Source organism: Tetrao urogallus, assembly GCF_951394365.1.
Source record: "Tetrao urogallus genome assembly, chromosome: 4".
Lineage (NCBI taxonomy): Eukaryota > Metazoa > Chordata > Aves > Galliformes > Phasianidae > Tetrao > Tetrao urogallus.
The window spans coordinates 4,881,814-4,953,902 of record NC_136817.1 but is presented as its reverse complement, the minus strand read 5'-3'; positions in this window follow the sequence as shown (position 1 = coordinate 4,953,902).

Genomic DNA, 72,089 nt, shown 5'->3' with positions numbered 1-72,089 from the left:
GACATTATTACAAATCTCCTGACGTACTTACAGCAGATTAAAAATCTCTTGACGGTGGTTCCATCCACTGGGATGAGAAATGAAAATTCAGTGAAGGAGAAGGAAGGATCTGAAAAGTTTGATTACAGTGATCTGCACCTGCTTCAGTCATTACAATGCCACTACAAGGTTATATTTCCATTTTTAGCAGTCGTAACGGGTTAGGGGCCTGATGTCCTTACTAAATTACAGACCAATTGATTTTTCAATCATAGATCTAGCCTGTACTTCTTAGACAGAAATGCATGGTAAGGCTATCTTGGGATTTAAACTGGATACAGCTGTAATTTCAGTACTAACAATGTGAAATAGTTCAACACTGAAGCATGGCTCTCATGTGGAGTTTTTCAATGTAACGCTGTCCCTGGCGGAAAGTTCCTGAAGCAGAAAAAAGGCTTAGCTGCCTTTTCCCTTAGATTTCAACCATTAATAACTACCCATTTAAAACATACCTACAAAAATTAAAAAAAAAAAAAAAAAAAAAAAAAAAAAAAAAAAAGAGTAAAGATTCATTTTAATTTAAGGACAATTTGCAAATGATTAATTTTAGTTTTCCAAGTCATACAAACTCTATAGTTATAAGAATTCATGAGATATTATCGTCCTGATTTTACCAGTTTAATCCATAAGTGAAAGACAGCTAGCCAACTTGTATGTAATTTATATAGTAACTTCTACTGTAAGTCTATAGTTTTCTAAATTTCTTGAATAGAAAGTGGCAGACTTACAAGGTGTAATGTTTTGCATAGAAAAAAATAACAAGCTGCAATGGGGAATTTAGAAAAAAATAACGAGGAGAGTGAGTTATTCCATTTTTTGCATCATTCACTTCTCATTTCATATTACAGTTGTGTAATTGTGGATTTAATTGTTAAAGAAAAAACAGATCTTACTCTGAGACTATGCCATAGAAAAACTGTTTTCAAATGCACAGGCTTCGTTGAGTATTTTCACAGAGCTGTGAATATCCTTTTCTATTATTTATATTCTTTCCTCTTCTTTATGGAGACCAGCAGAGCTGACCTCTAGTGTGCCTTAAAAATAAATTAACTAAGATGATAATAGGAAAAGCAGTTTCATATTACAGCCACTCTTCTAATGTCTAGTTAAAGTACTATTAGTGAATCAGACTATTAGTGAAGCTAGAGTGCATCTTCAGCACCCCATAAAAGCAAATCTCTTTACCTCAGAACTCCACTTAGTAAGGTACATTTTAGAAAAAAAAAATCCTTACTCTCATTTAGCAAAAGATTGTCATCTGAAGAGTACAGAATTGAACGATAAATTACGATGGTTTTTAGGCTTCTTTATTCCTCCCTTGAAATCTACCTACATACCTAGAGAATTATTTTTCAGATAGAAAATATAGCTAAGATAATCGTATAGGCAGTTATTTTAAGATTATTGAAGACCAAATTACTGCCTGTATCTTTTCATAAGGATTTTCATGGAGTCGTGAATAAATGAGGAAGCCAGCAAAAGTGAGAGGCGATGTCGGAGTCACTAGCAGAACGTAGTTACGGCTGTGTCACATTTCCAAAATGCCCACAGTAATGCACAAACATGATTTAAAAAAAAAAAAAAAGGGAGAGAGAGCAGTTTTTACTTAATTAATTAATTAAAGACTAAAAGATTTGAAGTTTCCTGACAGTTTGGCAATTACTCACTCATCTCACTGGTATCTGACTGTCAGCATAAATTACACTGCCAGCGTAAAATTGGCTGAAGTAACTAACTAATGTAACTAGCAGTTGGTAATGTGAGAACCAGAAGCTTCCTATGCTACGTCCTAAATTTGAGGAGATAGTTATCCTCAAATATTTTTACTATGCTAAGGACATTATCCTTAGCATAGTAAAAACTTCAGAACTCAAGCTTACAAACATTTCCATCGTATTCCCTCATGCCTCAGAAAACTATTCCTTTCAAAATAAAGATATTTATAGTGATCTATAACACTGGTGTTTTGTTCACTATTATAGACTTGTATCAGAGGCTTTCAAGCTTTTTAATTTAACGATAATAAAGCAAAGTGAGACCCGTCCCATTTTCATGCACTGATTCAGCTAGCATTGATGGTGAAAAGCAAGTTGCACACTGTTCTGCAAGTACGACTATTTTTGTTTCAAAATGCAGGTAAATGTGACCTTGTACAATGATATGTTTTACTCGTTGGTGTAGCCTCACCTGAGTGACAGATATCTCTTGCAGTAACACTGAGACACCAGCAGAAATTGGATCTTAGAAATCTGAGACGTACAGCATTTTCTTTTAGAATCATAGAGTCACGGAGTGGGTTGGATTGGATGGGTCTCAAAGATCCTTTAGTTCCAACCCCTGTCAGTGGCTGGGTTTCCAATTGCTAGATCAGACACAAGACCAAGTTCCACAGAGCCCCATCCAACCTGACCTTGAACACTTGCTGGGAATTCCTGGGTATTCCTGAGCATAGGAGACAAGAACTGCGCCTATTTCCAGGAGATGTGCATTTATTTAATGCTTAAAGCACATTTAAACCTATTCTTTTACATTGCCATATACATTCAATTCAATTAGATAATTTGTCTCCTGATGACCTTCCTGCTACAGACAGTTTTCAATTCAGCAGCTTTTGTAATTCCCATGCTTTCTTTTTGCTATGATCTTTGGCACGGCTCACATCCCAAGACATTACAAATGACCAGAAGCATGTAGATAACAGGGGCTAAAAGTCAAATAGAATTATCATACCGAGGCCTTCATTTATCTCCTTAACCTTAAAAAGAAAAAAGAATTAAATCTTGAGAAAAAAATTGAAGTTGAAAAATTATACCCCCATTCTTTCAGACGTGTAATTTTTCTGAGTAACAGCACCTCCACTGCAGTTGTGGTTTCAAGCTTTTAACCATTCGAAATTATGGGAATATCTTTATTTCAAGTAAAATAGAATAAACTAGTAGTGTGAAATAAAATCGATGGGTTTTTAAAAAGAACATTTCAAATGGCTTCTGCAAGGAGGGCTAAGCATTTATTTTCATTTACAAGTAGCTAGCACTTTGGGTTCTAATTATTCACAATTATTATAAAGGCTTTCTAAAATAAGACATAATAGTTTAGACTAGCAGTTTAAAGACCTGCTTGATACGTCGAAATGAAAAGTGAGAGTATGAAAAATACATTTCATTACTTCCTGCTGCCTCACTATCTTGGGGCACTATGTATCCAGGGAGAAATACTGCAAATGAAGTAACCCACAGAGCAATTTTATGGTGGACGTTTTCCCTTGGTGAATATAGCATTTTGACAACGACTTCCACGTATATGCATGCTGTATATTTGAATGTCACTTAGGGAGGGAAGTGAAGAATTGCAAGAAAGGGTTGAGTCTCAGCGGATGTTAGAGAATCAGAGTGCAGAAGAGGAAGCAATTATTTACTTGAAATACGAGGAGAGTGCAATCTGCAATAGATAGATTGTACGCCTGTGCTCACGGGCGACCAAGAAGGAATTTCTGATATGACAGTGCCACAATTACAGGTCTGTCTCATTTGAAACATAATAAAGTTGGGGCCTGACGGACATAAAATGTATAAAAAACCTTCTGGTTTGCAAGTCTCCAGCTCACTCCTGAAATTCATGAGGAATAGATGAAAATAAAAATTGATGTTTCTGCATTGTTTGGGGACTGCAGTTGTTTCCTCAGTTGTATAGAGCTGCTTCTTTAGTGTAGGACTTAATTTTCACACCAAGTGGCTGTTTTGTGTTTTGCTTTTTGTTGTTGTTGTTTTTCCCCTAAGAATCAGCATTTGCCTACTCTGGGTGTAATACAAATGTTAAAGAATTTATGAGTCAGAAAATCAAAATCGAAATCTGGGTGTAATCATAGCACCTCTGGTGAGATATTATCTTTCCTTGCCATACTGTCTTGAATTACAGCGACATCAATGAATTAAAATCTATTTCCCTCTGTGGTGATACCAGCAATTAGCAAGCTGCCCACTTAGGACAAAACTCAACAGTGATATTTTTAAATGCTGCCCCTTATCATAGTAATGTTGTTTCCCCTCAACCTTCACCGCTCTAGCTTCTAATCCAGCTCCTGGAGATTCTGGCTTTTTGTGAGATGTGGAAAGCAACCACAAGGAAATCAGATCAGCTTACTGTTGAACCTCATAAATTCAATGAGGAGCTATTTTTGTACACTATATCTAACCTATAACCTGGCAACTTGAGACTATAGCTTGTTCTCTAGGTATACGTGGTACTTCTGTTGTTTGAAGACATGAAACAAATACTGTTGCATTAAGCATCTGTATACAATGCTGCTGTTACCTTCAGCTAGTCGAAAGTTGTCAGTCTGCTGAATAAAAGGCGTGCTTACATATAAGACCCACTTCTGAGATCTCTTAATTCTGTCTCTCAGATGTACTGTTATATCAGTGACCAAAACTAATGAAAACGTTGAAAAGAGTTCACGAAAAACACGTTTCTGGCATTTGGGTGAATGCAAAATGAAAAATGATTTCTTCTATTTGAAAAGATAACTTCAGGCTCATAGCTGGTGAAAGAAAACTTGGGACAGATCCTGGGAGTATGGCCAAGGTGATAGATACACTGAAACCATGCAAAACAAAGACATTAAGCAGAATAGAATTAAGAACAATACTCCTAATTTGAAAAGCAACTTTTGGAACCCAAATACATGGCAATGGGAGCAATATGAACAATACTAAGCCCAGTTGATTTTTAAAAGCTAAATTTGGCCCTGTATTTTAAGCACAGGAGGCAGAAAGCAATAATTCCAAGAGCATTTTACTGTTTGATTTTCTGACTCATAAAGTCTTTGAAATCTTGTATCTGAACAATAGAAATGAGCAGAAGGTGGCTAACTGGGAGGCATTTTAGCATATCTGTAATCAGAACTTCACAATGTAGTGAAGTTCTCCATCCAGAAAAAACACGGTATCAAAGAGCCAGAAGGTGCTGGAGAGGCTGGGACCCACAGGACATCTAACCAAGAATCACAAAATATAGCCACTCTCCCCAGCTAGCATGGATGCAGGCCAGCTGGCTCAAGGGCTGTTGTTCTCCTCAAACACATCATGGATAATCGCAACGTATTGCAGTTCACAATGAAAATAAGGTAGAGCAACCCAAAGTAGTGTTTCTCAGCTTGGGACCACTTCACCAAACGTGGATCACAGACATCTCGTTGCTTAAAGCATATTACTAGTCTTCTATGCTTACAGATAATAAATCAGATTTCGATTTGGAAGGAAATATGTCAATTGTTTTGCTGAAGTTATCTGATGAGGCAAATATTTTGCATGTACCTAACTGAAATTCAAATGCGATTCTTCTGCAGTTTGGCGTTTAATTGGGTAATGAAGCATCTCAGGTGTTATTATTTTTTTTTCTTTTTATATAGCTGATGTTTAAATGATGACTCCCCTTTCAACTACCAACACAGTCAAGTTCAAGGCTGCTAAATACCAAGCTGAATGTGCCCAGCTAACATGTTTGTTCATTGTGGAAGGATGCGACACAGCTTGGTGTATCACTCAATAGACATACCCTTAGACTGCTCCCAGGAGACAGATGCACATTCAGACAAAGACTGTCAACCCTCTACCTTCACTGCCCCAAAACTGGGAAATCAGAATAGAATGCTTTTTTTTTAAAAATAGAAAATACATTGAAGATGACTGGCAACAGCTTAAAGAAGTGCAATGGAGTGAAGCACTGACAGAGCTGTTTGGTTTTGAGATGAAAAGATGTAGTACCAAAATGAACATGCAATTCTCAGTCAGTACCAAACAGAGAGACTTCAGGTGCAGGGAAATGTTTCTGCAGGAAATGCCTCCTATTTTATTATCTTTGCCTATGATGTCAGGGGCAAATGTTGGTGGTATGGCAGTAGAGAATGAACCTCCCCACCAACATTCCTCTACACATGGCTGCTCTGAGACAGATGGCAGCGGAGGGGCAGGCTCACAGAATGACATCTGACGTGGAAATACGTATGAAGCAAAGGTGTGTCACTGAATTCCTCCACGCAAGAAAAAATGACACCCACTGATATTCATCAGCACTTGCTGAATGTTGATGGCGACCAAACAGTGGATGTGAGCACAGCGAGGTGGTGGGTGGGGACAGCAACAGCAGGCCATCTCTGCTGGTGTAGATATTTACAAGCACTGCATGCAGGCTTTTGTCCCTTACTGGTGAAAATGCACAGCTAATGGTGGTGAGTATGCTGAAAAATTCTGTTTTCTATCTGAGAAGTTACTTTATCAAAAATAGTGTTATTATGCTCACTGTATCTGTTGCAGTTTCCACGGAAATAAGCAGGCACCCATACTTTCAGAGCAACCCATGCATATTATTTCTCTATACATTCTGCAGAAGAGTTTAATAACTAGAACATTTTTCAGAACACAGGTGTCATTGATGTGTTTTCATATTGAGGTATAAACAGTATTTAGATCCATAACTTTAGATAACTGAATGCCGAACAGTGCTGTGAAAAGGAGTTTGTGTAAATAATGATGTAATAATTTTGCCCATTAAAACTTTTTAAATCTGTTTTCATATGTGCATTCCTCACTAGAGTTATAAAGGATACAAGAAACAGTAACACTACTAAGAATTTTTTTTTCTAAAGAAGGAAACAGTCTCCATAAAACACTTTTCTAATGCTTTGCGCAGAGCATTTCTCACAGCTACAGATGTGAATGTGTGTTGTGCAATTTAACATGTGAATAAGTATTTTTTGTATTGGGCAACATGAGTGTTTGTCCTTGCAGTTGCAGGAACTCGGACAGGCTCTTTTGCAGAGTTCTTCTACATAAAAGCAGAGCAAATTAGGAAAATGCAAATAATTTCTAAAAAGTCTAGGGAAATGCTTGTTAAACAGAGAAACAACCTACCAGTCCTCCAGCTATTACACTGTTGCAGCTCTTTCAACAAATCTATGGAGATCTACCAGTTCAATAGAGGCAAAAATGCCATTCATTATAAACAAATTCTGCTTAGATCTTAGCAGGTTTAAAAGGAGAAAACTCCATGTGGATTTGCATTATTCTCAGTAATGAGTCGTCAGATACTACCCAGTGTTGTTCATAAAGAATAAACGTAACTAACAGTAATTTTTTGAAGACTCTTATGGATGCTGGCAGAATGAATGGTCTCACAGAAAATAAGAAGTAAAATAGTATTGCAGCTGCTGCCTGTACAAGGCTTTCTACAGGACAGTTTGTGCAATAAACCTGCAATAAATAATTAAATACTCATTTAGCGAATTATGAAATTCGGCCTTTATTTATTTATTTATTTGTATTAAAACACAAATTAAGAGCAAATAAGGTTATTCCAAAACCAAGAAAACTACATCCAAAACATGCATTTACATGTATAGATAGATTGACATCTGTTACATATTTATTTTAATTTTGAGGTGTACAAGAGGAAAACACACAGTCTATTGACTGAACAACATTAAAAACAGTGGTTCAATAATTCCTGGTTCTGGAACGAAGAAAGAATGGGATGCAAAAACATTTTTGCCCTACCTTTCTAGGGACTGAACTAAGTGAAAACCTATACCATTTTGAGAACTAAGAGTGCTCACTCGTCCTTAGCAGGATGCCAACAACTGTCACGGAAGAGAAAGTTGATGCAATTGAAGAATCAGGTAACAGGTGGCAAGGAACAACTTCAGGCAGAAAAATATCCAGTAAATATCCAGCAAACAAACTAACAAAGAAAAAAAAAAAAAAAAAAGCAACTTCAGGGTTCCACATGATTCTCAAGGACGCCCATCTTCTCAGATACAAAATGGATGGACCAGTCATGAAAGCTACTGCAGTATGAACTGACCTTGGTCCAACTAAAAGAACTGCTTTCCTGATTAAGAAAATGAAATCATTTCGAAAATGGTGTGGCAGGTAAATCATAGCATTTATTATGCAATACTGTAATATTTTGCAGAATTATCAGTCCACAGCGTAACAAAAATGCACGTACAAGCTCAAGAACTGGATGCATAGGGTTTTTACAAGACAGGGGAGTATTCTGACTGTTTTGATTTCATTTAATGTGATTGATTATTTTAATCAGAAAAAGGAAATCAAAATCCTGAAATGTAATCTTGAAAGTGTTCACCTGAGGCTTTTTTCTCCTTTTAAGTGAAACATATATAGTCTGAAATGTGCAGCGTAGATTTTCTTTTTTTCTTTCCCAAGGAAAGCTTAATACACTGCAGAGGATCAGAATAAACTCTTAATTTCATTTAAACAGTAGAGAGACCTTTGGCTGACTGCTTAGAGGTAAGTTTCATCTTGGGTGCAGACACCAGTTACTTCATCAAATAGGGTACTGGCCATTCTCAGAAGCCCCAGAGGCATGTTCAAACACAAGTGAAATCAGACAAGAACCCTTAGTATGAAAATAATAGTGCTGCATTGTTCCTTTCAGGCAAAAAGGCAAGCTGAGTTATTTCATTAAAACCACTACAGATTTTTCCTGGGAAATCTGTACAGTAAGAACAACACAGTTTTTGTAGTTGTTTTGTGCTTGCTGTTTTTAGTGTTTCATTTTCAGACTTCAAGGCCATGGAGTTCTTTCTGAAAAAAAAAAAAAAAAAAAAAGAGAGAGAGAGAAATTATTTCATTTCCCATGATTATTATAATTAGTAAGGTTTCCATTATATGGTTGCGAGATGCTGAGATGTTAACGTACATTTAAAACAAGACAAATCGGAATTCTCTAAGGGAGAAGTTGTAAGCTGCTCCAAATGATACAAGCAAGCCAAAAGATGTGGAGAGGTAGGGCTTTTTTGGTTTGCAAAGTACAGGTTTGCTGAAGGAATTGTTGTCGTGGGGTTTCTATTACCTTTGTTGACTTTGAAGGAGGGAAGATTTAGGTTGGATGTTAGGGGGAAGTTCTTTACAAGGAGAGTGGTTAGGCCCTGGAACGGGCTGCCCAGGGAGGTTGTGGATGCCCCGTCCTTGGACGTGTTCAAGGCCAGGTTGGACGGGGTCCTGGGCAACCTGATCTAAATGTGTATGTTTGGTGGCCCTGCTAGGCAGGGGGGTTGGAACTACATGATCCTTGAGGTCCCTTCCAACCCGGGTGATTCTGTGATTCTGTGATTCTGTGACTTTATGTGGGTCTATGGGCTCTTTTAATTTCAGTGAAATGAGCCTGAATTCTGCAATTTGAAGTATCCATAGAACATTCAGCTAAGAAAATTTAACCTTTCTACAATAAGAGGGTAGAAACGTGTCTAATACCAACTGACATAAAAGTGACCGAGACATAGAATTGACCTGACTGCACATTATATCTTTTGGAGGAGAAAAAACAATTTGGATATAATAGAATATAATTAAATTCCTTTATATTATTATGATCAACTTGCAGCCACACTAATAGCATGCAGAAATTTTGTTAATAAATTGAAAGTCACTTTATTAAAATTTAATGTGTTATGTTTTTATTATCAGGCAAAAATTAAACCATAAAACATGGAATTATTTTAAGTAGAGGAAAATTTCATATTCAACCCAACTTCAAAATAATAAATTTTCTTTTTTATTTTGTTTTATTTTACATGCTGTTAAAATATAAAACAAGTATGTACTAATTTAATTAAGCTTTCATGGAAGAAAATGAGAAGTGGCATATAAAGTTACTTGAATTATTTGTTGCTCTTATATTGCTCTTTCTTATATTACGCTTTTATAACATCTCGACATAATTTTGAAAACTTAAACTTCACTTTTTATGTAGAAACAGAGGCATTCCAGAAAGAGTTGAAGGAGAAAGGAAAGGGGAAAGAGTCTTCTATGTATCTCTTATCCTCAAACCTAAACCAATAATTTTCCAAGTGTTTTTTTAATGTTTGGACCTGATGGATTATTGAACTAATTAACACAATTTACAACAACTCTGAAGGTAACTTTATCTTGAAATTATATGCTTGCATGGGCTATCTATATTCCCTTAACTTTGTGCTGTCATTTCTCTCAAGTCTATTTTTAATACATAACATGCACTGAGGTTCATAAAAATATCAGACCCTTCAGAGTGCTTTTATGTGACATATTCACAGTTATTTTTAACTGCTTTCAAGACTGTTTTGGGAACTGCAGACTCCACTCTTCCCAAATGTTCCCAATGCCAATAGACGATGCACTGAAACTGCACGCGAGCTGCAGGTAGAAAAGTGTGCCTAAATACAACCCCCATACAGCACGCCAAGAGGTGGTGACAGCTAGCATTATGTGCACAGCAGCTTCATAATGTTTACCATGACTTGCTGCTCGTGCAGCCCACAGGTTGTGTGATGAGCTTTTCAAGCTCTGTTAGGAGGAGCGTGCGTACTGAAAATCTACTTCCTTTGGAGATACAGTTGGATCAGACTGATCCCTGGTTATGTCTTCAGTTGGTCTCCCCCCCCCCCCCCCCCGAGTAACAGACATGAAATTCAACAAACCTCTGGGTCTGCCAACTGTATTTCATTCTAGTAATCAGCTAGCAAAGTCAGTCAGCAAAAACACAAAATTGAAGTCTGATTTATTTGGCCAAAGCATACTTAGTTCTCTGATAAATTGACTTAAAGGAACAGATATGGATATGCATACATTCTTACCTGTGCTTGGTTTCTTATACTTCACTCAGTTCTCATCCGATTCATTTTTTTTCCCCATCAGTGGCCAGCCCTGACATCCTAGGCAGTTCTTTCCTTGATTATCCCCTGGTTGCCTTTTGTACTGCAGAACTGCAAGCACAGTCACGCTTCCATGTGCAAACTCTCTTGAAACAATCAGGAAAAAAAACAAATAAACCCATCATTAAAAACATGGCCTCTGCATAATCAACAAGTATACAGATAAGTTAGGGTGTTCTGTAGAGAACGTATGGCTGAAAAGATTATCACATTGGAAAGGGATAATTGGAAATGAATGGAAAAGCTTACCCGTGTCCTGGGCTTGCAAGAAAAACTCCAGGAGGAGGGATCTCCAGAGAGAGACCCTTCCCCTGTGGCAGTCAGTCCTTAAATGGGGGGTCTAAGAGAGGTGCAGCCAGGCTCCATCCTTTCTGGTCACACAGCTGGATCGCCTTCACCCATGCTCCCAGGGCTGTCTCAGTGCTTGCTTCAGGTGATCGTGACTCAGTAGTTCTACATAGCCTCTACGTTTGGCTACTAGTTGAAATTATCTTTATTCAGCGATGAGAATATTACTGAAGGACATTTAAAGTGAACACGTTAAGTCTAGTTTTCATTTGAACAAAAGTGAGGGCTCTTCCACCTTCATTTTTTACTTCTGTTATCCTCCTCAGACGCTGCGTAGCCTGCATAATCTGCATTACAAGTAGCTAGTTGTCAATTGTGAGCAACCTAAGATAAAATAGTGAGAGAGCTGAATGAGGTGAGGGCCAATAGATCTGTCCTTCTTTGAGAAAGAAGCTACTATTACAGTACCACATGGTGAGCGCGATGAGAAGATTTGTTTATTTATTTCCAGATTGTCAGGCATTACCTAGAGAAATTGGAAAGCAAAGATGATACAGCAACAGTGGATAAACAGTAGTCCTTTAGCTCTATGCCATTTCTAAAAATCACTAGTGCTTGATCTCCTTTCTAAAAACATAAGAAAATAAACTGTTGTGACTCTCCTTGGTCAGCTGGCAGGCTACAGACGGTGGCACAGGAGAAATCTTTTCAACAAGGATCTTACCTATATACTCTGCATTTTAAAGAAAATTGACTCCCTTACCGAGTGTTTTTCATCTTGACTATGCCATACACAATAAAAGGGAAGAAAATCTGAAATGATCAACAAATATTTGCCAAGGATTAAGCACAGAGTTTGAAGATCTTCCTGTATAAATTTTTTTTTTATCATTTAATTGGCAAGAGTTTATGCAATCAAATGAGGATTGTTTCACATCTAAGAGTTAACACCCTAATATTTCGTGATGACAGTTCCATTTTGACTCATTCCAATTGGTATGAGCAAAAAGGAAAGTTTATGAAATACTCTACTGTTCACTAATAACATAACTAAATCCATTTGAGATTTTACTTTCAAAAAAAAAAAACCAAAAACACACACCTTTTGGTCTCAAAATACAGCATTTATCAGTATCCAAATCCTTCTTTGAGATGCTAGCTGCTTTCAACCTTCTTAATTTCAAAAGGATGGGGAAAGTGGATTTTATTTCAAGTACCATATAAATTAAGTGTATTTGAACTACATAATTATTTCATATTCTAAGAATAACTTTTAATTAATTAAATGTCAGTATAATTTGAAGTAATTTCATTTGAAGTATGTGGCATTAATATCATTTTCTGTATTTCCATTTTCAAAGGCATAACATCAGACTCACTGGAACAGGCTCCCCAGGGTGGCGGTTGAGTCACCATCCCTGGATGTGTTGAAGAACCCGTGCTCAGGGACATGATTTAGCAGAAGGCTGTTAGAGTTAGGGTAGGATGGTTAGGTTATGGTTAGACTTGATGATCTTTAAGGTCTGTTCCAACCTGAGTGATTCTATGACCGTATGATTCTATGATTAAAGCATACTTAGCAATATTATGAACTTGTAATCACCAAGATTGACCATTTGCTAAAAAGGAGAATATTTTAAAAACACCCACTTTCTCTTTTGGTTGAATTCAGAATTCCAACTTCTTTGTAGAAATATGGGAAGGAGAGAGAAAGATTATAAAACTGTGGAGACTAACTCTCAGTGTTAACTTGCATTCCTTCTTTAAATTTTTTTTAATACTGTGTATTTATTACAATTAAACTATTAGTAGAATTTACATATTTACCTTTCTCAAAACAAAATATTTTAATTTCATTTTGTATCAGAACTGAATACAGTGTAGTAATACATGAAAAATACTCCCCACAGATAACTAGTCTTAATGGCTGTCACTGCACTCGTGATTTGGTTTTGAAATCTAAATATCTATTTCTTCTAATGACATCTTCTATTGTGCAGCTTTCACTTTTTTTTTTTCTAGCTGCTCTTAAATTTCCCATTTGGATACACCCAACAAATTGGTATATTGCAAAGGGATACTAAAATAAGGAATGTAATGGAGACTAGCTGAAAGGCTCAACTTAAATAGAAAATAAAACAAGAGGAAAAATTCTTTGGTTGTAGTACTACAAGTTATTGCTACGAATTCCTGGGACATTCTTTTATTGTAATCACAAAAGGCATATAGTGATTAAATTATTATTATATTAATCTCAGTGACTAATGTTGTTAAAACCTGCGTGAAAAATTCAGCTCTTTCTAGAGAGCTCCTTTGTGGTTGATATGAGATTTTTTTAAAGCTACTGTTAGTTTTCAAGACCACTTTCATCCCATTTTAAGATATAAGTAAAAAAATACTGCAATACTTCATCTGATTGGCCTTGAATTACAGATCCACAGTGATTAGAGACACTGTATTACTGCACAGGCTGTGCATAAAGACCAGGTGATGGGAATGTCATTTCTAGCACTTGATGCAGCTCTCTCAGTGTAAAATATGAAGGAAAGCAAGATTGCAATTGCCAAATACAAGCTACCCAGCTCCAACAGAATAAGCCATGAAACTGCAGTTCCAGGGTTTTAGATGTAAATAAATAAATAAGGTTGAGTCGAAGCAATTCTTCTTACAGTTGCATTCAAGTATCCAGCACAGACTAAGACCAGATTGGGTACCCCTACTTGAACTGTGTGCATATCTTCACAATAAAGTATAGATGATTATCTAAACCAACGTGACAGACTATAATTTAGGATACTATGTGCCATAAGGTTACAAGAGATAAGACATTACACTTTTGAAAAGTTTTAGGAGGTGTTGGTGAAATTGGCGTGTTCAGTTCTGAGGATTCCCATTTCAAAAAGAATTTGGTAAATTTAAAACATATTCACAGGAGTAAACTGATAAATGCCCAGTATTATGTCTGATAGATGCTAATCAAGTTTCATTTATTTCGTTTACAAGAAGACAACTAGGTGACAACTTGGTCATGGGGAACCAGTGCAAACGGGGAAGACAGCTGGTAAAAGTTCAATGCACTCAAATAAAAACATTATAGAAATAAAGGTATGAAGTGATCGAATAGAAGGAAGCTGAAACTGGCAAATAGAGGCTAGAAATAGAGCATAAGTAGTTAGGCAGCAACAAAGGCAAATGATCAATGGAACAACACACACAGTAGAGTATATATCACAGATGTTAAAGCACCACCACTTCTCACTCTGGAAGACATACTTACTTACATCCTTCATGCTGATGCCATGGGCTTGATGCACATTCCTTTGGGCAATGCAGAACAGAGCTTAGTATGGTCTGGGAAAAAGATGCGCAGGAATCTGACAGGAATGTCCACTATTACAGGCACAGCTGATGGGGAGACCCCAGCCTCCCTTTTCCCTGTGTCACATTACTCACAATTGCATCAGTGAAGATCCACAAGAGACAAGGAAGTTCCCCAGCCCTCCCCCCCCCCTTTTTATTTTGATCAGCACAGACATACGGTATTTTTTAGTAGGTTCAAAGTGTAAATTTAAAAATTATCTAATTGTTAATATAATTGTGTGAGGAAAACACGAAATGTAATGTATTAGATAGGACAGATGAACCGGTAGTATATAGGTAGGTTTCTGATTAGTTATCACATTTAGTACTGTTTCCTTCTCTAGCTTCCTTGAAATATTCAGTGTATTGTAAACAGAGTAAGTTCTATATTGCTGTACTCCTGTGCTGACCTGACCTTTCAATCAGTCTCCCTTTGATAACCAAGTATTCACTGTCATCACATCACGTCTACATCGTGATGTACAGAGGGAAGCAGTACAAAAAAGAGAGGGAGGGAAAGAGAAGGAGGAAAGGATGAAGCAGACGGAGAGAGAGTTTTTCTCCTTTCCTCTTTCAATCTCCATTTCATGCACGTCGGCAAGCAGCTAAACATGATTTATTAAAGCACATGGTCTCTTTCAAAAGGCATCAGAATAACGCTGGAAAACTTACTCCTACCAACAACTGTTTGTTTTTAAATAGTCTTAATTTTCTCTTTGAGGTGCAAATGAATGAACAAGCATTTTACACTTACTCCAAACTAGATTTACTTTTGATTCTTTCATTCCATCAAACTTACAGACATCTATTGGGAATGAGAAATACGTGCAAATGGGTGGACTTGGTTTTAGAGATGGTGGATGTTTCATTCAAAGTTACACAGTACACATCCAACAAGATTTGTTTAAATTGAATAATAAATACACTGCATTGTATTTTTGTATTCTATCTTCTAGTTCTTGCCGTTCCTGAATGGAATGTTATATGTAGTCTTTACAACTGTGAAGGCATCAGTTTTATTTCTGCAAGATTGCTAATCACCTGATGATGTGAAACTTTGAAAAGAATATCCAGTGCCATGACTGTTTTGACAGAACACTGGAAAGGAACCGCACAACAATTTGATACCTGAATGACGGGCTACTGCTGTGGAAATATCTTCAGCTGCACAGTCTGTTATATATACATGACTTGTGGATCTGTTTGGCATTAGCATGGGCAATGTTGTGAAAAATGAGCTGTGGGAATGTAGTTCATAATCCTTAGAGAAATTACATCCTATGACAGCCAAGGTACTTAAATATTAGCAAAAAATAAAATTTCTGTCCTGGACTCAGCGTACTTAAGATTCCTATGTACTGATGGGCACCTGTAATGAGGAAATGTGTTTTCAATTAGATGCTTAGCTTCAATTAAGTATGTAGCTCCCTCCAAAGAAATTGTGGTATTAAGAGTAATAAGAACCCAGGCACAATCTCTGTAGAAATCATGATGGTAATACTTCTAAGGTGCTAACCACTCTTAAAGTTAATTTCAAATGAACTGAAATAACCACTCCAGAAGAAAAGCAGAATTGTTTCTGTATGTAGGAAGTAGCATAGATTCTAAAATGGTAACGGTCATTTTGTGGACACAGCTATAAGGTTATCAGGCTGGAATCCTTACCTGTTTTTTTGACACATACCTGAAGAAGGACAAGCATTCCTGACCCTTTTCTCCATTAGTTACCATTTACTACAATCGCACACAAAATGGAGGAGGTCTGTTGGTATCCTGGGACTCCTAATAATTCACCTAGAAAAAGACACAGCATTTCAGAACCTTGGTTCTACCTAGGTTCTATCCAACCTCTTGCTGAGGATGTCACCTTCTTTCCAACAGAACACAAAATGATCAAATTAATGAGACCTTTATCCAGTATTCCTGATGAAGATCTAGAGAATATATATATTTTATTTCACTGCTTGCTGTTCAGCTGGTGATGGTAGCCAGTTTCAGGCTCAGTCTGCCCCTGCCATTTATTTAAGCAGTATTTTCATTCTTCCAGCACAATACTCAGACGCATTTGTTTATATGGTAGCATGTAATCTGTGCCATGAATGCTGGACTGTCTACTGACAGACAACTGTCCTGATGCAAAAAGTAGTTTTAAAAAGATTACACCATTGTTACTTGTGAGAGGAAAGCTTTAAGACTGTGTTCTGACCAGCAGGTAAGATTTCTCTCTAGGACTGAGAAACAATTCTCATCCAGGTGCTCAGCTTCACTTGGAAATCCTGGTAGGTGGTATACTATCACAATTCTCTGGACAGTTTGTTGAAGCATGCACGACAATTTCAGTGTCAGTGGCTAAAAGGAGAGAAGTGATTCCCTAAAGGCCCTTTTTACTGATTATCAAGAATCCCCAGAGAGATTTGCTAAAAGCTGGGTCAGTTCTCCAGAGGGGGTCATTCCACTGTGCTCTCTAATGTTTTTCTTTCTATTATGCTGAAAGAGCCCTGTTCATTATGCAAAACACTCATTCAATTAACATTCTGTGTCATCAAAAAGTATTTAAAGCTAACTTTAGGCTTTATGTGCCGTGGCCTATTTTTCACACTGCACCGAAAGTACAACCTTTTTGTTTTACTCTAATTAGGTTGTTTCCTGCTTGAAATGAAATATGTATTAACTACTACGTTTGAGTTTTAAATTCGATTTTTAAGGCAACTTGAGATGAAATTCATGGATAAAGAGAAAAATAAGTGTCAAAGACTCAAATTCTTCTTCTTGATATTAATTTTTTCTGTGACTTCTGACTCATTAGCAGTCAGCTTCCAGCTGTCCCATTTATAAACAATCTCTCTATTGACAATACAGTCTGTCACTAGCTATTTAATGCATTATGATGATGATCTATATGGTATTAAGAACACCACTGCTGTGCATCCCTCTGGGAAAGCGACTGCTGTGAATTACACTAGAGTCCTTGTTCCACAGAGCAGTTTCTCTCGTGAAAATAACGCTGTTGCTTGAATAACAAATATCATCCAACTCTTCCAAATATGATGAATCTTCTGTGAATGCATCCTACTGAATAAGGTACTTACCCCATTAGGAAAATTTCAGATGATTTAGAACATATATCTTCCCATAAGCTTTCAGTAATATTGTGTTGTCCTTTCCAAACAGGAAAAACACTGGTTTGGCGGAAGCCTCCCTTCTCTGAGGGCAAAAAAGCCAGAATGGTTAGAAACAGGTGAAAATTACCTTACTTCGACAATCAGAGATGTCCTCCATATGTTAGCTCAAATACTGCATCTTAGAATGAAAGATGCTTTCTGTGCAATAGCATTATATAATTCACTCTGAAAATAATACCTCCTATTTATTTGCTTGGAAACTACAACAGATATAATGAGCACAACAATTCCAATTCATAAAGCAAATTCTCAGCTACAGAACACTGTTTTTCAGGGTAGTCACCATTATTAGCTATGCATTTTCCCCTGTGTTGAACAAGAGCCTGCATGCTGTGCTAGTGAAAAAACTGTATGGCCACCTGAAACATGGCTTTTCTTTCAAGTTGCTGTTGCCACTGCTGAAACACACCACCCACTGCCTTACTGAGCTCACATCCACTGTTTGGTTTCCATAAATGTTCGGCAAGCATTGATGAACATCAATGGGAGCCATTTTTTTGTGCACAGAAGAATTAATTTTCACAAGTTTGCTTCATATGCTCTTCTATGTCAGATGTCATTTTATCAGACTGCCCCTCTGCTGCCATCCGCTGCACAGCAACAACACATGATGGAATATTGGCAGGAAGGTTCAACTTCAACTGCCTTACCACCAACATTCACCTCTAACATTGTGAGTCAGCACAATAAAATGGGAGACACTGCTTTCAGAGTAGCATATATCATACATTGCTGGAGGATACCATTTTACCTACACATATCATGATAGTTTGGTCTTGTGGTATTACTGCCTCACTAGACTGTCTCTGAAAATACTGAGTTTGAGTTATCTAAGGATTTCATTTAATAAGTCTTCATTAATTTTATCTTGTTCTACTGCTCAGGATTTTCATATCAATTTTCCTATTTGCTTAGATTAGCGTATACTCTAAGTAGTGTTGTTTGTTGTTATTCTGAATACACATGGGGGACCTCCTTGAGATATTATTCTGCTTGGTTGAGGTAGTACTGATATCTCAACTCTCAGTTTTGTTCAAGAGTCTAATGATTTTGTGCACGTGGTTTTCTACTGTCGTGGCAGAAATTATTACAACCCTGGGGGAAATCAGGGTAATCCACACTGCTCTGCCTCTGTGTTCTAATCCCTGCACTCTGCACTGATTATTCTGTCAATGGAAAAAATAGTTTTTTCAGTTTCTTGGTATGGTCAAATTACTATCCTTTGTTATTCTTTCTCTACTCTGAGCTGTTTTGGTAAGAATCATTTCCAACAACATCTCTCTTTAAAAATAGTCCAAAATTAAATCAGTGCCAATCTCAGAAAGCCCTTTATGCGGTGCTTGTATTTTTCTTTTGACATACCAGAGGTGTACCCTTACCTACTGAAATTTGCTGTTTTATTGGAAGGAGTCAATATGCACAGAGCTGATGAACCCTGTCCAAGGCCATGCAACTTACACAACTCTAACTAATCCTCCTATTATAGGAGGAGTGCTGTGAAGCTCCTCCTATAATACTGGAGATATGTATTTCCATGCTCGGAATACTGAGTATAAATTAGAGTATCCTGAGACACTTATGAGTCTATGCTTATGCATGACTTTTTTAATACCTCAGATTGAACACCGACACAAGCCTTTATCCTCTGTCAGAGAAAAGATAAATTAGGCTTGTGCAACTACAAATATATTCATGATTCCAGTGTTACACAATGATCAGAGGTTAATTAATCTGTTTTTCTCTGCTAAATTGCTTTTCTAGAACATGTCCTTTGATATCAAATAGTCTGGTAATGAAGAAAAATTGTAAGACTGTAAGCTGAGATCTTAAAACAGAACTTGATGAAAAGGGAAGGAGGTAGTAACTTACCTTAACACTCCTCTTTTTTCTGAAACCCGAAATCCAGTAAACATGGTAGAGCACTTATGAGCAAGGAAAAAAAAATTAAACCTTGAAAAAAAGATACTACTTCCTCTAAAAATTCAGTTCTTCAACAGTAGTGACACCGGATGGTGTATGGGAAGAAAAAAAGAAAAAAAAGAAAAAAAAAGAAAAATTTACAGTTACTTGGTTAAAAAGCAGTAAAACTAGACTCTAAAATGCATCTAACCGGCTTCTGCTTCTTGCTTTTTATTACTCTGTCAAAAGACCTTTAGGAGAAATTTTCCAGTACTTTTTATGCATATTTTAATATACAGTTTCTTTTATCAGTGTAAATCCCTTGCTTATTGCTGCCAGTATAAATAAAGTGTGCCTCTTACGCGGCACTATTTAAGTAAATACAGAATTTTAGTATTCATTCATTTCAGTACCATACCTTCGTTTTACTGACAGAATAGGATCACTTTTTTTCCCAGTTCCATTGGTTGTACTCACTGTCTTTCATTGCTTTCTCTATGATCAAGGCATTTATACCAGACTGTTCAATTGCTAGCAAGATTCCTACCTGTAGAACTAGGGTCAAATGTGAACCTCCTGATCACACGGGTTGACACAAACCTAACTAAGAAAACTTGAGTTCAGCATTCAGAATTACAGCACACACAGAACAAAATGCTATTGTAAATCAACATCTAGCTCACGCTCATATACGCTGTACAATTTAGGATATGAAAGGCGTTGCTGTGAGCCCTCTAAGAATTACACATTTTGAAGCTTCAGCATCCCCGTTCTCCCACACTAGAAATGGGCTGATGGAAAACACAATGGGAAACTCTCTCATTTTTGAATTTAATCAGACCCTGGGAGACCTGAAAGCACATTTCTGTTCCTACGATACATGCTTTTTAGCAAATGCTTGGAGTGAGCTCAGCAGGGTGCATGCCTTGCTGTATTGTGCTGTATTCACTCTGGTAAGTCTCAGCAACACTCCGTGTTCCCCAGAGAATTGAATGAGCAACTTCAGTCCTGGAATAATAATTCTCTCTGGTAGCTTGCAAAACCCATTCCAACCAACTGAAATAGAAATGCACATATGCACACACTCAGACTCACGCACTCCAAGGAGAGGCTTAGCAGCCTGTTTGGTGTTCAGAGTCTCAAGTATTCTTCCCCATTTGCTCATACTTTCCTTCAAAGCGATCTGGCATCTTCAAGGATAGAACCTGGAACAAGAAATTTTACACGTGTGATCAGGAGGAAAAGCTTGTGTCAGGGAAGCAGTCCCAGCCTCTGAAATAACACCAAATGTCATGAAGTGAGCTTTTGTGGAAAACTAACCACAGCTTGCAGGTAAAGTAGATGTTTTCGTTCAGCAGCGAGAGTACACGAAGATTCTGTCCTATCATACACAAGTAAACACAATCATGCATAGAAGTGAGCTGAACTGAGACCTCACGTGTATTATAAAACTTTTACGTTTTTGACTCAGCTTTTAGTGCAGCTGGAGGAATGAGCAGTACTCGCCTCTATTCAGCAAGGCTTCAGCGGTTCAGCTGGCCTAGTTACATTGTCTTCAGGGGAATTTGACTTACAGTGCCGCTTTTGTCCGCGCTGTTCGTTAAAACAACACATAAAAAAAATCTCAGGGCAAAACAGGCTGTGATGTAAATACTAAACATCAGCTCTGTGTGGCCCAAATGCTCCAGGGAGGTCTCTGAGACTCTTTCTGAAACTCCCATTTCAGAAGCTAAAATTCTGAACAGATGCCCTTCTTGCACATTTGCTTAAGCTTCCTCCTCATAGTCACACTGTATTCAATAGCAACAAAGGGAACATACGACATTTCCCAAAGAGCTGCAGATGTACAATAAATCTGGCATTACTGTCTGATTTTCAATATATCACACCCTTTTATCACTCTTCGTTTTTGGCCTATGTCCATCTCAACTCCTTACTTTCTCCCTAAATCGATCAGCTGCTCCTTTCTTTTGCTCTTCCACTGAATCATCACACCACTTTGTGAGGCAACTTCGTTTAAACACTGTTTTTCCCAGCTACAAAACCATCAACAACCTCAGAGACCATTTTACATACTGTTTCCTATTTGATATTTCTAACCACAGTAAATATTTTCTCCAGGACTATGATTTCAGCTATTTTTACACAAGGTCCACTTAGCACAGTTAGTTGTTATCACACATTAACATGGTACTGTTAAGATTTGCCTAAACTGGGCCAGATACGTCAGAGCATATCCCAGGTTCCTAGTTCCCAGACTTGGGGCTGGAGGGTAAACTGTCCCGGTTATGTCCATTTACAGGACTAGATGCTTTTTGAGCTGCTGTGTCCTCAATATTCAGATGCAATTTCTGTCATAAATTTCATGTTTAGATTATCACATAGTAAATTTTGACCTCTAATTGTGAATACCAGTTTGATTTTTTTTTGCAAGGGGGGTTGGGGCATACAATTGAAATTGTTTTCACCTACCGTTTTTATACTCTAGTTCTAATGAAGCAATGAAAACTAATTTTTAGTATCAAGTAGATAAAGGCTTGTGAAGGGTGAGTATTAGACCATCTTTATTACATTTGCGCAGTAATTCACTTTCATTTTCCTAATAAAACTTTCCTGAATTGACTGTTACAGCCTTATCTGCCAAGCCAGACTGCTCGCTCTTTTTGTACTAGGTTCCTGCATGAATACCAGTTTCCTTCCACAATTGCAACATAATGTGTTGAAATGCACTGTGTCTTTAAATTGGAAACTGGAACTGCAGATTTCTGACCATGGCTCTGTCATCCTTCTTCTCTTTTTTTAGATTTGCAGTGTCTAAACTGGCAATGGAGAGCTATTGAGTGATCCTCTCTGCTGTCTTTTCCACCAGACTGCTGAGTGTTTGCTCATTTTCATCCATAAAAGGTCAGGAGGTCCAAACGTGTCAAAATTGCTTTTTCTTACTTGACAAATTCAAAGTTGAAACTTTTTGCTGAAGGCTTCAGTTTTGTCATGTACATTGAAAGCCTTCAGTTCTAATTTGAAGTCAGTAAATCATGAGAAAATATCAGAAACATAAATGACTAGCAAGGTCATGACTCATTTTTAATGTGAAGCAAACTACTGGCCAATGAAGAAAGCAAACAGCCTGTATAAAGACAAACTTGATTGCCTGTTGAATATACACATAGAATTCAGTGTCTTCACAGCTGAATTATTTCTAGAGACACCTACTGTGCTCTTTATGCTGAAAGATGCTTTCTTATCAAGTAGTACTTTCTGCTGGAGACTGAAATGCTACTCGTGGATTTTCCTAAATGTGAAGCATCAGCAAGGTTTTCTATCCCTGAACACGAAAAATCCAGACAACTCCAGATCTCTGGAGACAGTGGCAGCTGGGAATTTTTCAACAATATCAAGGTTTACAAAGAAAATGCTCCTATTTTAGAGATTTTAGAAATTCTCTGTAAGAGGATGAAAGAAAAGTAAAGACCAATAAAACCCCTGCACAACAGATTTTGATATTACAAGGTTGAATATGCTTTTCTTTAATACTATTTCTTTACTTAGAAAAACACTCTTTTAGTCCATATCGGAAACATTTTCTGTGAAAACTCATTTCCTCTCTCACAGGATGTTAATTTATGAGTTAAGAATAAAATTTGCACCAGTGTCAAGGTAAATGACTATACAAAAAAAACCCTCAGTGAAGGACCCTCATTCAGTGGAAAGCTGTGTAAGACCAACAGTAACACAAGACTATTAATAATGATGTTATGTGATTCTTATATCAATTACAGGAAAACAAACAAACAAACACAACACACACAGAGAAAGAGATTTTCAAGTGGGCAGAGTGACTGCATCTAATTAACATTTCTTATGGATCTCTGTTGTTTTAACAAGTTATTTTGAGGAGACAGTGCTATGTTCCACTTAGGAAAGAAGCTTGCTATGTGTTAAGAACCTGTATAGTAAAGAACTAGTTTGCTGCAGATAAACATTTTCTCTTTTTAAGTCTCAATTTACAGCATGGTATATTCTGGATTCATCGTTAAGCATCATGATCTATAGTCATGCTTTAATAACTGCACTGAGTTCAGAAAAAGTAGGTAGTAAGGAGGCATATAAACTTTATAATTGGCAAAATATTGCTAATTCAATACCTTGGAAAGTTAAATAAATAAATCTGCGACTCTCTCCAAAGGGAAAATGCTAAGTGGATAAGAACGTAGGGGGGGATATCAGGTAAGGAAGAGGAATGAAAAGCAAACCAACAACCAAACCAATCAAAAAACCTCAACCACTTGGAAACGCTTTGGGAACTACTTCTCTTGGAACTGAAACTAGAGAATAGCAAAGAGTAATTCAGAGCTAATGCTTTCCTAGTTTAAAAGTCAACGGGGTAGAGGGGACACATAAAAAAATCAGTATCCATTTCAACCACAAATCTGAAGGAATTTTTCTTCAAGAACACCTGCAAAGACATCTGATACCATGGAAATAAGAGTTTGAAGTAAGTACGTTTTCAAAGAGTAGGAAAAAATGTGTTCATGTGTCAGTCATCTGGGATCCACAATTGGGACGTAACTTCAAAACTTACTGCAACAGTAATACCACACAGTTAATGAAAAAAATACATTTCAACTCATTTCCTAATGGGAAACTGTTTGCATATCATGCTATCCAAAGCCAAACCGCTTAAGGCAAGTCAGTATTACAAACTAGACTCACTACTTGACATTTTTGTATTTGAGCTGGTTAGTACTTGGAACAGATTATAGAATATAGAGATAAAAAGCTTAGCATTTGTTGTCAAAATTAATTGCTTCTCTGTATCTGCTTCTGCTTGACTAATGAGTGGACTAAAAAGGCTTTGAGTATCCTGCCTACTTAATTGAAAACATGTAAAATCACCTGTCTAGTAACTTGTGGATTCTGAACATGGTCTGAAACCCAAGTGATCCTACTCTTTTAAATGGCAAGAGAAATGTTTCATATATGTAGCTAAGTGGAAATTCCACATATTAGTTTCAAAACAGTGCTACTAATTTACCTGACATTTTTTGAAAAGGATACATTTGACACTTTGAGTCCCTTGGCAATAGTGCTACAGGAATTTTTAGTTCATCAAGAAAGGGAATTCTATAATACTATAATATTACTCAAAAGGTTAATGGTATTTAATACATTTAAATACAGGCAAACAACACTTGATTATAGAATATATTCTCTTCTTCTCAGTCAATACGTTATTCTGAAAATTTCTAAAGTAGTTTTATGTTCAAAACAAAGTTCTTTCAGGACTTTCATTGTGCAAAAAGTCATTCAACATGGAGTTATTTTCATAGAGAGTCTGGGGTTGGAAGAGATGTTACAGCCCAGTCCAGTTCCAAACCCCTGTAAGTGGATAGAGTTGCCACCCACCAGCTTAGGCTGCCCAGGGCCTCATCCAACCTGACCTAAGCCCTCCAGGGATGGAGTACACACAGCTTCCCTGGGAAACCTGCTCCAGTGTCTCACCACCCTCCAAGTGAAGAATTTCTTTCTGACATCTAATCTAAATCTCCTTTCTTTTAGTTAAAAATGATTTCCCCCTTCTCCTAGCACTATCTGCTCATGTAAATAGTCAGCCCTCTTCCTTCCATAAGTTCCCTTTGAGTGCTGGATGGCCATTAGGAGACCTCCCTGGAACTTTCTCTTCTCTGGGTTAAGTAAGCCCAGTTCTCTCAACCTGTCTTCATAGAAGAGGTGCTCCAGCCCTTTGATCATCCTCATGGTCTCCTCTGTACCCAATGGTGCAGGTAGATCTTCACCTTGTAATGGGGGCCCCAGGCCTGAGTACAGTACTGCAGACTCACAAGGGCAGAATAGAGGAAGAAAATCACCTCCCTCGCCCTCCTAGCCAACTCTTGATGCAGCCCAGGACACTGTTGGTCTTTGGCAAGTAAGTGCATAGTGTCTGCTCAAGAAAATCTCCTCATTTACCAGAACCTACAGGAGCCAAGAACCCTGCAGCTGTTTTGAGGAGGCAATGCACAGACAGTAGTGTCAAACGATATTAAGTTCCTACTTATGATCTTGATGAAATATTCACATGCATGAGGTTAAGGTGCATAAAACATTCAAAGGATTCAAGTGTAGAATTTATAAGTTGTTACTTCCAGCTTACTGTGCAGACTTTTTGAAACAGAAGAGCAACATTATACCTCACAACATATTTTTTCTTGGTTTTGTGTCAAAACATTAATGATTTGTTTTCAAGTACAAAGTTTCAAGAAATATCTTTTTATATTTTTTCTTGAAATACTTGCTTCAGACATTGCTCAAATAAACATAAGAAGATTATAGCAGTTTACAGCTGTCTGAACTTATGCTGTCTAGACAGCAAGCTGAAATTCAAAGACAGAAATGGGAAATAATCAAACTCTAAATCTGTAAAATTTTTTGCACCTGATTATTACTACAATAGACCAGTCCAATTGGCTTTATTGGACTATTTATGTACAGAGAGTTAAATATTTCAAAGAGTCGTCCATAGGTTTTCAATATTAGATAAATATTTAGATTCATAGCTTGCAGTTTTTCTTCCTTTGTTTCTTTGTCCACAGCTGCTGTAATGAGGCTTGTTCTCATTTTCTACGGCCTAGGATTGTGCCACCTGTTACTGTCACTGTACTTTCCATCACATGATAGTCATACAGACAGGCGCATCGAGATTTTAATACGCACTTTTGGGAAGGGAATTGAAAAGTATTGAACATCCTGAAAGGTATGATTTCTTCCTGTGATCTCATTAGTACATGTTTCAGTTGAACTTTAATACTACTTTCTAAAACACTAATCATGTCAAGATGCCCATCACGGATGCGGAGATGCTCCCAGTTTCACTACTGTGTGCAGCAATATAATTAATTCAACCTGAAAAAATTCATATGGCTGTCATATGAAATGACAAACACCAGTAAATGCTCTTCCAACTGTATTCATTTAGATAGCTCCATCGACAACAAATCACTTAAACCATTAATTCAAAAACTGTTACAGTGCAAAATAGAAATATAGCCCATTCATGTCTTTGATTTTCACTTTATCACTTTATATCTTTGTGTATTTACATCTTCTCTGACAGTTTCTATCTCCTTATCTTCCATTCTGCTCTATCATCCATTATCTTTATCTGCTCCTTTTCTAGTGTTCCTTTTTCTTACGTTCTTTACAACTTATATTACTGTTACAGCTACTTTTAGAAACTAGAATCATAGAATAGTGTGTGTTGGAAGGGTTGTTAAAAATCATCTAGTTCCAGTCTCCCCGGCATGGGCAGGGACAACAGCCACTAGACTAATTGCTAAAAACTCCATCCAGCCTGACCTTGAGCACTTATAGGAAGGGGGCATCCAGAGCTTCTCTTGTCAACCTCTTTCAGTACCTCACCATCATCAGAGTGAAGAATTTCTTCCTAGTGTCTAATTTTAATTGACCCCCTTTTAGTTTAAAGTTCTTACTCCTTGTCCTATCTTAGTAGCAAAGACTGTGCCTATTACTGCTGAGAAGCCCTCTTTCTTTCTCCAAAGCCAAGAAAATACCAGCTCAGTCTCACTATAACAAAATCAGCATAGAAAAATATGTAGTCTTTTCCAACTGCTCTAACTTCCACAGCTAACCTATCATCATCCTCCTTGGGAACAATTTGTTTACATCTGCCTTTTTGATTTAACTGTAAGACAATAAAGCCCTGAGGCATGTCTGTACTTACACCAATTTTGTGTCACTTTATCCCCGCAGAAAACTCCAAAGTTAAAAAACTGAAGATTTTCCCTAAAGGGCTTCTCATTCATCCTCGAAGATACATGTCATCATGCTCTTTGTTTCTGGATGAGGGGCAAGCGATACACATTTGTTTGGATGCTTAGTTCAGTCAGATCAACTCTACATCAAGTCAAGATACCGCATACACTATCCACTGATAGAGAATCAGGAGCTATTTCTGCTTCTTCCTGTAGCTGTACCTCAGTGTGGACTTGAAGCCCAAGTTGTTACTACACATGCTTGTGATATAATTGGAAAAGACTCACAGCTTCAAGAATTTGCTTGTTGCATCCTTATGCATTCCTGAACAGAAGGGTATTTTTTCCCTGATTATTGCAGTCTCAGTACAGCTCATGCAGGCCCTGTTAACCTGTGTATAATCTACTGTTCCTTCCTGATGTACCATGCCCCTGTGACTTAGTTTGTACAGTTCATTTAAAGATCTACACTGCAGCCCTTCAAGGACCACTTAGATGCTGCTGACAGATGCACTGCTTCTTGAGTCAGGAAATGTCTTCATCTCAGAGAAAAGTGAACCCCCTTTACCCATCTATAATCAAGAAGCAAGGAGTCAAACAAAGTTACAGTTCCCTTAAACAGCATTGTCTATTCTGCTCACTGAGAAACACATAACATTCCAGTAACCCCACACCGTCAAAGGGGAATCCAAAACCATCAGTGCCTTAAATATAACAGGACATAATTACCCGAACCAGTCAATAGCCTCCTCCTTCTGTAATCCTCCTCTTCAATCTTTTCCTCTGTTTCCAGTGGAAGATGCCCCTGCTCATGGTCTGCTTTGATATGGTACAGCTGTGTAAGCTTAGATCTGAGTGCCATGAAATTAGTAAACCTGTAGAGAACAACTGTGGAAATCTCTTCTGGGTCTTCCACCCATGCATGCTCTAGCTTGAGAGCTGCAATAACTCTGAGGCATGTACCCTTGGCCCTTGCCTGACCTATGATATAGGTGTGCTGTGCTTGTCCTATTTCTTTGCCTTTTTTAATTGCTGTCTTGGCCTTGGACCTGCCTCATCACTGTTAACCAGTGACCACTAGGCTGTTAACTAAACCTGGCTGCTCCATCCTTCTTATGCTCTATTTTTTGGGGGGGGGGATGCTGTGCGATTACTCTCTGAGGGTTAAGGAACTGCTCTACCAGCTCAGTTGTCACCCTTGGCTCCCGACTTGCAGTCTCTTGCAAGCAACCCACTCTGTCTCCTAACAAAATCCCTTGGGGTATTAGACCCATCTGTGATGCCAGGCAATATTTTGTCCGTATGTGCACCCTGTATCCTTCACTCTATTCTTGTGCCCACACAAGTGCCATTTCTTCACTCTTAAAAGCTTGAGCACTGCAGCATGAGGTAGATGTACAAAGCCATCTGTCATCCTGTGTGCTGCAACTGGAAGAACTAAAGGTGGTATTCCAGATCCCAAAACTATTCAGATGTCAGATTTTCATAGCTGCCCAGCATATGGCCTCCTGGTTGTTGTTTGTTTTTTGTTGTTTTTTTTTTTTTCCTTCAGATTGCAGTCTCAGACCACAGGCTCATGGTCCTATTCCAAATTCTTTTTGATGTTATTGCACATCTTGGTCCCCTCAGTCAGACTATGCACTCATTTTATGTACTTACTGCTGTACGTGGCTGGAGGATGGCATCTTGTGTTGACAGATCAACAATCCCAGTGCTATCAGCTTTGTGACCAACTGAACTCCCCCAAAACAGGGCCTGCTGAGTTTTCCCGAGGTCAGCAGGAACACTTCCATCAAGACTAGATGTTGTAGAAACCATTACATGCAGCAACTATTTTCACTCTGATCGGTACTATTAAGGGAAGTATTAGAGGCTAACGTTCCAAACTGCTCAGAAAGAAGAACAAAATGGAGTTATCTGCAATATAATGCGCACATTACAGTTAGAAAAAAAAGAATAGACATCCAGTGATAGGAAAGCCTCCTCACAGTATTTTCAATAACACATTAGTGGGTATATAAATAGATACGTACATTTCATAATTGCCTTCATATATTCGTATAGGAAAAGCAAGAACTGCTACTGGAAATAACGAGCTCTTAAGAAAAATACTTTCACACTGAGCAGTTTTACCATAACCATTCATTTTAAATGAATAAATTGGAAGCAATCTGTATTAACTTGGTGTTCTATTTATTTATTTATTTATCGTCATCTTTAGATTTTGGTATCGTGAACTGAATGAAGAAATAAGCTCCATTTTAATCTAATCACTATGAAACCTTTGCCACATTCGCACTTGCACAGTGAAAGTACAGATATTGCATGTATTCTGACCATCTGGATCCTAGGGCTGTGTTTACATACCTATCGATGTGGGACAGCAGTCCTAAAAATGGGCTAAAAAGAAAACAGGGTTTTCTTTTTTTCAGGGTGCTTAGAAACTCAAACTGAGAGACACCCACAAGGAGCAATAACCAAGAGATTGCTAAATGATGGGTTTATGCCTGAAAAATCTGACACTGAAATATAACAGCTGTGTGTAAGATATAGGAACACGTCACTCAGCCTTAATCCCCCATTACAAAGCACATCTCAGTGTGTCAGGCATGGGCTTACGGAGCTTGCCTGAATAGAGACATATTTAATTACTTTCTGAAAAGATACCAAAGAGAATGATAGAATTGCAGAGAAACCTCGAAGACCTGAAGAACTTCAGAAACTAATTCTTTCCTAAAGTCAACAGTTTATTCATACATTTGCCATTTGTAACTTCAAACACGTTTTAAAGCTGACTTTCCTTTGAAGTGATAGCCTTATTTTTATTTTTACTTTCTGAGGCAATCTGTGCACAAGTATAAAAAACTTTTAACTCAAAGCATCAAACATAAACAAATTACCTTTATTTTGTTTTGTTATTGATTAAAAATATGGAACATATTAAATTGAGGCAGAACTGACTTCTGCAAAAAAGAGAGAATATTTCCTGGGGGATTAGAAGTTTACATGCAACCGCAGGCTTACTTTGAGTGATATACCTACCGTGAAGGATGAGATGAATGCTAAAATATCTCCATTTACATATTCACTCTGTGAACAAAGTGACTTTAGCCTCGCTGCAGAACACCCAAATGCAATTTTCTGTTTGATTTAAAGAGAAATTCCTGTATTTGAGGAAAACTTAAGGGCAGAAAGACTAGCTTCTCTCTAAAACCTAAGGCAGTAAAGCCAAATATCTCCAGGCCATATCAGTAGAGTTCAATATTTGATCAGGTGATTAACACCAGAAAAAGCCACTGTGTTATAGAAAGGAAAAAAAATCTGCTGCTAATCTTCCTAAACAACAGAACAAGTGGCTTGCCAAGAGCAAAGAAGCTTGCGGCACAAGCAAAATAACATTCAAGATTTCATACCTGGATTCTTGGTCCTAACAGCAGATGGTCTTCCGTGACGTTCTTACTTAATGCCACCAAAATATTAAGAGCTTTCAAAGTGTTCTCTTTGGAAACATTAAAAATATTAACAATTTATTTGCATTTCATAGTGAATTTTTTCAAACATCATTAAGAAATTGATTAAAATGCAGCTTACTTTGGCTGTGAGTCAGATTATATGGAGAGAAACGATATTTCACTCTTCTTTCTCTCCCAACTGTGGAAAGAGCAGTACAGTGAGATAAGCAAAGTGACAGGAACAGGCTCTTGGCTCCAGTCCATATGTATGGGGTGAAAACAGCCTGAGCTATTGGCCTGGTAATTATTAGAGTAGGGTGCAGCAAGGAGGCAGATTGTAGATTTTTAATCTTTCATATTACAGTCTGGGGCAGCAATGTAGCAGTTCTGTGCTTGGGGCAAAGCTACAGTTGAATAAAAAGCCAACAAAGTCCAACTGTCCTGTGTATAACAGATTGGCCAAGCTCTTAGTGCAGATTTACACCATGGGCTATTACAGTGAACTGTAATGCTATTTGTTAGTTTAAAATCACAACTTTCTTAGATGTAAGCCTGCTAAAATATACATTTTCAATGTGGAAAAAAAAATGCAGGTTTAATCAAGGACAATTAGATGAGCTGCAAAATTGTAATAGGCTAGAATGTGGTTTTCATCTTTAGACACCTGGCTACAGAATCAGTCTGATTCTATTTCTGCTTTTGAGAATGTTGCCATTTGTCTTTTTGCAATAACCCAATTTCAGAAGAGAAGTAGAGCCAACTTCCCTTTCAGAACCATCTTATGATTAGCCAGTAGAAAAATGGCTATTTTTCCATGGAAAAAGAAAAAGAGAGAGAGTTAAAATTTGTATGTTATTATTTGGCAAACAAAACAGGGAAGCTCACGGCAAGAGTCATGAGGAGATTACCTAGATCTCTTCCATCTCAGTTTCTAGACTAAAGGTCACTGCTGCTCTTGGAGTCTCCTTGAATTAGTGGAGTTTTAGGAAAACCTCACTGCAAACTTGTAAGTCTAGAATATTTCCAGTCCCCAGAAAGCAGGAACTTGCAGTCAGGTTCTTGTCATTAGCAATTCCTATGGGAAAACCAAAATGCTCAAAACAAAAAAAACAAAACAAAAACTCCAAAAAAAAAAAAAAAAAAAAAAAACAATCCCAAGAAACTCTAGAGGCTGAACTTCCTCACTCATTAAGTGGTATCTACAATTGGGTTTTGTTACCACCATCTGAGCGTGGCTATTTGAGTCAGTGGAATTTTATGTCACCACATTTTTATCTTTTCATTATTTTTTTGTAAGTGGGGGAAGGGATAGCTATTTTATATTGTGATCAGTTATATCCTTTCTGGATATAAAGATATATCCTTTCTGGATATACTGACTTTTCTTTAAAAGACATTATTCCTCATTTCTTAAACTTTTTCATATCATTTATGCTTACATTGACTTAGAACAAGTATTTCCATGCTTCAACACACCGTTCAGATAAAGTCCAAATCTCCCATTCCACAATGTATCCCAGTAGTCAAATATTCTACAAAACACTACTGGTACCACAAGATACCTTGAGCGAGCTTATATACTTCAGTTTTTCTTTCTCTTTTCTTTTTTCCACTCTCTGCAGTGACTTCCACTGAAAGCTTCTGAGAGCGTTTTCTTTAACATGATGCTGCTGTCTCTTCCTGCAGCACCTGAAATATCAAACAAATGTGTTACATTTCATGTTTTAGCAATATTACTTCCGTTACCCAAACACCACAGTTTCCACCTGTTCCTGACAATTTATTTCCTGCATTTACTTTATTGACAATCCTGTCATTTCTTCTCTTAACTCGCTTCTTGCACAGACCCAAATCCAGATGGCAATCCTGTGCATTTCTAGCATTCTCTTTTGTCATCTTTGTCATGATTTCTAATGAAGGCGAAACTTCTATAAGAAATGAGAAAATGGGACAAATTATATCTAAGCCCTGTTAGCAGCTGCTACTATTCAAGAAGACAGCTGTAAAAGGAGCAGAATCAACTAGAAGTAGATGGAGACTGTGGACTGAAGGAGCAACCGATTTATTTCTCAATATTTACCTCTGAAGATTTTTGTCTTCTTCCTTTTTTCTCTTTCCCATGGAAACTTCTGCCCTTCTCTACAAACTTGCAAGCCTACATTCTATTTCTGTTCTTATCCTCCACTTCTTTCATACAGTAAGTTCATTTCTCTACTATATTTATTACCATCAGGTTTTATGCCTTGTCTCTGGGTACACAGATTTATTTCTGCCATGATAAAAACTGCCCCACTTGTTCTAAGATTATCTGTCAGTCCTGAATTGTTAGAGCAATATTTCTACTCTCATATTTTATCACGTCCCCACACGAATTATCTGTAGTCTTCAGAACCAATCACCTATGAGATCTATCTTGTGACACCCAACATTAAATGTTACCAAAGAATAGCACACCTTTGGCATGTACTATGTGCAGGAATCTGGTGTCTTCTCCCTCTATTTCTGGAGTTGTTTCCTTACTAGCTGATATCATTTCTTATTTTATGTAACCTGAAAGAAAAAAAAAAAAAAGAAAATCATGGCAATTTTTGTTATTAAAGCACTCCTTCACATGGCTGTAAAAATTCCTGCTTAGATCAGGGGTTTTTTACTGCTTGAGCAATAGGGACAATGAGCTAAGATCAGAGATTTCTCTCAGCAACTACTCTTTTGTCCTATCACAAAGCTCTGGCATCCTGTCCTACAGATAGTGAACGTCCTTAGCTCCTGGAAAAGTGACACTCCATTCTCATCCTGGCTAAGATATCCGAATGCTTTTTTTCTTCAGTCCCCCACTCCCCCCAACCCCCTCCCACTGACCCTTGACAGTGTTTCCCTTTATTTAGGCTGTTGACTGTTAGATCCTGTCAGTCTTTAATCACAGACAGGATTTCTATTTACTGTCTTATGAACTACAACTAAACTTGGCAAACATTTTTGTCAGAATCTGACAGGCTCTGCAACGAAAAATATTGCAAACTGCAACCAGAATAAACATCCAAGTCCTTACCTGAAGGATATAAACCAGCCCACCCACTCCTACTGTTTGACAGTTTCATCTTTGATTTCAGCATGTATGATGTCTGCCAGTAGTACTTGGGATGTCATCTTGGGTGACTTTCATTTGTAAGCTGATGATTCACCCTCTGCAGGATGATCCGTTCCCCAGCAGGTTAGCTGGCCACTTGAGATGTCCCACTTCCCTGGGAAAAGTCCAACAAATTCTTTTTGTGCTAGACCTCAACCAATCATCCCGTATTACATTCCAGCACATTAAACCATGAACTGCTATTAAATGAAGCTATAAATTGGAAATAATTTATCGTTTTCTGGTCAGACATATAAGATACAAAAGGGAGAAAATATCAGCAAGGCCCTCGTGAAAAGGAATCCAAGTGTGATATATTTACCAGACAAAAGAGGGCCTTGATATTGTGTACTTGCAGAATGTCAATCAAAACTGACCCTTGAAGAGATGCCTCAAAGAAACCTGCAATAAAAATGAAAATCCTTATTTTTCTATACGGTAAAAGATCTGGAATAGTTTATTTCAGAAGACTGGGACAGCTGGATGATTCTGGCACCTTCTTAGACACATAAAGATTCTGGAACTTTATTAGTATCCCTTTTTCTGTTACAGTGGTTATTTCTGTAAGTTAATTAATAAATAAATAGAAATTCCTCTTTTTGCTAGTGCTATGATTTCTGTACTGTGTATATTCCCAACCACCTTTAATGAATATACTTGGCTGTTGGCAGCTCTATGTATATACTGTTGAGCTGGATGTGTGGTTTATCATTTTTTTCCTGGTTATAATTTGAATGCCCATGAGTACATGTTGTAGTTCTCTCACATGTGCATGTTTTCACTCTTAGAGTCCAGGGAGAAAGTGCTCTGTGACTGCAATTCATTTGCATGTGTTTTAAAATAATAGAAATAAAATAAAATCACAAAAGCTCTATGTTTCAAGTTATGATGGGATCAGAGCTTGGATTCTCAGCTGGCTGATTTAAACAAGTTCAGCAATAAGAGGCTACTTATTCTTACTTGTATACTTACTTATTCAGTAAGACTGAAAGGGCTTTTTTTTGCAGATTTGAGGAGGAGCAGAAGGTCTCACTACTCTGTTCTTCAGTTACACTGAATAAAAGAGACCATGCCAGCGTGCCACTTCTAGCCCTACCTGGCAGAAGGCACCATCAAAGTGTGACACGAACATAGAGACAGAATACAGCTGTACAAACGTGTGCCAAAGTTTTCTTTGACACTCAGTTGCCTGTCTTTAAAAATTTGGCATCATAAATATTAATGAAGCACCTGCTTTCTGATGTAGAAAACCTATCTTGTAACTGAAACCCCATAGACAACAGCACGATTTTGCTGCAGTTGCAGCGGTTTAACTAGAACTAATATTAGCTTTCCATTCTGTAATCTTCTAGTCAAACATAATTTTGTTAATGTTGAGGTTCAAATGGCAATATCTCTCCTAGATGCATGAAGATTTCCTCACCTTCATAACCTCTTGTTCTTTGCCTGTTCTGGCACAACTCTGGTGGTGCAGTTGTCCAGTGTCAGAAAAGTCTGCAGTGTTGTCCCTTTCACTGCCTCTCCTGTAAAAACAGGGAAATAAATTCATGATATTTTGGTTAATATAAGGACTACAATTGTTTGATTAAAATTACAATTATTTTGTGAGCACAGCAATGAAAATGGGAATTAGCATAATGAAAAGTAGCATAACAGATTAAAATAACAACAAAAATAAAAACTGTACATGTAAAGAGACAGAGAGTAAAAATGGCTTATAATGGAAGTCAAATAAAACGTAATTGGGTTTCAGGAAGTCTGAATGTGATAAGAAGGATTTTTGCATTGAAACGTGTGTTTTCATTTAGCAGTCAGCATCCATAATTGCAAATGGCCATTTAAGTTCATATGAGCTTAGGAAAAGATTCACATTCCTAATTTAAAATTAGCTAAAATATGCTGAGAGCTTTCAGATTGCAATTTGGTCCTCAGAATTGGCTGAAAATAATTATTTGGCAAGGGTTTCTCGATTTTTCAGAGATGTGTTTAGCTACAGGGGATGCCTTTGTAAGGTGCCAGCCACTGGCAAATGATGTGATAAACTCCAGAAAAGGACCTATGTTAACTAAAGAACTTTTAGAGCACTGATGAAAGTGCTAACAGTGAATGTAAACAAGTTATGTATCTCTTTGCTAAAGGCTCTTTTCATTTCTGATTACTTTCTCCATTTTGTTCTTGACAGAAAAAAAAACCTCCGTATTTATTTGATATGAAGCATAATTGGTTTATAGTACAAGACTATAAAATCCTTATATATGTATATATATATGTAAAAGGAGTTGAAAAGCTACATTTTCGCTGTCTAAAAGAAACACTGCATTCACACTTTTCTGTAAAACATGCTAGCAACAGCAAGGCACAGTAAGATTTCACATATGCCCTCCTGCCCTGCAGAAGATTTGTCAGGAAGAAGAACGTTGATGTCCTTCTTCCTCATGTATAAAATCATTGTAATTTTTATAATTGACTGATGTAATAACTGATGAAACAGATAAAATTGACTTCCCACAGAACACTGGATGAGAAAGAAGAATTACCATGACAGTGGAAAAAAAACATACGTAGGAAAATTTTCCTGTTGGAAAAGATGAAGAATCTCGACTTCTCCTATGTATGCCAATGTGTGTGGTCCACTTAGAGAACACACTTCTGGATGTCATCAGATACATGACGTGAATTTTATTTTATTTTTTCAATTTAAAAATGTACAGAATTGTTGTTTAAGCAAATGCATTAATCAAGAGGAAAGTTACTGCTTAAAACCTGTGATATGCCTACAGAGATGCCTAATCTGACAAACAAATTTGTGAAGACATAAACAGTAAAGATTTTTTTTCAGATTTTATTGAAATATGAACACTGGTAAAATAGGAATTAAAAACCAAATTCACCAGAAAGATTGGAATTTGAGAAGTTCATCAAGTTCATCAAGTTCATCAAGCAGTGGAGTAGATGGATATCCCTGTCTACATCAAAAAATAATGAGGTATTGGTCTCCTTACTGCAAAACCTTATCGTTGTTATCATAGCTACCATAGTATTATAACACTGTTATAGTAATAGAAATATCACCACAGTGTAGAGAACTCCTAAACCCAGAGCTCTTAGAAATTTGATTTTTATGGCACTTGGCAGAATAAAAGAGGAAGTATTACATAACAGATGCCAATCCTTTTTAACGTGTGCTAAAATGTGCTAATGACATAACCGAGCAAAGGAAGAAGGATGCCACACAGCTGATTTGAATGGTATTTTAGGCTTGAAACTAATTGGAAAAGTTAAAGGAAAAAAAAAAAAAGACAGCATTGTAACGAAAGTAACTGTGATGTGTGGAATATCTGGAGTGTAGAATCTGATCAAATGCAGAATTCCAGAGCTAGAAATGTGTTAACTCTGTAGTGAAAATGTGCATTACTTCTAATTTTTGTTTTTAATTTTTTTTTAAGCCTTTCCTTCAGCTAAAGACAAATCAACATTGCAAGTACGTAATCGTTTAATGAGGATCACAGAATCACAGAATGGGCCAGGTTGGAAGGGACCTCAAGGATCATGAAGCTCCAACCCCCTGTCACAGGCAGGGCCACCAACCTCCCCATTTAATACTAGACTGGAATGAGTAAAGAAAACCAGTTATTCTTAGCAGTCTGTAGTGCTGTATTGATTGGTTTGTAATGCCACAACTGCACCTAAAGTAAAATTGGTCTTATTAAAACTTGTAGGGCTCATTAGCATACAGTAATCTAGCTACCTAATACCCTGAAAACCACTTAAAGCACATCAAGAGTTAGTTTTTAAGTTGTTAAAGTGGTTGTTTTATAATTGCCCATTGTATGGGTGTTTTTATATTTAGAATGCTTCTTTTATAGATGTTTATAATAGCACGAATACCTTTCTGCCAACAGCTACCAAGATTATAGACCACCAGAGCTGATGGCAAGGTAGATCCCTGAAAACTTAAAAAACAAGCAAACAAACAAAACACAGTGTGAAGAAATATACAGAAAAAAACAAGTCAAATAGCACTGAAGGCTTTGTTTTCAGGTTGGCTGTTTTTTTTAAGCCTCTGGAAAAGAAGCACCACTACTCTATAAGCAATTTTTATAAATTCCATTCCAATGAACACAAAACGGGAGGGTTAAGTAGGAAATTGCCTGTATGTCTTCACACCAAATATAACCTCAGCACATAAAAGTTAAACTACGCAAATCACACTGAAGACAACCTGATGTTAGGGTATGATTCAGTATAGATAGCTAAATATAATGCATTCCTGAATTAACACATCTGTGTTTTTTCAGTTAAGATCTTTCTTTTTTTTTTTTTAGTAAAGTTGTTCTGAATAAAATATAAATTCCATAGCATATAGTTTATGCTAGAACTTCATTTTAAGTCAAAATTACTATCAGTTATTCTACTTAAAAAGAAAGTTATTATTTAAGTTCTTTCTGTATAATTATTTATTTATATGTACACATACTCAAAAGTATCATTCCAGCCCTTCAAACAAATGAAAAAGTAGTTTTTCATGACTAAGTCAACCCGTTAATTTGTTCTCAGCATTCAGCCATATAGTTCCATTCCTCCCTTGTTTCTTATGTTTTCATAACACGATTCTCAGCTTTCAGTCAGATCCCATATTTATTCATTGAGTTTTGTGGTATTTGATATGTCAGTTATTTTTTTCTCACAACAAAATGAAGAAAAAAAAAGCAATTCTTACCTTATTTCATCTTATCCCTCTTGGCAGAATTATACACTGCATAGTTCGAAGTCTTTAAAATAATTATCATTCACATAAATTCATCATTTAACTTCTAGATACTTGAGAAGTAAACTCTTCATACCTTCATTTTATCAGCTTCCAAACCTTGACTCTTTCAGACTGCTTCAGGAAACATCACATTAAGAATGGTGAATCTGGGGATATTTTCTTCTTCTTCCCTAAGGTTCCCGGAGTCTTCAGTGAAGATTCAACCCTAATAAAAATAATTCCAGAGCTATTTACCAGTCCTTTTTGGGTGTGAGTATGGGAAAGACATGTGTTGCTCCCTGCCCCAACAAGGTTAGGTGATATTTCTGCTCAAAAAAAAGACTTGTAAGAACTCAATTGTAAAGCAAATCATATTGCCTTACATATCCTCCACAGGGATGGCAATTATTCTCAAATTGGATCTCCGTCTGTATTTTAAACTCCTTCAGTTTTGTTGTATAACTCCTGAATTATATCCTTGGAGATAGGGAGTGTGTTTTACACAAAAGTCATATTGTCTTCAGCTCCTGCTCAAAAACTAACTTTTCATGTGATGCTTCTCTTGCATGCCCCCAAATACTGATTTTTTTTATAACGCTTTCTTTTTTCCACTTCCTCAGCTGACCTCTGTATGTAGAACTGCTGTGAAAACCATCTCTCTTCGCAGCAGTCGTTGCTCAGGGGAGAAACATTTGTTTTACGACCATTTTCCTAGCAAAAACAGAGAGCTTATTTCTGTGGCTGAGAGTTTGCACTAGCATCTAGGCTTCATCACAGATGATTCCACATTTAACTACAAACATACACTAATCCCAGCTACTTTGGTCAATTAGGTGAGAGTTCTAGAGTATTGGCTTCTAAATCCGTCACCCAGCCACAATGAATGTCTTTTTGAAGCTGGCAGGATTGTCACCTTCAGCTATAAGTTCAGCTGTTCCATTCAATCTTGCCCATTTCCATGAAGGGCCTTAAAGTATCATACAAACCCATGATCCACACCAGTCTTAATTCAGCCTAAGTGCAAGCAGGTTTCTCCTATAGATCCCTAGTGTATAGAAACGTAGTCTTTAAATATTTTAGATTTTAGAAAAGTCATATTCTAATTTGCTCACAATATTCTAAAATCACTTATTACTAGCTCACTTAATTTTGATTAACTCTTGAATGTAAAAATAAGTTTGCTTTCTGTTGCTTTAGTTTGACTCCAGAGCAGCAAATGCAAAAATATACAGCCTTATTATATAGCTCTTTTTACCTGGGCAGTTAAACAAAATTTGTAAAGCACGTATCAGTGTAAATCTGACCAGTGTAAATATCTGACTAGACATTTTACAGGAGTAAAGCCTGCACTCATTTAGAAAATTCATTGTTAAAGCAGATCCATGTAATGAAACAACTCGTGCTGCTGTTCATCTCCTCTGAGTCATTGACACAGCGGTGAATGGTAAAATAATCTCAGTTAAACACAGGGAGAGAATACAGTATTGATGTTCATCCTGAAATCAATGGAAATCTTGTCAAAAATGAAATTATTAACAACAGCAATGTGAGACAGGCAGTAATGGAAATGTGCCTTTATCTGTTCCATGTAGTGTCCTGTTCAATAATCAGTATTGTGTCCTATTCTTGTTTTAAAGTTGCTGTGGTTGGCTTATCATCTGGGCATCTTTAGATGGCAGTATAGCTATTTTTTTTTACCAGCCTATTGTTCAAGTTATTTAACTGAGGACTGCCTACAGGGCAGGTCATTATCATACGAACACCTTCAAAGAGAGTTTCGACCATTCTCCAGCCCATTTGAATTATACAGTGTATTTAAATCAACAGAAAGGCTGAGGAGACTTTCATTTAGACTAACCCTTGAGACAAATTTATAGACTACATCCAGGCCTAGTCCACCAACACAGGAAGGATGTGGAGCTGTTCAAACAGATCCAGAGGAGGAACACAGAGATGGTCAGAGAGCTTTTCCTCTATGAGGAAAGTTTAAGGGTGCTGGGCTTGTTCAGTCTGGAGAAAAAAAGACTCCAAGGGGAACACAATTGCACACTTCCAGTATTTGAAAGGAGCTTTTAGGCAGGAGTAGGATGAAATTTTTGCATGATCTAATAGTGATAGGACAAGGGGCTTTAAACAAAAAGAAGGGAAATTTAAGCTAGATGTTGGGAAAAAATTCTTTACTCAGGGGGTTATGAAGCACTGGAACAGGTTGCCCAGAGATATCGTGAAGTTCAAGGTCAGGTTGGATGGGGCACTGGGCAGAACCTGAGTTAGTGGTTGGCAACTAACCAACCAACCAGGGGGATTGGAATTCAATGATCTTTAAGGTTTCTTCTGACCTAAGCTATTCTACGATCCTATGGTCCTATCTGTCCGATTCCGGACAGAGAACAAATTAAGATTAGAAGTATATAGCGTTAATTTAAACTACTGAAACTCTTCCTCTTATCACCAAAAGAAAATTTTGTCCTTTAATTTTAAGACATGGGAATGGTTTTTGTCCAAGCCAGCATTGCATGTACATATAGCTACGTCTGCAATGAAAAGTGCACCTTCCCCTGGGCACAGACTGGCTTCAGTCTGTTTTCTGAAATCTTTAAAGAACACAATCCCAGCCTTGTCTAGACTTCTAGGTGCCTGTGGTCCCAAGAGACTGTAATTAATTCTCTTTCTTTGCATTTTCTTTGCCTCTATAGCCTCCTGAGGGGAGAAAGTGCAGAGGTGCTGGTCTTTTTTCCCTGGTCACCCAGAATTTTCCCTGGTCAATGACAGAATGTACAAGAACAGCACAAAAATGCACCAGAAAGACTGCGGAGTCTTCTTCTCTGGGGTTATTCAAGATCCATCTGAATGCCTACCTGTGAGACCTGCTGTTGGGAAATGCTTCAGCAGGGGGTTGGTTTTGATGATCTTAAAAGGTCTTTTTCAATTCCTACAATTCTGTGATTCTGTGATGCGTATCCCAGCTACATATAGCATAAAATTCAGGGTTTACTTCATTTCACATCATGGAGTGTGACACAAGTTCCTTCGATAAACACATATATGAGCCAAAAGCCTGTTGAATCCATGAGGGTCAGATGGAAAGAGAACCTGCCACAGGCTGGTCATCATCAGTCTCACACAGTGGGAAAGATACCTGAATTGAACTGTCACCAGACCAACACCTGGACCTTGCCCTGGGTGAAAAAAAAATTTTCTTCACTCAAAAGGGAGCCCAGGGACAAAACAGCATTTGTTAAACTACCACAGAACTGGAATACATCTGTGAACCAAGTTTTCAGATGGTGCAGACCTTTAGGTTAACATTTCTTTCTCTATTTGACAGAGTCGGATGGCAGTTTTGAAAACGAGAAGTGACAGATGGTATTGCAATTCTTTAAAAATAAACAGTGGTTGTCTTCAAATTGCTTTTCTAAAATCCTAAACACCTCCAGCTGGTGATCTAAGTATAACCATTACAATAAAAACTACAAACAAACATAAAGTAAAAGAACACCAATCCCCAGCAAAAGTTTCAAGTCTTATTAAAAATTATTTCATACTGCTTCTATTGACATCCAACTCTTACTCTTCATTCTGCATTTATGGATATTTTATGTTCCTGATCAGTTTTAAATCAAATCCTATTACAAATATAAACATATATATATATTGAATTAATAGTATCATATCACTGAAACAATGGCAAAATAGTGTTCAGCAATTTAGGCTATTAGTTCCCTAAAAATGAATAAGTAGAGTCCAAATAACGTGTTCTTAAAACGAGAAATTCTTTTCATATTCTTTACTTGACTTTTTCCTCAATCCTGTACAAAGAAAAAGTCCACTGATGTAAGAGTGACAACCATGATATTCTCTCTGGACTCTGAAAACCTCAAGTGACATACCTAGTTATGGATTCATCTTTAACATAATATAAAGAAGTAAATAAGGAAAATATTCTTGGTGACTATGCATATCTCTCTAAATTTTTACTTGTCAACTAAGTACCTATTAAATTATTCAGTTATAAGACTTATAAAAACTCTAAGGATCCAACTTGAGTTATAATACAAAAGTTGTGAGTAAAAAGTGAGCTATAAGTCAAAATGTAAATCTTATCCAGATAAACAAGCACATCTACAAGATACAACTACAATAAACTCACTTTTTTTTTCCACAGAAACCTGTTAATTTGCATGATTGAAATAATATAGAAACAGCTTTTTTGTGTGCACAAAAAAAACTCTTCTACTGTAGTTTTAACTCCAGCTGGAAAACACTGAGTTCTAAAAATGAAAATATTTATAAATATTTATTCCAGCCAGAAAGAGAAATGTGAAACAAAGAATAAATTAATCTCCTACCTTTTGTGTAGCACACAGATGTAAAATTACATTTCCTGACTCTTTGTGGTGTTATTGACTCCTTTACTGAGTAGATGAACAATCACAGAATGTCAGGGATTGGAAGGGACCTCGAAAGATCATCCCCTGCTACAGAAACATCCCTTCTATTTAAGTGAAGCATGATATCAAGTAGTGGACACGCTTCACAGAATTAAAAAAGAACTTTTACAAATGATTGGTCAAAAAATAATTTAAGCACCCTATGCACCAAATACAGTTAGCTTTGCTTTACTTATTTCAACTGAATCATATAACGAAAAGTACTCTTGCACTCCTTCATACTCCATATTAATCTTTTAACTGCACTTCACTGAAATTTCAGCTCATCTACATTCTTAAGATCATCTGAATGGATGGATACAATTAGAGTTCTGTTTTGTTTCTTTTGTAATAGAAAGAGCTCTGGAAAATTTTATGAGTTTTTATAGAAGTGTCATTTAGAATAGGTAGACCACTGCATTTCTTCATACTGAGCAACTGCTCACTTAGAAAGAACAGAAGGAATATCTGAAACTCTCACAATGTCTAAGATCAATGCGTGGAGTAGATACTTGGGGTGGGGGTGAGATGGAGAGCTCTGAAGAAAGGGAGATGTGCGGGCAGCACACATTTCTGTGCTACTAATAGACGTGAATTCAAGGCAGTCTCTTGGGAAGGGAACGTGTACTCAGATCATCTTGGAGGAGGAAAGTGAGCATAACTGTTCTGTAGGCTAGAGGTAGGTGTTGAAATTTGGAGAAAAGCTCAGATTTGATGCATTCCCCAGTCTTCACTGTTTTGCTTTATCAAGCTTACCCACCTGACTGTTCAGATGTTTCCAGCACTGTTTTGATGTTTTGGGGCAATGCTACACAGTTAGTAAGTTAACTAACTTAGATGTACAGAATTCTGAGACTTGATATTCTAAATACCTTGTCATAGGCTCAATGACAGGTAATTTACTTGTACAGATCAGGCTGAAAACCAATTCAGTTTTGAAACATTCTGCTCAATTTTGAGTGCAAAGAATGTGGCCATTCAGGGCTTCCTTTTTATGGAGAGGAGAGGAGAGGAGAGGAGAGGAGAGGAGAGGAGAGGAGAGGAGAGGAGAGGAGAGGAGAGGAGAGGAGAGGAGAGGAGAGGAGAGGAGAGGAGAGGAGAGGAGAGGAGAGGAGAGGAGAGGAGAGGAGAGGAGAGGAGAGAAGAGGAGAGGAGAGGAGAGGAGAGGAGAGGAGAGGAGAGGAGAGGAGAGGAGAGGAGAGGAGAGGAGAGGAGAGGAGAATAAACGGTATTCTTAAGACTTCCTCTGAGTCAGAATAGAATAACAGAGGAACTGGAAAAAGTCTATTTCTGCTGTAAGATGAGACAATAATTTATGAAAAATGTGGGTCTCCGTGAAACAGAATTTGCAGAATTTTGGAGACAAATGCTTACTAAAATTTAACAGTCACACTTCCTTTCTTTATGTTTGTTTGTATCTTAGTACAGTTGCAATGAATTACATTTTGTTTTCTTTCCTCTTAATAGCTAGGAATATGATTATCCCCCAGAGAAAATCTTTCAAACAAACTGCATAAAAACACTTCTTCTGAGGCAATGGTGTCTTTGAACTATTGTGTAAGCATGATAATGTGCTTCTGTATCAACAGATAAAGATAGAAGTGTGTGGTCAGAGAGGCCAGAGTTGTTTACAAAGACACTCTGGGGACTAACAAACAACCTATTCACTAATATAAATCAAGAATTGGTAAACTGAAAAATAAAATCCCCTTCACAGACATCAGAGGAATTACATTTGGTGCATTTATGTATTATTCAATAGAATATAGGGAATGTAATAATCAGTTTTGAAGAGAATGAGATTTGTCCAGATGAATCTTTTAAAGATACACTTTTCCACCCCATTAGTATCTCCAGCTGCAGAGCTGTGATCATAGGATATCAGAAAAAAGAACCAAATACACCTTATAATTCCAGAAACACTTGGGAAAATAAAGCAAGTTAAATAATGTAGAAATATAGTAATCTAACATGTAAATAGATTTCAAAATAATTTCACTTCTGAACCTACTTCTTTACACAGTCAGTGAGTTTGTCCACTCAAATGTAATAATTCTAGCTTACTTATTATTAAAGTAAGTAGTGTTCTCTACTGAACAGCAAGAATGATAAAAAAAGATTTAACCTCAGGCTGGTACTGCACCATCATCATAGCTTTAACTAATGGTATGCGCATTCATATAGCCATGCTAAATACACTTACCTAGAGAAAGTGATGGATAGTGCAAGTGAGATAGGATTCCCTGAAATCTCTATGATCTCAAACAAGCATCCTTTCTTCATTTGTCCCCTGTTTGGATCCTCTCTGGCCTTTATCTTCCAGTTCCCTGTCCAGGCATAATTCTGGAACCTGACCTTGCTCTTGCCAAAGTATGCTTATCTGAACTTCCACCCAGCTCCAGGCTCCAGGATGGTGATGGAGATCCAGCGCTGAGTCTTTGTTTCCATAAGCCATACCTTCAGGAGTAGAGACAGACCTCTTGCCAGTGAGCATATGACTCCCCTCTTAAGCAACATGCTCCTATTCTGTTGTACCCTTCTGTTCGACTCCCAGCAGATATTCTACCAGTCAGACTATCTCTGCCTTCCTCAATTTGCTGAGCAGGACTCTGCAACATGTTGGCCAGGGTGCTTATTCACCAAGCTTAGAAGTTTCCTAACTGACTCAGCTCAAGTTTCACGTATTTTCTCAGTAACACCAGACCTATGAGAAGTAAAGGCTTTCTGCAGTCATCCTCTCTCTTGGCTTTTAAGAGTGACCCTTGCAATCTGTTAGAGGAGCTAAGAGACTCTGAGTGTATAAATATTTATGCTGTAGTCTGACAAATATTAAAAATAACTTGAACCTAAAGATTCTCCAGCCTTATCTGATTTATAGAATTAAAACCATCCCTTACCCTTGGCTAATAAAAATCCCCAGCAATTGTATCTTTATTCTGACAGTGAGCCACTGTAAACTTTATAATTTAACCATCTGAGGGAGAAAAGGAGCATTAGTAGCACCAGGTAGGATTATTTTATGTGCTCAAAAACATTTAATTAATCTGCACAGCAGCAACCACGTAGTCCTTTTCAGGAAATGCAACTTCAACTTAACTAGAGGTTAATTCTATGTAGGGATTTAAAATCCGAGATACCAATCTTGCATTCTTTGCTTACATAATTGGGCATCTTGTCTTAGTGGCATTTACAGGAGCAGCATGACAGTGTCAAACTCAAAGCCATTGGCTCCTTGGCTGATGTCCGATAAAGCTCAAAACATGTCTACTGCATCAGCTTGCAGCTGTTGAAGATCTGATCTACAGAGAGCAACAGAAGGCTATTCAGGACTACTTTGGCAGTGGTGATTCAGTGAGGAGCACAAGTCTTTGAATATGTTAAATCCTAGCAGCAACTTTTTCTGAGCAGGAAAATTGACTTAGTAGTTTAGGCGTAGCAAAGAAAGTCATTTTTACGGGTTATTTAAATGAGTATAGCCTTCTGAGGGATTTGATGGGGAGAAAAATATCCCCACATCATTGACTATTTGCACTTATTTAACTCTGTGCAAAGCTCCTTTAGATCAGTTGATGGTTGAGAAAGCTGCAGGTACTGCTTCAGTACAAGTAGATGCATGTTAGTTTTCTTTATGCAGGGTAGATGACAACTGTGGAAGATATGAATTTTTTATCTTTTTTTTTTCTGGAACCTACTTTTACTTTTCTACTGTAAACAAGCTGCAAAGAATCTACTCAGATAAATGCTTATCTTTCTTCATTACAAGCACTGATTCACCTTTCTGTAGATGTCAGATGACAATAACAAGGCTTTTACAATAAGCCTGTGAGAAAGAAAACAATTTAAACACACCCTTGTCAAGGCTAAGATAAGCTTTTAATAGAAGAAAAAACGAAAAAGGGTTGAATTTCAGCGTGTATATCTGTAACATCAAAGTCATTCCTGACCTTTCTGACGATTAGAAAATCAGAATGGTACTGCAATTTTCAGTCTGAAAACAGCCTCTATAAATGAACTCCAATTCATTTTACTGATACCAGTCCCAAGCCATGTAGTCTGAATTCTAATGCAGCTCAGGTACAGGAAACAGGGTCTGTAACAATGATGTGATTTTATTGTCAGGCTATGCTTGTTTTGATAAACCTAAGTTTATAATTTGTCTGTAACCTGACTGAGCTCAATACAGGATCATTCTATTTTTCAGCTGTGACCTTGGGTCCTCCAGGCCTCTCTGTGACCCACTGCTGTTTTTCAGGATGGAGTTCTGTTGAAAACTTAAAGCCATCCCAAAAACTATTTCCTTTTCTAATTTTATTCTTCTGGCCTGAGCTCCAGACGATTTCATTTTGTCACGTCCACTCAAGATCTTTATTTTGCCCTGAGTTTGATCTCCATGCTGATCAGCTTTTGGCATAAATGGAAGACAGTGCTTAAGATTTTACGCTTTAAAAAGTATAGAGGTGCTAGACTGGCATCTAGATAAAGTTACAAATCTGAAGGAAACTTTCAAGCTGCATGAGCTGAATGAAGACTCAGTAGAAGGTGGTATTGGAATAACCATATAGGGATGTTCCCTTTGCTTGCTGCTGTGTTGCTTTTTTTTCCCCTTAACTTCAAGCTTTTCCTTACCCTTGTTTTCTTTTCCCTACACAGAAATAAAAAGCCTGTTTTAAGCTGTGATAGCAATTGGGAACTACTTCTATATTGTGTCTTGTTAGTAGAATGAACAACACAAAAATGATTGCACTTTCAAATGACCATACACAAACTTCAAACATTCATAATTACCTCTTACAAAACACTTCAGAAGCATAGAACAAAGTAAAATAACTCGTGTATCTGAGTGGGATACTCAGAAAATGACTTACCTAAAACACATTTTTCTCTGCCAGAGGAAAAAAACATTGCAAAATACAACAAATACAAAAGCCAACTAGTGAAATAGGACAATAGCAAAACACATAACTCCAGAAAATGTTTTCTCGGTGAGACTGAACTGAAGCATATTAACCTACAGGCTACTTTTCTGAGAAGCTCCTTATGCCTTCCCATTTGGCAGAAAATAAATTACTTTCCCAGGGTATGCTGCAGTCCCACTGATTTCCTACCTGTTTTCCAGTCTGCTAACACAAAGTGTGGTTCACTGGCTTGGCACACATTGCTCTATTTCAAAAACTTCAGGAAACCAGCACCTGCGTTGTTCTTTGCTCCACTGCTTCACTTAATTTTCTTCACATTTACATCTAAGAGAGAAGAAGTAGAAAAGCCATTGAAACATTATTCTTACAATAGGACACTGCAGATGTGTTTCCATTTAAAATCAATAATAAGACCTACATTGGTATTTGTGGAAAGTAAATGACATCTTTAACTACTACCCTGAGATCATAGACAACAAAATCGAAGTAAGAGACACTATGACAGTCTTCCTCTTTAAGCCAATTAATATCCACTTCTATTTTTCCTTTGTAATTATATGCCTTTCCTTCCTTCTTTACTACTTAATCTTCAGAAGAAAATAAATGTTACATTTTTTAAATGAAAACATTAAAATTTTACAAGGGAAAAAAGTTTTCAGCAGTAACTTCAAAAATATTTCTTGTTCTCTGTATTTATCATTAGCAGAAACGTTATCATGTTTGAATAAATCTCTTTGTATTTATTTATTTATTTATTTTTAATAACACTTCTTAACACCAAGATATACATCATTCATCTGTTCTTTGTAAGGACAGTATTACCATGTATTCTTTTTCTGGTAGAAGATCAAATATAATACACGAGGGCTTAGAGATATTCAAGTTTAGAAATTATAGGCTTGATATACACCTTTGCCTGAAGTGTTTATAGTACTTCAGTATATAGCTATAATTTTTGAAAAGAAACCATAATTACCTTCTGGAGCTCACACAGGACTCACCACAGTCAATCAAGCACAGCCTTGTGTTACCACACATAAAAATAAAAGAACTGATGTATTTCCAGTGATATTCACATTGAATATTTTTTTCTCTATCCTCAGTGGTGTTGGTTTTGTTTTTTTTTTTTTTTCCTAGATGTGAAGTGGAAAGCTAATAGTCTATCTGTGCTGGAAAGAAAGAGAAAATGGCAAATTAGGCAAAGAAAGATGAACTAGTTTCCTTCTGCAGTCAGAAAGCAACCTGTTTTGTATTGCGAACAGTCAAGAGGCATTATTAGCAAAGCCGTGACCAAACAGTGATTCCTAGCAGCCTCTCCACAGTCTGCTTCATGCCAAGACAAGACATCATCTAATGTGGTCAGCAGGGTCTCTTGGACTGAGATTTCTGCAAGGCACATGAAGGAATGATACTTCCTGCCAAATATTCATGACAAATGTGAGCATTTAAAGTTACGAATACAGCTGCTGGTTTATTTCTCCTTGAAGAAACCAATGAACAAAGTAGAAGCTACACTGACTACAAAAAAGTATAGGTGCCTTGTGAAAGCACGGAGGAAATAGAGAATAATGAAATGTATGAAGATTTTCACCTGGCATTGTATGAAACCTTTAAAGTGTTTCTCTTATATCCTGGATACGTTTACTGCTTGGTTTACTAAGTACATGAAAGTAAATGCTTTTGATCGTTACCATTCTACTCAGTTGTTTATTGGACATATTATCATTCAGAGAAACTTCGCAATAGTTTTGCAGAAGAGAAGTAAGTGGTCTTATGTTTTATTATTGGGATTGCTTCTCAGCATGCAAGAGACAGCATGGAAGATGGAATAGAAGCATGTAGTGGACAAGTAAAATGAAAATGATATTCTTCAGCTAATAACTTAATGAATATTAGGAAGTCTGAGATTGAAAGCCAAGGAGAAAAAAAACCAGCATTTGGAGTAGTGAATGTAATCCAACAGAAAGGAATGACAAGATGACAAGAAGGAGCAATAAATTATTTTGACAACTTCAAAGCCAGCAGGGCTAAGGAAAGGATATATATGTGGGAGTTTTCATTTTTCTGCACTATATTAATTTTCACAGTCTTTTTCTGTTAGGCTCTTCTTAATTTCTATCTGTAAATACATTACCAGCATGGAGATCCCAATTACCATGGGAAATGTAGCAGGATCTGGGGCTGACAATAATGCAGATCACAGCATTTGCAGAATTCAGACCTTTTACATTCACTTTAACACACTTGGGAAAGAAAATATAAGCATGCATTCTTCTAAGATGCAGTGGTCTCTCAGTAGAAGAGAGGATAGGTGTGGAACTGACCAAGCTGACGTGGACTCGACTGACCATGCTTTCTCTCACTGTTTTCCATAAAATTTGAAGAAAACCCATAAAAAGACGTTCATACAGTATCCTGGTTTATGGGCAGATCATTTTGAACAAGAGATATGAAATGGAGGCTTTCCTGGCAAGTAAAAGAAAAGTATTCTGCATTATTTAAATACCGCTCTATAAAGAATGCATCATTTATGCTGAAACAGATAAAATGATACAGGTCAGACTCCCTTGTGTGGCTCTCCATGACTGCAAAAGAACTCTTTCTTCCCTACTTGATGCCTCAGATGTAGCTGTGCTTCTGTCCAACTGTCTGGTGGAAAGAGCCCAGGGGACAGAACTAAGGGAAGAGATCCGTAACTCATTCTTTGCATATCAAATGGCTGTAGATCAGACTCTAAGAGCAGTAATGAAACAGAGCAGCTAGCTGGCTGACTGGCAAAACAGAAAAGAGATTATAATGAAGGTGGAAAACCAGAAATGAGTCACCTTTTTTTAGTGAGTTATATATATAATTATATTATGTATATACATATATATATACAATATGTATGAACATAATTTATATGCAATTAGCTGGGCTTAGAATAAGATACAGTGAATGGTAAGATTTTAGGGGAGAATTCCACTGTTAAATAAATGGAATAAATAAATTCATATAACAGAAATATCTAAGGGAGTACATCGCATTCTTATTACATTTTCATTTTTGTACAAGAAAACAAACAAGCAAAACAAAACAAAACAAAAAGCCCTGAGCATTCAGTATACCAGGAATTCATGCAGTGAGTACAGAGCAAGAGCTTTACTGTAGTGATTACAATTTTGTTTGCCCATAGATTATGTTGAATTTAACTTGTGTCAAGTGTCATTGGATAAGCAGGAGAATCATCCTAAAAACCTCGGCCTGACTCCTGGGGACTATGAAAGTATGGACATCCTTGGGTGAACACTCTCCATCTTTTTTTTCCTTTCTATGATAATAGAAATTTACACATTGGCAATTAGGCTTGAGCATTAGGCTTGAACTAGTGCCCTGAAGTTGACAAAAGTAATAGGATTTTTGACAATGGCTTTGGATAAGACTAAAATGGCTTCCATCTATTTCTCAGTGTGAAGAAAAAAAAAAAACCAGAAATGATTTCAATTCTGTTGCTGTTTATTAATACTGAATCAATTAGGCTGTTCTGCCTAGCTGTTATTTCAAGAGGAAAAGTCAAAGAAAGTGGTAGAGTTATGGTGTATCTATCTGTTTTCTTGTAGACAACAGCATTTATATGAATCAGTCCATACTGGGGAGGAATGGAAAATATAAGTTATTTCTTTGTAAGACCTGGTTCTGTCTTCATAGCTGAGCAGTCCTAGGTGTTTTTCTAAGAACAATGTGAAAATCTTAGAGCAAATTAATGACAAAACCAAAATCTTCTCTTAAGAGTGTGAGTCAATTCTCAGGGATCTCATCAGCCGCATGACGTGAATATGAAGAACAGAAACTTATCTCTACTACTATTCTTGATATCGTAAATTGGTGATAGGTATCATGTGGTCTTTGTTTAATCCTTTAAAGGTGTGTGACAGTATATTATCCCTCAGAACATATATATATGTATATCTATATGCACACATATGTTATTTTAATTTTTTTTACGCTTATTTAAAACTGCTGGTACTGCATACCATATAGATGAACATTTAAAAAGCACAGTATGAACTTAACCTTGGAACACCAACGAGATATATCACGAATCTCTTGGGTCCACATATGTCCTTGGAAAGCACACATTTCTTATATATTTCACCTGGCCAGTGCTCTTTACAAGTGATAACTTCAGTAAAGTGAGCTGGATCTCAGCTGTGATTTTTGTAATCACAGATCAATTGCCTCCACGGCCAGTAGCTACATGTTTAGCAATCTCACTTGAAAAGCCTATGGCTCAATCAATATGGGAGCTAACTACGCAGTGTGATGAAGAAATAAAAAGTGTTGCATTGCCTGTCTGTACTTTTTTGTAAATGAAGAAATCTGGTTGTCAATGCTAACTATAATGATGCAATCTACTATTACAACATATATTTTAACTTCAAAAAATGAAAGTATAAGAAATTGCACTAAGTAAATAATAAGGCTAGAGACTAATATTAGAAAATCAGCCCAACATTATGAGCTCAAAAGTAGAAGCTTTAAAAAACAACAACAACAACAAAACAATAATGAACATCAAAATTATCGATTTTTAAAAGTAAAACTATTTTAAAATTATTTTCTATTTTTCTCTTTTTCTAATTTCTGTTAATCTGGAGTCCAATCTGAAAAAGGAATTACTATCCTGAATTACTGCTGTAATTCCAATGAACTGAGAAAAACAAATAGAAAGCACTGAGGAAACTGTGTTGAAACAGAAATATGCTATTGCTTAGAGGCACTCATCTCTGTAGCTACCTGTTTTAAGTCAGTGTGTAACATCCATCTTGCCAAACCTCTCTCTTCTGTGATACAAACACAACATCCATAGCTACCTATAAATCAGACAGTTCCTCCAATCCTGTACATAAAATAATATGTAATAATTCATTCTCAAACTGCTGGGAAAATCTGAGACATCAATGAAAAAAAAAAAGCTTTAAAATAGCAACGCAATCAAAATTTGCCAGTAACGTTTTACAGGCTATTGAAGGAATCCTTGGCCACCCCCTGCAAAGTTTAAGTTTCGATTTGTCTATGAAATGCCAGAACTTTTCTGAAACCAACTGAGCTGCAAGACTTACTGGGAGGAGCAGGTAGGACCTAAATGTATTTCCAGTTCTCAAAATGATTGAATTTTTCAAGTGCCAAACTGAAATAGTCTTATTTCTTCAATTAAAATAAATACGAGTTGAGAGATATTTAGATGCAAACGCTACGTTAGTCTTTCATATTGGTAAACTGCTGTCAACATAAATCATTTTGTTTCTGTGGCAAACATTCAGTTCTTTTACACTTCAGTCTTAATGACTGGACTTGGGTGAATTTTGGACAGGGTCAATAGTTCTTTTAAAAGATGTGAATGGAAAGAAAATACTTTTTTTTTTGGGGGGGGGGGGGGGGGAAGAGTTTATAATCTTAAATTCTTATTTGAAATTAAGCACATTCGAGTAGAAAACAATATTAAGTTGAATTTTATTAGTCAACCTGTCCATAAAGATTAATAAGTTTTACCTTAATTTTCATGTCAGTGATCTTTAAGCTCATTTTTTTCTACTCTTGGAAAAGGGCTATGTATTAAAAAACCACAACAAACCTCTTAGGAGTATTTAATAAGACTAACATAACAGTCATAATTTACTTCAAATAAACTTAGTCTTACTGGTTTTATTGTTTGGCACAATGTACAGCTATAACAAGTATTTCTACCCCTAGAATTTTGGTTGTCCTGATGGAAAAAGAATGAAATACACCGTGAGATTCCAATAACTAAGAGTTGACTTCTTTCTTGGTAATAGAATATGCAATGCTTAGGAAACAACAGCATAACACAGGGGAAATGTATTCTGAGGCTGAAAAATACAACTAATAGGGAAGTAAATATATTTTCATAGGAAATCTGTACTGACTTTATAAACATGATATAACAGATAAAATTATAACAGAAGGTGATGACAGATGAGTACGTTAAATATGATATGGATTAGCATGTTTCTAATTCACGCTACTAACAGCTTGTTCTGTTAGAATGTTACTTAGTAAATGTTACTCGGTAAATAGCAATTAAAAAACAAAATCAAGAAACTTAAACGTGCTTTTTAATTGCTAAGATATTTCTGTTACTTTTATTGGGGTTTCTAGGATACCCCAGGTACTTCAGGTACTTCAGACTGCGGTCCGAAAAACACTTTATGAATGAAAGGTGTTACTTTTGAACAGAAGAGAATGCTACAGAGCTAAGTGAGAACCTGCAACAGAAGCAGAGAAACAAGCTATGGTAACAGTACAAAGAAATGTATACATCGTATCTTCTTCATCTGTTCTTTTAACAGCAATGCCAGTGTGTCTTTTCCAGGTACAATAAATAGCTGTATTCATCTCTCCCAGATGCTTAAGAGACCATAAACATGTTTTCCTATATGCTTAGAAAGAAAGATACAATGAAACCTGTTTGAACATTACATTTAACTAGCTGCTCTACTAATCCTCCAGGCTCTTCACAGCCAGAGTAGGATGTCTGCGACTTGTCAGCCATCACTAGTTGTAATTTACTGCATATGGAATAGTTTAAGGATCCATATTCAGACATTACCACTTCCCTTTAGCCTCAAAGCTTCGCCAGACAGGTGAGCTGGGCCATTCAGAAGGACCTAGGAGGATAACAAACACTCTTCAAGGATTTCCTCCCTATTCCCCCAGCTTGGCGTTGCACAAGCCACATGAAATCATAGTGCAAAAAGAGGAAAAACTACATAAACATTTCACTGTTATGAGTTAATGGTGCCAGTAAGTTAGGCCAGATAACTGTCCCTTTGCAGAAATCTACCAGATAGTTTCCCACTATCCATACTCTGTTATTTTCATTCCAATGTCAGCTGCCTTTTCTCTATGTTGAAGTGTAGGGCTGTTCACCAGCTGCTACCAAACAGTATTGCTGGGCACCTAAGAGGTGGTCTGACTTCTGGCTTAGGCTTGTAAATCTGTAAATGATTTCCAAGTAAACTTTTATACAAAATCAAGAATGCTGTTCAACCATACAAGCATTTTTAAGATTAGCTTTCCCTCTTTGTGACAAAACAGACTTGTGTTAAACCTCTAAAATGTAAAAAGGAAGCAGCAGTGGACTACACCACTCTGTTTAAGACCAAGGGGTGTCTATATATACACCATCATGGCAAGAGGTTAGCAGGCCACATGACAACTATATTTTCAGGAGAACATTTTCAATGCTTGACCATCAACTTTCCTACCAGTCACAGGATATCTTCAGGGTAAACATATACCAAATCTTACTGTAAAATACTACTTTGTCTGGCATGGTTCTGTTATAATCATTTTTTTCCTAGAGGGAGAACTCAGCATATCTGAATGCTTTTTATAGCATTTAAATGGATGATAGTTACTTCCTGCACAATTTCTTTCTAAAACTCTGGCTACAGGGTATTAAAAAGCTTTGCATAAATTTCCATCTAAGGGAAAGATCACGTGCCAATACTGAGACTGTTACTAGAGAATGGGAAAAAAAACTAAATAGTTATTCCTAACAGGAAACAAAGCGCCCAAAAAAGCAGAGAGACTCGCTACATAGAATCCAATATCAGATTCTTTGCTGATGTAAGTTACAAATATAATGTGCAGCAACAAAAACGAAAATAAAAGGATAGGAGAAAGAAGAAGGCTGAAGCACCTCTCCTATGAAAACAGACCAGTTTGTTCAGTCAGGAAAAGCAAAGGCTGCAAGGAGACCTCATTACATCCTTCCAATATTAAAGGGGAAATTATAAACCTGAGGGAAATCAACTTTTTGCACAGGCTGATAGTGATAGGACAAGGGAGAATGGCTTTAAACAAAAGGAGGAAAGATTTAGGTTAGATGTCAGAGATAACTTTTTCACAGGAAGGGTGCTGAGGTGCTGGAACAGCTGCCCAGAGAGGCTGCGGATGCCCCACATCTGGTGGTGTTCAAGGCCAGGCTGGATTGGGCCCTGGACAATTTGATCAGTTGATTTAGTGGTTAGTAGTACTGTGTGTAGCAGGGTGGTTGGAATTTGATCCTTAAGGTCCCTTCCAACCCAAGCCATTCTATAATTCAATATTTCAACGAAAGAGAACTTGGAAACCTTATTTCACATTATTTCCATAGTAATTCCAAATCTTCTAACTTCAATATGTTTATTGATTTCTCAGTAATAATATTTAACATGACATCCTAAAAATAAAAGAGCTATGCAACTCTTTTCTTAAGACAATTTAAGAACGCCATAATTTGCATCTGCTGTATTTCTTAAATGTTGTGTCAGCTCAGCAATTTTGTGGTCTCAGCAGAAGCATTATTTTAATTATTCTGCTAGTCGTATGAAAGCAGGAGAATGCTAAACAATTGGAGTGACTTTCAGAATAGATCTTACTTCAGAAGTTAAAAGGGCAGCTGACATTCATTAAGCACTTTATCCTTCAGGAGGTCTGTAAGGTGGGCATACTGTCAGTAAGCTTTTTACAGAGTGTATAGCATAAAAGACATAGCAAGATTTTTAGCAAACGTAGAAGCTGCTTTACTTTCTTACTACTACTGAAGTTTGAAATATTCATGGGTGAAATTTATTCCTCTTGAATTCAGTAAAAACCAGTTCACCAAAAATGATCCGTGTCTGCTGCTCCACTGAAAGGTTCAAACATCTAACTATAGTGAAAGCAAGCAAGGTGATCATTTAACTTCAAGGACCTGAAGGATAATGGAAACCCATTATTAGGAAATTATTAGGAAAGGAACCATGAAAATGTAATTCGCAGGAGATACGTGCTGATTAATGACAAATTCTCTCTATTCTGTGTGTTTTGTGACTGTTTATACTGTATGTTATATAACAGTATACTGTTTATACTGTATTTTATTTCATTTTCTCTTTAATGATACATTCATAATCATCCTTACTGTTAGAAAATTCTTTTATCAGTGGACAAATTATTCTCTGAAATCGTGTCTATTTATATTAGAACCGATTGGAGAATACGTTGAATATATAGATAGTAAAATGATGGGCATCATGTTATACATGTGTGATTAAACAGACAGATAAGGAGAAAACATTTTCCAAGAGGAAAACCATCAGTTTTAGCACACTTGAAAACTCTTAGATTGATTCTCATTTCAAAAATGCCACATTAAAATAAGCATTTACATATTCTCTAATTAGTTTATACCCTGTGTTACATAGCAGCAAGGAATATCATACTCCGTAACCAAACTGTACTTTATGGAATGAATATCATTCTCCTTAACCAAACTGTACTTTATGGAATGATTGCTTTGTTTTCTCTCCCCCACATAGGAACCCCACAGAGGCTCACATCTTAAGGTGAGGAGCTTGTGTGAATATTCTTTGCCCTGCTTCCTCTTGTTAGATTTCTCAGTGTCCTGTGAAGGATCCAGAATGCTTATTTATCCTAAAACTACCTTCCAATCTCTACACAGACACAGGTTTTCTATAAATGTAACGTAATATGCAATACTTCTCACCTTTTCATACTTCTCCCTGGTAATTACATCTGACAAAAAGGTGAGAGGTGTTGGGCATTACAGGAAATTTATCACAAGTGTCCCTTTCAACCAAGCACAAGACCTCACTACACTGCACTGCCAGTCACTCAGCACTTTGAATCACAACAGTAACATCTACTGCTCTTATGCTGTCCTCAACCCATCCATAATTTATCAGGATGAGACCTTCAAGCCACGCATGCTCCTCATGGAGTCTTCAGCAATTGGAGAATCTGCATTGTAGATATGGTTCTCATATTATATGCTGCCATGTATTTTTTATTTAATAAATAGAGTGTCAAAACTATTCCATACTTGAGTCTAAAGACACTCAGGCTCATAAAATAAAATGTATAAACAAGCTCCAGAAAGTTACAGAACCATAGAATGGTTTGGTTTGGAAGGGCTCTTCAAGATCACCTAGTTCCAACTCCCCTGCTATAGGCAGGGACATCTTCCTCTAAACCTGGTTGCTCACAGCCCCATCCAGCCTGGCCTTGAATGCTTCCAGGGAGGGGGGCACTCACACATTTTCATCTTAATGTTAACCAGAGTTACAGAAGCTCACAATCCTGAAAATAAGATCATTTCTTTTGGTACCTAAAACAGATATGAGAATTGTGGCCTTATTGTCATATAATGAGTTACCGTTAGGAATGAAAACAAGCAACAAACATATCAACCCCCAAACACCCCAGGTCCGTATTTCATTTCGCTTTTCCTCATACCTCATCTTTGCACTGTGTGACTGTTTCAATATATTTGATGAAAATATATTACGCAATGTGTAAATAAATATGACCCATTTCAAGAGCTCTGGGAAGCATGTTAGGAACTGAATTGTCCTAGCACATCTGAATGGTTTGAGAGAACAGCTCTGTATTTTCCTGTCACTGTTGCAAACTGACAAACTCTGCTCCTGGGAGGAAGGTGGAAGGCAGAGCAATGTCTGCCAGCTGGTTCACAACGATGCTGCCCTGTCAGCACGTTAGGGAGCCAAATGGCCAGATGGTGAGAAAGACCAGACCTTTGAGTAGATTCCCATTCTCAGAGCTGCAATCACCTATGGTTGTAGTTGGGCCAAGCCAGCTCATTTCTGTCCATTTTTCTGAGTGCAATTGGTCTGCCTCTAGCTACCACTTGGAAGTAAAAATGAATGACAAACTACTAAAATTTACTAAGTGAAATCTCAGTGTTTCTCCCTAACAGTGCTAGATGCAGCAGCCTCATCTACTGATCCCACTCAAGCAATATTTCAGCTTGTTGTTTATAACTCTGTTCTGTTTTCTCTATTTCCTTTCCAGTGCAGCTGTATGTAAAGTTACTTCTAATGAGCCTAGTACCCACCTGCTTCTCATTGTTGTTGACAATAAAACCTTGCTCCAGATGAGAGTATGTAAAGATGTAATTAGAGTTTTTCCTACAAATTTTGAAACTCGATTCCCGTCCCACTCCCATAATAGTCTCCATACTCACCATAATAGCAGATATGAATCACATCATCAGCCAGCACCACTAAGAGCAGAACTCCTAAAAGCAGAACTATTTCCTATTATAACAGGAAAAATGGGAGGCATTAAATAATTTAAGTTACAGCCTGTACACACAGAAAAGCTTAATCCACTGTAATGTATATTCCATCTGTCGAGAACAAGCCTCAAAAAATATTTTCACTTTAAAACGTCTTGTATCTGTTCTCCTCCCACTGTTAAGCCTCTATAAAAGCAGTATCTCTTGCATTAGTATTATAATAACGCCCCTATTTTGAGAAGTGCACAGAAGCCTGATCCTATTGCCACAGGACCAGTTAGCAACTCCTGTGAGCTGCACCCAGACAACTTCTCTCATAGGAAACCTCGTCACATTTTGCATTTTTTGGCCTTCAGTTTTCTTATTTGGAACTCTCTCTCTGATAGTCAGAGAACTTCTGTAATTTTAGCTTACGTTTGTTCAAATGTATGTTATTGTTTGCTCTGATGCAGTCTTTGTACCTTACCTTATATAATGCTTTTCCATCCATTTCCACATTGCTCATCACTTACAGTAGCTACAGGAAGCAACGATTCCTCCCTTTATACTTAACTCTTGTATCTCTATAGCTTTGTATTTCATCTACAATCCAGGTCTGATTTTTTTTTTTTCTTTCTTATTAAAATATGAGCCGTACAGGGAAATTATTAATGCCATATTTAATAGAAGTGGTAGTCTCAAAATTTCAATGTAGATACTTCACATGATGAATCTTCAGGGCTTTTTTGGGTTGAGTTTTCTTTTTTTTTTTTTTCAAGCTAACTCAAATTGTGACCCAGTTACATGAGGAAAATCAGGCTTGCTCTTATTATCATACTTTATATTACATTTAAGCTGCAAAATCTTATCCCATCAACATTCATTTTCACATATTTCTCTTACATTATATTCTGTAAATAATAGAATAATATTTCGTACATTGTACAGCTCAAAAAAAAAAAAAAAGTTTTAAAATAGACATAGAAAGAAGTTAAAAGTAGGACAGGCTGTGCTGTCTCTCCTGTAGCCTATAGTCGGTTCCATTCAGCCATTGTTCTTACAGTCATCCCCTCCTCATCCAGCCAAACCAAGAGTTTTCCAGGTAGAGGTATATCAAATATTTTACCCATTAGAAAGCTTCATATTATTTTCTTGGCTAAAAAATGAGGAAGATAATAGATTTTTACTGTATAATCTTTCTTTGTACATGGGCTATGCTACTGCTCCCAGCATTTCCAATTTCTTTCACATCACATTGGCAAAGCAATCAGAAACCAACTCCTTTAATTCTTAGCCTTTTGGCCTATCCCCTAAGTCAAGTTGCACAGATTAGGCTTCAGTATCTGGTTATGCTTTGGTAAGAGAGAGTATTCTCTCCTTGTGCTTCTGTTTCTTGGTGGTTATTACCATCTAAAGCTGTCGTATAGATTTTTGTTTTCAGATATTTCTCAATTCCAAGCTGACAACAAAGAGGTTAAAAGAAATTCCAGAGCTCTGATGCTTGTTTTCCGTACTTAAGATGTGACATTTCTCCATCTAATGTTATGTACTTTAGCTTTAATCCAGTGTGCACAGATGTTCTGTCATGTTTAGCATAAATTAAATCAGGTTTACTCAAGAGAAATGCAGAAGTGCTAACACTGGAGTGCTGTTTTATATTCAGAGCAGAGTGAAATCAGTTAAAAAATAAACATTTCTTACAACTACATTCTTAACACTTACATTCACCACTTTCTAAAAGAAGGCCAGTGAAATACAGTTTCCAACGCCTGTTAAACACAGCCATCAGTTTCAAAAGGCAGAATAACGAGCCTCCTGAGTTGCAGCAATGTGAAGAACTTAAAAGGAGTTTTACAAGCTGATGCTGGAGTTCTGGGGGGAGCATAAGGGCTAAACAAACGTTAGGAAGATGTTACTAGAAAAAAGTAGCAGGGGACTTTTTGCAGGCACTGCAATAGCAAGACTATCCTGGGCTAACCAACAGTCTTTTGCCTAATTTAGATGTAATGTTTGCATTTAAATATTAACTGTAACAACATGTGTAACTATTTACCGAGCTTTTAGTGTTAAAGGTGTAGCTTTAGTTTACAAGTTCACTGAATTAAACCAGTATCACTTCTGCAACGCTGCATTGCAAAGAATTCCATTTCACCACATAGCAGAATACATACAACAATGGAAAAGCCTAGAATATTTAGGTGCCAGTCTTTCCTGTCAAGCCAGAATAATGTAGAAAAATAAGAACACTAAATATAACCAACATCCAAAGCAGTATTATTCAAAATAAAACTCCGATTTTTCATATGTTATTTCCAAAGGAAAAAGGTCTTTGTATACCTAAAGACTAAGATTATCCACATTTTACGTTAAAGACAACAGTGGTGATTGAAATGGTGAATATTTACAGAAGAATTTCTCCTTTCTTAAATCAACTTACGTGAAAAGAAACCCAATGTTATCCACAAAACTGGAATAGAGTTGTAAAATACAAGTTCCTCTAAATATATTCTTTCTAAAGACAATCAGAAAAATCCACAGAAATGAAGTGCTTGACCGTATGCTAGAGAACTAAGATATCATTTCAGGAAACCTGGAATCCCTGACAATGCAGCAGATTTATTTTATTCTGAGAATATTCCTGTGAAGAATTCTTAAAGAAGGCTATCCAATCTAAAATCTGCTAAGTGACTAGGTTTTGAATTAGGCATTGAATACATACAAGCTTGTAATCCAAAACTAGTTGTTTTTTTTTGTTTGTTTGTTTCTGTTTGTTTTGTTTTGTTTTTTACTCCCCAAACGTGTGAGGATATGAGTTTCTTCTGCTATGAGAACAGTTTCTTGCTAATGCTCAAACACAGAGCTACCCCCAGGCTATCCAATTCACCTTCACTAGGTAAAATATCAAGTATTTCAGCACTGGGGTTTGATGTCATGTACGTAATAATGCTGTCAGAATTCAAGCTCTCCCCCCAGATTTAAACAGCTATTAAGAAGTTAAATGTTCTATTACTATTACTATATACGTTGCCATGCATTAATTTAAAAAAAAAAAAGTAAAGTAAAATCAATCAAATATTTCACCTTAGATGAAAGAATCAAAAGGACTTATGCGATTTTTTAAGAGGGTGTATTTGGATTGAAAAGTTATGCCAAAAATCAAGGAGCTGAATCTTTCTCACACTGCCAGAGGGAGATTTGGAAAAGGCTTTATCGTACTCTAAAAATTAAACTTCCATAGAAAATGAATGATAGAATTTGCAAGGTGGTGTGACAGGCCAGTTGGACATTGGCAGGGCAGCTCCTTTAATATGTTGACAAACATCTGAATAGCTTGGTTTTGTACAAGAAAACAAACCTGAGCACAAAGGCTTTAGACACTAAACAAAATTATTGAGACACTAGACAAAATTACTGAGACACTAGACAAAATTATTGACAACCTTCCAGGTGGCATGAGCCTGTAAGCCTGCATTGAAGCTGATCCAGTGGAAACCAGAGCTGCCTCAGCAAAGTAAGATAGGAATGATTCACAGATGTCTGCTTCTCAGGCAGTCATCCTATTGTTCTTCCACAGCCAAATCTACCCTGCACAAAGTTTTGCACAGCCACTAATAATTCTTGAGCTCTGCTATTAGCTACGGATTCTTATGCAGTGCTCAATTTCTACTTGGACAGGTCTCTGGGTAGATGGTGGCAGGACAACTTGCCTTGCTGGATCCTTTAACCTTGGTGTCAGCAACATTATTTCCCTCCAAAATTCCAAGTCTCTAAGAGATAGAAGGAGTATATGTATTATAAATATTCTCTTTTTCTTTATTACTTCTCTACTCCCATCTCCCCAGTAATGCTTGGAACTCATAAAAGTGCATTTGAGTACTTACAATCCAAAAAATACATATCCAGTATATCCATCTATTGATTCAATTCTCTTCAATAAATCATTTTTTTTTCTCACTGGGAAAGAGAATTGGCACTGTATATCAGTGGCACTCAGGATATCGGTGCAAATGTCCTCATAAACCCTCTCCTTGTCTTCTATTCAATGTGGAACAAAGTTTTCCTGGTCACGGGAAGATCACCACAGTGACATTTATATATCAAGCATCATTGATAATAATTCCTGGGAGAGAAAAATCATGCTATCCACAACTTCATATTCAAAACCATCTTAATTAAAAATTCTATTTGAAAAGTAACATTATTAGTTAAGAAAAAATAGACTAGACAGAGAGTAAATCTATATTGACTTAATGAAAGAAGAGAAAAAAGTCTACAAAAGAAAGGAAATGAAATTTGTCCATTTTTACCAGATAGTCAAATTAATCTATCAATCAACTTACGACCTGGTTACAAATTTGTAGTGCGCTGGAATTAGAGCACCTTAGAAATGAAAATCATATATCCAACAATAAAATCTGATTCAAGTCAAGCCAAGATTTGTGTTAAACATATCCTCGCTGACCTACACAAAATCAAAATGATTATTTCCGTGCCTGTCTTTTGCTCATCTGTATTTTCATCAGTATTATCAGCGTTACGTTATTCTCCTAGGAATCCAGATCCAGGACTTTGAAAAGATTTAGAGCTGCCACTTTTTTTTTCCCTTCAACATCTCCAGCAGAAGTGTTTCGATTCACCCAGCAAAAGCAGAATCTGTTTTTCACGGAGATGTAAGCATGTTTTAAAAATAGATGTACCTATGGAGAATAAAAATATTAAAGAAACTCCTCATAATTCAAAGGTAGAAGGACCACATTAAGTTTCAGAGATACAGAACAGGGAAAAAAAAAATCATATCAAACCACAAAATTTGTCCCTTCTGAACTGAGAAGGAAAAGCCACTCATCAAAGAACAAGGCTTGGGTCAACGGGCTACAGACTTTATACAAAAGTGATGATTCTTTCAAGGAGGAAGAAACTTAAAGGTCTTATCTCACATTGATTTTGCTTTATTCCATATAATAAATTTTCTTAAAAATTAAACTGGGCTGTATTTAGTAGTTTTCAGGAGGCTTGCTAATTTCTTTTAGAAAATTTGCTATCAAGTAGAACGAAGTGAAGGCTGGGAAAGGCTGGGAATAGGCTGGGAAAGCAGCTAAACTTTTCCAAGTAATTAGTTATGCATCAGATAAATTGTTTGCTAAGCTGCGCAACTGAACTTCTTTTTTGATTTGAGATTCAAATTAACTCGTAAATATTGAAATTGCAAGCTTAAGGAAATGGTATTATTTGATGCATGGGCTATTTCTAGGAATTAGTCTAATAGATAAATCATGGCTAAAGCATTACCAGCAGTACTGCTATTCTGCTGACACCTCAGTGAGCCTCTTAATAAAAGGCCCATATATTGATTACGGTACCTTCAACCTTCTGCTGTACTGTCCCTAGCAGTGCTTTAGTTTGGCTTTTCATTCTGTTTTCCTCACTGTCAAGTATCAGACTATTTGATGAAACATTCATAGAGAATCTATACTACATCTATAGTACTGTTTTCTAGTATTTTAGGGTTTTTACCACACAGGGTATGAAACTAGCTATTACTAGCTACTAGTAATTCAATCTTCCTTCTGCAGCCCACACTGCAGCAGCTTGAACACCTCCTTTCCATCCATTGTAATCAGTACTTTTCTTTCTGAGAGCAGACTACTCCCAAAGTACAGTGGTTATATCTTTATAAAGAACCCAGTCTCTTTCAGCAGTCACAGGCTGAATCCACGATGCTGTAAAGACAAGTGAGATGTAGTGAGGCTGACAACAACTGATTCCCATCCCAGACTAGAAGTTACAGTACTTTTATTCCTCAGTTGTGTGACTGCAGTAAGAAAAATAATCAAAAAATGACGATCCTATTTCCTGATAAATTGTGAAATTCTGAAATTTGGTTTAATTTCACTTGGAATAAATTTCATATGTTAAGGTTAGTAAAATTAAAACCAAAATTTACTTTGCAAGCTGGAATGCAGGATTGAGTAGGACACTGCAATCTAAAGAGGAATTTTCTTTTCTATCCCATTTCTGATATTGCTTTCCATAATAGATTTAATTAAAGAAAAGCCAGTTCCCCTGTTGTCAAACCTGTGCACATCGTTTATGCCTTCCTACCAAAAGAACCATTAACAAGTAATATCACTTTGAAATGCTCAGTCAAAGTTCAGATATAAACTGGTTTGTTTTGTTTTGTTGTTCCTAATACATAAATATTCCTTTTACTTCTTCTGGACACCCTCGCTGTCCAGATTAACATTTTGTCTCATTCACAAAAGCGCGGAGACTTTCAGTGCATTTATAATTCTGTGCATTCTGTGCAGATATTCTTATTTGATGTGAATTATCTGCATGCTTTAAACTATTAAGTTATCTCATAGACTGTGTTCATATCAACATGACGTTTCTAAAGACCTTCATGAACTCCTAGCATTCTACAGCCATGGTCTAGCACACGTGCTAAGTTGGCATGGAAGCCATACTACAAAATGAAGGCATTTCTGCTTTTCAATGACCTGCTTTTAACAGTCCATGATTTCTCACTTTTCTTGACCCTGAGAATGAAAGACTCGCATTGTTTTTCTTAAGATTTTTCTAGCACTTCTGTGCTGTGTTCATATCTGGTTGCTTAGCTTGAGCTACTAAGTCTGTAGCCCACAACATGCAAGTCACTGTCACAGCCTACAGCTTCCTCTTGGTGACCCTTGGCTCCTCACAAGGGGAGCAGAGAGGCAGAGCTGATCTCTGCACTCAGGTGATAGCGAGGGAATGATATGGAGCTGCATCAGGAGAGGGTCAGGTTGGGCATCAGGAGAAGGTTCTGCACCAGGTTGCGGTCAGGCACTGGATCAGGCTCCCCAGGACAGTGCTCATGGCACTGAGCTTGCTGGAGATCAAGAAGCATCTGGACAGTGCTTTCAGCCATATAATTTGATTTTTGAGTGGTCCTGTGTGGAGCCAGAGTTTGGACTCGATGACCCTTGTGGGTACCTTCCAACTCAGGATATTTTATGATATGATGCTATGATTCTAATTGCCAATGCTGCTTCCTAACAGACAAAGTTTTGATCTATCAAGGTATTAAAACTCGCCTTTTTGAACACCTAACTCTCAGGCACATTCATTCATGTCAGGGATCTACTCACATTCTTTGCTCCATACTGTCACCCTGCTTCACTGAGGCCTGCTTATAGAGATGTGTCACAAATTACAACATTGTTGAGAGTGGAATCTGATTCAAGACATCAACATTTCCCCATTTGATAGCTTTGTTAGGAGTTGATGAATTTGTCTCCCTGTGTTAAAAGTTTGACTGTTTCTTTGACTCCCACTTTGGAGCATATCAGCACTTCAGCAAGTGCTTTTTCACTCTGTTGCTGATAAACAGAATTAACACTGCACTGCAGCAAATGCGGGGGCTCTTTAATGTATACATTTTATAATGGACCTGAAAAACATAACCTTCAGTATATTATAGCCTGTAGTAAATACAGCTGCCACAAGAACTGCAGGTCACATAAACTTAATTCACTGCATTCTTTCCTACCCTGAGAATATTAAACACCAACATCCTGTTAATCAACTGTTCACAAAATTATTTTAATGAGTTCTAAAACAGCCTCTGTGCTGAGAATAGTATCTCAGCTGTCATAAGAGATTATAAAACTCAGTTGTATTTAGGCAGGTCATCAAAAGTTGGATTATTCCCTGCTGTATTTTGTTGAGATTTTGTTGGAAATCTAATAATTACCAGGAAACTTTGGACTATCAACATTTTGATTATAACCCTGAAGCATGGATAACCAGCCAAACACTCTAGATTTTCTCCTTGTGTTGTAATTACTTCCTTCAGCAATATTCCTTGGTGATATTTTGTCTGAGTCTCAATAAGGCTTACACAGAGAATACTAAGGTTCAGCCCTGCTAGTATTAGGAAGTTGTGCCATATCACAATATAGTGAAGAATATATATGTTTACACTGGTATTACCAGTGCTAAAAGCATTATAGTCTTCAGCAATTAATTGCAGACAAGTAAGAAAAAAGGACATATCTATTAACTAGCTTCACACTGAAGGATGATGTATTTAGACTTTATAAAATTCTTAAAGTCTGAAGATTTCAGAAATCAATGTGTACTCAGCCAGGCAGTTTACAAATGAAATGAACCTGCTGGGTATAAGAGCCAGACCCAGGGATGCAAACAATTGAATGAAGACACAACTCTACAGTCAAGCTACAGTCTTCTTGCCTAATTCCTCAGTTGAGAGCCAAGACTTACTTACCGCCTACAGTAAATGCATTCCTGCTGCTAAAAGATTTCCTAGAAATCTAAGGTACAAGATGATACTTTAATCCAAAACTCATACTTTGCATGAATTAAATACAGCGCAGAATTCTAAAGCAAGCTGGGTTCAGAATGACCTAGGAGGACCACCTGAAACGATGTTGAAATAAGATATGGATACACATTGAGAAAAAACATCTACACAGGCATAGTTTATATGTATACATACTAAATAAAAGATTGTGTTACAAAAAAAGGAAGTAAGAAAGAAGTACCAAGTATTAAAAAAAGGTTGCATTCAAAAGAAACAAGAATTAATACTTTTAACAAAGAGGTTTTTTAACAGACAGCAGCTGAGAGATTGAACTTCATACCAGTTCAAATCAGTCTTACCACTTCTAAAAAAAATGTTACGTGTTTTCAACAAAATCTTCTCTTTTTGTTTACCACTGGAGACTCACAGTGGTAAAACCAGCACCTCGGAAAGCAGAAGACTGTAGACCTGGAATTGTACAAGTTACCTTTTTACAGGTGGACTACGTGAAATACTTCAGGGAAATAAGAGAGTGGATATGCAGTTCCCAGAAATATGAGGAAATTCTAAACAGAAGATTTCTCCCTAGAAAGCATTTAGAGTACATATAAGCCTAAATGAATCTATATAACTTACTATATTCAGAGTTTAAAGTACAAATACACTAGATAGATTTTTTCTTTTGTTGCAATAGCCTTTCTTTCTATATTCATAAAGATCTTTGACACATCTGAATTTAATTCAGCTTCTGTAAATTTAAACAATTCTTAGACAATTTTGTGCAAATTTCAGAGAAAGAAGAAAGTATTACCTCCCGTGGGAACAGGAGCAGAAAAAATATATGTATTATTTAACATGTACTCATCATCTTTGAGCAGAAGGGTAAAGAAATAAAATGGCTTCTACTACAGCCTTTTGCCTGCTTGAAAAAGGCCTACTATACTCAAGGAAGAGCAGCAGTTTCCCAAAATAGGCCTCCCAAGCCCAGGTGTGAAATATCTTCTGCATGGACAACATGAGTCAAAAATCCAGACAGTGCAAGCCTTATTTAGACTGTAAACAGTGGTGAGAGCATATGCTTTAGCATTTTCTTTATGCCCAGATTTCCTGAGGCTAACCTACTTAGTACACCCTAGAAGACACATGAGCATGAATTCAGCATGGATGATCAGCGAGCATTGCATCCACCGAGAGACACAGCAATTTTAACTCATCGGTAGTGAGATTTTTGCTTGGCATCAATCTCCTAAAAAATGGCAAGGGTTTCCAAGGCAAGACAGACAGACATTAGGGAAATCCATGAGAGAGCTTCTGTTTAGTTACTATGATGCCCTCATTTTCTCGTAACAGTTGAAAAGAGAACAGGTTTACTGAATATTCTGCATCTCAGTTTAGAAAGAATATAAAATAGTTCAGCAATTGTTTTGAAATGCGGGCTGAAAAGAATCAGGGGCTTAAAAAGGCTAATAATTCTCAAATATTCAAATACTTTAATGTGAATCCGAGTGCTTTCAAGCCCGCGTGTCTGCATCATAAACTTTTGAAAATGGTTCCTAACTACAATAATCCAAGAGAGATTTACTGTTACTGCAGTTCCTTCCTACTTTAGAAGAATGTTCTCTACTTTCAGACTTGCCTCAGGCCGTTAAATAATAAACCAATAATTACCAGAAAATTCCTCAGTAACTGTTGCTTCATTATTAAAGCAGGATATGGTTAAAAATATATTTTAAATTGTTATTCTCAGAAATGACTTCACATAAAACAAAATAAAGGCTGATTTCTTTCCAGTGTTAATTTTGTGCTTGCAATTCAACTCATGTGCAGTGAAGGCAAAATAACCTAAAACATAATGGGTGATATTAAACTAAGGTTTGGAGCTTGAGGAAAATCCATCTGTGGAAAGAAAATGTGAGCTTTGGAACCAGTTTTCTAAATAAATTGTGGATTACAGTCTGAATGAACTACCCAGTATACAGACTGCCAATGGAGGCCCAGATTGCCAGGTTTTAGTTAAGTACAATCTTATGGAGTCTTTTTCCCATTTGTACCTTCAGCAGCTCTGTTATTTGCTTTGGCAGAAATTATCTTACTGTTCTACAAAGACACAACGGGCAGAATTCAGTTACCCACAGATAAATAACTGGAGTCATTGTAAGATGCTGTGGTGTGCTCTATTAGGTACCTGGAAAGGTGCAGAAGTCCACTGCTGCTGTGTCTACCCTCCTGTGCAGATTTCTTTGCTGTCTGAAACATTCATGGCACTTCAATGTCCCTGTTCAGGCCACAGAACATAGCCCAGGGTTTCTGATCTTTAGTTCCTCAGCTTTTGTTGACACAAATAAGACAGTGAGTGAAAAACAGAAGCCAACAACAGCTAAATAAATTGAGCCAGGCATAAGTCAGAAAGGAATCTTTCATTGTAAAGAATGGAAATACATAAAAAGAAAGATGAAAGATAGGGTTTTCAAGTATCACGTAATGCCTCAGCTCTTGAATCTCTTGAGATTTGTAAGAGTCCTGCTGCTTACTTTGCGCTCAGTGATGTTAAATCCTTGAGGATAATAAATGCAATATGAATCAAAATAATAATAATGATATCTGTGTTATTGTTTTAGGGCTGTTCAGTAACAGATAAAATGTTTCTTGACTTCCTTCTCCTTAAGTCTGTTGCATAAAACACATGCAACTACATGGTACAAGTGAAATAATTGGTAAAATAATTTGGACACCACTGAGAATAACTACATTAAATGGTCCACAGCAGAATTAGAAAGTCCTATTATATTCTACTATATTGTCAGCATGTCATGTATACATATAAAGCTATGATAAAGAATAGAAAAATGTAGGCATTTTCAGTATACATTTTCAGTATGAATACAAAAACATCTGTGGTCTCTTTCTCATAAGTAGGCTTCTGAAAACATCATACCTGGGAAATGCCATGGCTGTGTAAAAATGCCCAGAAATAGCTTATTAGACAAATTGCTTTATACATCTGAGTTGTTTGCCTGAGAATACTCACCCATGTAAAAAATTGCTCTAGCGTTTCCAATAGTTTACGAATGAAATTTCTATATATCATTGCATTATACAGTTAAAGCTATTACTGTAAAATGCAGGAAACTGCATTCATGGTTAATTGCATAATTCATGAAGTCAGGCAAAGTGTGAGCTTGGTAAATATGTAAAAATTTCAATCAACTCAAGTAGAATGAAAGAGGAAAAACACATTACTGTTGGATCTTTATATAGAAAATAAATGCTGAGTGAAGAAATGCATTTTGTTTTATGTTCTCATTTAATATTACAGAGGAAAAAGTGATGAGCACTGTAAAAATAAACTAGAGTTACCTTGATATTTTTCTTTTCCTGTTGTGGTGGAAGATTCAAAGATTTCAAGTACTTATTCAATCTAGTGTTAATTAGCTTGACTTACAAAGCTCCTAACTTTGATAGCACTGTACACTTATTTAAATTTTTATTACTTTTGATGGGAACAGCAAGAGATAAAATAGGAAGAAATATCTTTTAGGTCGATATATCTTTAAAAGTTTAGAATGTAGTACAAGTCTGAGTCTTCAAACTGTTTTTGTAGCAATCTGTCACATTCAGATTTAAAGTCAGCCAACACAGAAAAACAACAACAACAACAACAAAGAAGTCTTCATTCAAAAGATCATTAGTATATTGCCAAAATAAATCTTTACTTTTTAAATGAGTATTTATTCTAGCAATCTATTAGTGATCTTTCCAATCTTGGTCATCACAGCAATATGGTGTGTGCTTATGGTTTATTACTAGGAGACTTAACTGCAACTTTTTACTATCTTCAAAATTTTATATATAAGATAATATTATATAAATATGTAAGATTATTATATATCTTTTTTTAATTTCTGAAAGGCTAGTATCTAACACTACCATTCTTTGGAGGAAAGTTTTCAGTCCAAGAAGAAAGACTTTCAAACTAAGCAAATGTTCTGCCTTTATTCACATTTTTTTTTTTTTTTTTTTTTTTTTTACATCTGGATTTACCTGCTAGCCAGCCAGAATAAAGCACAACCATGAATACTGCAAGGGACTGACCTTGTGTTTGGGCTCAGCCAACAGAATGTGGATATGAATGTCTGGAAATCAGTGCAGGACAACTGCGGGAAAACTTAGAAGTGAAAGGTAGTGCTCATCCAGGCTTCTATAAGCACATCCAGTTCCTGTTCTGGTCTTGGCTATTTAGAAATGCTTTGATCTAGTCATATAAGATATGAATACACCTCAACTGTTTATTCTAAGAGTAGTGTGCTAAACTCATTGAAGCAGAAAGATTTGTGTTCAGATAAAGCAAACTACTGTTGCTGTTGCCACTGCAGAAATACACACCCAACATCTATCTCACATATGCTCACACCCAATGTTTGATCGCCATAAGAATTCAGCAAGCATCAGTGAATGTCAGTGGGTGCAATTTGTTCCACGTAGAGGAATTTAATTCCACACCTTTGTTTCATACACACTTCCATGCCAGATGCCGTTTTGTCCGACTGCCCCTCTGCTGCAGTTTGTGGCATGGCAACAACACGTAATGGAACATGGGTGGGAAGTTTATCCTTCACTGCCATACCACCAACCTCTGCCATCGTGGGCCAACATCATAAAACAGAAGGCATGAGGTATTACCTATGGAGCAGCCCTCAGACATCAACATTTTATTTCTGCAAAAGCTTTTGATGTCTATTGCTTGGATATATCAGAATAAAGAACTTACCATAAAACTGATTCCTTAATCTCTGCAG